This window comes from Eutrema salsugineum, unplaced genomic scaffold, assembly GCF_000478725.1.
Source record: "Eutrema salsugineum unplaced genomic scaffold, Eutsalg1_0 scaffold_12, whole genome shotgun sequence".
Lineage (NCBI taxonomy): Eukaryota > Viridiplantae > Streptophyta > Magnoliopsida > Brassicales > Brassicaceae > Eutrema > Eutrema salsugineum.
Window position 1 is genome coordinate 1201891 of NW_006256895.1, and position 72089 is coordinate 1273979.

At 33.7% G+C, this 72089-nt stretch overlaps 7 protein-coding genes, 1 long non-coding RNA gene and 1 pseudogene across 9 annotated transcripts; 4 read left to right on the plus strand and 5 right to left on the minus strand.

The window, feature by feature from the left end:
- Nucleotides 1-3035: 3035 nt before the first annotated feature.
- LOC18025669 lies at nucleotides 3036-4631 on the minus strand. Its single transcript, XR_002900915.1, has 4 exons — nucleotides 4222-4631; nucleotides 3876-4127; nucleotides 3430-3491; nucleotides 3036-3329 (listed from the first exon to the last, which is right to left on the minus strand). It is a non-coding gene; the product is annotated as an uncharacterized LOC18025669 (long non-coding RNA).
- Nucleotides 4632-8377: 3746 nt separating this feature from the next.
- On the minus strand, nucleotides 8378-13676 carry LOC18025670 (abscisic-aldehyde oxidase). Its single transcript, XM_024160059.1, has 10 exons — nucleotides 13365-13676; nucleotides 11562-13166; nucleotides 11230-11489; nucleotides 10938-11147; nucleotides 10633-10851; nucleotides 9572-10540; nucleotides 9399-9494; nucleotides 9231-9329; nucleotides 8940-9129; nucleotides 8378-8777 (listed from the first exon to the last, which is right to left on the minus strand). Exons 1-10 carry the CDS (start codon nucleotides 13498-13500, stop codon nucleotides 8548-8550), a joined length of 4014 nt encoding a protein of 1337 aa, XP_024015827.1. The 5' UTR covers nucleotides 13501-13676; the 3' UTR covers nucleotides 8378-8547.
- A 4518-nt stretch (nucleotides 13677-18194) lies between these two features.
- Nucleotides 18195-19190, plus strand: LOC18025671 (F-box protein At3g56470). The gene has a single exon (XM_006408582.2). The coding sequence runs from the start codon at nucleotides 18195-18197 to the stop codon at nucleotides 19188-19190; it is 996 nt and encodes a 331-aa protein (XP_006408645.2).
- A 2841-nt stretch (nucleotides 19191-22031) lies between these two features.
- Nucleotides 22032-24601, minus strand: LOC112089288. Its single transcript, XM_024160357.1, has 2 exons — nucleotides 24494-24601; nucleotides 22032-24452 (listed from the first exon to the last, which is right to left on the minus strand). The coding sequence occupies exons 1-2, from the start codon at nucleotides 24599-24601 to the stop codon at nucleotides 22032-22034; spliced, it is 2529 nt and encodes an 842-aa protein (XP_024016125.1).
- A 6919-nt stretch (nucleotides 24602-31520) lies between these two features.
- LOC18025672 lies at nucleotides 31521-36691 on the plus strand (annotated as a pseudogene).
- A 2428-nt stretch (nucleotides 36692-39119) lies between these two features.
- On the plus strand, nucleotides 39120-40020 carry LOC18025608 (inactive protein RESTRICTED TEV MOVEMENT 2). The gene is made up of 2 exons (XM_006408584.2): nucleotides 39120-39283; nucleotides 39370-40020. Exons 1-2 carry the CDS (start codon nucleotides 39172-39174, stop codon nucleotides 39945-39947), a joined length of 690 nt encoding a protein of 229 aa, XP_006408647.1. The 5' UTR covers nucleotides 39120-39171; the 3' UTR covers nucleotides 39948-40020.
- Nucleotides 40021-40153: 133 nt separating this feature from the next.
- Nucleotides 40154-41753, minus strand: LOC112089289 (zinc finger MYM-type protein 5-like). Its single transcript, XM_024160358.1, has 2 exons — nucleotides 41649-41753; nucleotides 40154-41283 (listed from the first exon to the last, which is right to left on the minus strand). Exon 2 carries the CDS (start codon nucleotides 41270-41272, stop codon nucleotides 40154-40156), a length of 1119 nt encoding a protein of 372 aa, XP_024016126.1. The 5' UTR covers nucleotides 41273-41283; nucleotides 41649-41753.
- A 25317-nt stretch (nucleotides 41754-67070) lies between these two features.
- Nucleotides 67071-68939, plus strand: LOC18025609 (pentatricopeptide repeat-containing protein At3g29230). The gene has a single exon (XM_024160359.1). It carries the CDS (start codon nucleotides 67071-67073, stop codon nucleotides 68937-68939), a length of 1869 nt encoding a protein of 622 aa, XP_024016127.1.
- On the minus strand, nucleotides 68821-70375 carry LOC18025610 (xylogen-like protein 11). Of its 2 annotated transcripts, none has more exons than XM_006408585.2 (3): nucleotides 69891-70375; nucleotides 69305-69358; nucleotides 68821-69068 (listed from the first exon to the last, which is right to left on the minus strand). In XM_006408585.2, exons 1-3 carry the CDS (start codon nucleotides 70255-70257, stop codon nucleotides 68956-68958), a joined length of 534 nt encoding a protein of 177 aa, XP_006408648.2. In that variant the 5' UTR covers nucleotides 70258-70375; the 3' UTR covers nucleotides 68821-68955. The 2 variants fall into 2 exon arrangements, with proteins under 2 accessions (XP_006408648.2, XP_006408649.2); XM_006408586.2 differs by having other exon boundaries at nucleotides 68821-69074.
- Nucleotides 70376-72089: the final 1714 nt, after the last annotated feature.

Genomic DNA, 72089 nt, shown 5'->3' on the forward strand with positions numbered 1-72089 from the left:
AGTTCAAAGTTTATTGAAAAAGGTGACTACTATCTTTATTAGTGATGATTGAAATTGAAGACAATACTATAATACATTTGTAAACATTTACGGATAAGAAAATCAATTATAACATCAAAGCATATCGTAAAACAATAATAAGAACTACTCATATAATAAGAAAACAGATGAGCTCCAATGAGATTTTCACTTTAAGTAAAAACAAACATATTAGTCATATATTAGTTATATTGCATATTTTTGTTTAAATTTATATTATTATTAATTTATATTTTTGTTGGGATCATATATTTACATAACAGTTTCAAAAAAACTATTATCATATAATCTTATCGAAATTCATACTGGCCCGACTTGAACCGGTAAATTTTATTATTTTATATTAATTATTAATTATCAAGTATTAATTATTAATTATCAAGTATTAATTTATAGAATTTTTACTGTATTGTGAGATAAAATGGTCCGAAATTTATGAATGCTTCATTGAGTATTTTAAAGGGTATATAGATAAGAAGAATGGTACATTGCATGAGAATGTGTTCCAAAGTCTCCAAGATATGGAGATTGTTGTTGCATCTACCATAGTAATCAATCTTCTTCTTGGCGATTTGAGCTATGAATTATGTTTTTTCTTCGTATCATGTATTCACTTATCACTTTGAATTAAATGCAAACCATTATATAAAAATTTGGTATATTGTATTAAAATGACAAACCTTATGTTATTCAGATATGTTATTGAGATGCTCGTATGGAGCTTACAACATGGAGAATGGAGTAGCCTTCTCTTTTGAAAAACCATATGTTTGATGATTGATGAATTTTATATATGTACAGACCATATGTTTGAAACTTCACTGAAATACATTTTTTTCCTGTTGTTGATATGTAAATTTACATTGACATAGTCTCGCAAAGACCCTTTGTTTTGGAAATTGTGTAGTTTGTTTCATTGATATCTATTATCTTGATTGATAGCCAAAAAAGCAAACAAAAAAAAAACAAAAACAGGATTAGACATATCGAAAGGCTGACATGAATCCTTTTATTCATAAATATCAAAAGTTTATAGATCCATTAAAATTTGTACAAAACCAATACTAACATAACGTTCTTCTACAATTTGGACAGGTATTTGCACGCCACTGACTAAGACAATGTAAGTGGAATGCATGTCCACATAGCATATTCACCAATGAAATGTTCCACTCAAATTGTCCTAAACAAATTGGACAAACGTCTTCCTCTTCCCCATGCATAAATACCAAATGTTTCCTAAGTATAGGAGCTAATTATACTCCTTGATGCTCATTGTCGGAATTTTCAGAATCTGAGTTCATAATAACATATGAAGATGCATTATCATCATCATCATATTCACCCAAAACATCATTACCATTAGACAAAATTGGGTCTCTAATCTCACTGCCATGTGTAACTTTCTTCCAGCTTTTGTTTTCCAAAAAAGATATATGACCAAATGCACAAAAGTTATATAAAAATGTCATTTTATATTTGATATGACATGTACACTAATATGGCATATACTATTAATTATATTTTTCTATATCTTTTTCATATTTTTTGCTTATTTTTTTGTTTATATTGTGATTATTTTATATTTTATTTTTACCAAATTGCTTTATTTATTATTATTTCATATATTTAGTATTTATATAATAATAATAAAAATAATTAATTGAATAATACAAAATGAAATGAAATTACTTTATATGGCTTAATAAATAAATCATCCATTTTTTTATGTAGACAAAGAAAATTGTATTATTATACATATTATATATATTGTATACATATAATTACTTCAAAGAATGATTAGTGAAACTATCATATTAGAAGAAATATCATCCGTAATCTTATATACTCTAATTTCCTACCTCATATATTGCTAATATGGTGAAGACTATCGGGTCATACATTAGTTAAGGATTAAAGGTGTGTATTAAGGCTATTTTCAGTATTTTTCTAGATTTTTTTTTCTAAAATTTTGGTTGTTGTAAAAATGAGAGAAAAAAAAAATCTCAGTTTTGATCATAGCGACCAGCCGACCACTATAATCTTGTGTGTCGCTAATTTTCTTGCTTTTAATTTTTTTAAGAGTCAAATTTGGGATCTAAATCCTAAAAATTATTATCAACTAATAATCAGAAATCAGAACTCAATCTTCTTCTTGGTGATTTGAGCGATGAATTATGTTTTTTCTTAGTATCACTTATTCACTTATCAGTTATCACTTTGAATCAAATGCAAAACATTATATAGAATATTGTATTAAAATGACAAACCTTATGTTATTCAGATATGTTATTGAGATGCTCGTACTCGTACTGGAGCATACACCAAGGGGAATGGAGTAGCCTTCTCTTTTGGAAAACCTTATATATTTTTTTTTCTTGTTGTTGATATGTAAATTTACATTGACATTATCTCCAAAAGATTCCTATTATTTCGGAAATTATGTAGGTTTATCTACTGTCTTGATTGATAGCCCAAAAAATAAACAAAAACAAAAAAAACAAAAACAAAAACAGGCTTAGACATATCGAAAGATTGAAATGAATCATTTTATTCATAAATATCAAAAGTACATAGACCCATTTAAATTTGTACAACACCAGTACTAACACTACAAGAAAACAACGTTTTAGCGACATCAAAAACAGTCGCAAATCAGTCGCTAATCTTATATTTACGACTGATTAACGACTGAACCAATTGGTCGGTAATACTGTGTCCCAAAATCAAGGAGTCGTAAATCAGTCGCCAAATTACGACTGTTATACTACTAATTTGTGCATACCTTTTGTCGACGTATAACAGTCGTAATTTAGTCGTAACTTTACCGACTGAATTACAACTCTTTATACGACTATTTTGCCACTGTTTCATAGCCGTAGTGAAGTTGTCAAAGTGTAGTAGCGAATCAGTCGCTAAATCAAACGAGTATTTTACGATGATTGAATAGCGACTGTTTTGTGACTTCCTTACGATTGACGACTAAATGACGATTGCATTGCGACTATTATTATCAATAGAATTAGAATTTTGTATTGCTATTGATAATGCTAATTTGGTAATTTGAATTCAATTGTTAATAATTGAACTAAATTGTAAATACATTCATTACGAATTTTAAAAGCATATGAAACAAATAATTTACAAAGGTAATACATTGTTCACAAAACTAAGAAACTTCAATGGTTACCATATACAACCATTGGAGATAAGTTCAAAATGAGGTTAAAAGAGATGAGAGACCTATGGTTTGAGAGACATAAAACTTCACCAAGACCACATTCTTCTTCCTTAAATGATAACAAAAAAAGTCAATGAAAGAGTTAAAATTCTTCTTCCCAAGACTTAAAGTTTTACTGATTGAATACTAACATAAACAGATAAACTTACAATTTCTTGTTGGATTTGTTGATAAAACTTCAACCCTGATAAGTGCACGTGAGGACCAAGAACTACAAACACAGAAACAAAGCAAGCAAGCAGTTAGAAGCATAAATCATAACAAAGAAAGAGAAACAACTGGTATATGATAATGTGATGCACATGTTCCATGGTCATGGCTGCATGTGCATTAACTCTTGCAACCATTAAAACGGTATGGTGATATAGATTTGACTAAAATCCACAGCCAATGAGGATTACATAAACAGAAATGTTCAACTAGTAACACGATTAATTGGATTTTTTATACACCTACAATTCCACTACTAACCAAGTTCCAGCTAATCATTGTAGCCAAGCTTCACAAGCAATGCAAGAACAGACATACTACAGCACTTTGAGCTCAGAAAAGCCTAAAGTCCAAATTCAAAATGAAGATGAGAATTCTGACTTACTTTTTATGACGCCGGCTTCTCCCCCCAACACAGCTCGACCATTAGGTGGAGCCATCCTCCTCAGCTCAGCTCTCAAACACTCGTAACCAGGATTGTTCTTGCTGCCTCCTTTCCAAAGTAACCAATCAATCTCCTTAGCTGATCCCGATTGGTTTTCTCCGTCTGCAGCTGCAAATCAAACTCCATAGCCTTCTTCAACCCTTTGCACTTGGCGTTACGACACTTCCTCGATCTCGGTCGAGAGAATAGCTACTAAGACAAGGTAAACTAAGCAAAGATAAACCAATTCTTCTCTAAAACGCCTAAACACCCAGCAAAACAGCATTAAGAATTCTGAGATTCATACCACGTTGTAGAGGCGATGGAGTTCTGATGACGGAAGGAGAACCGCCGCATGTCCTCTTCGTTGCGACGGACGCACCTCCTCCTCCTTTCTTCCTTACACGGCCAGCACTCAGAGATTAGTGTTTCTCACAGAGATTAGTGTTTCTCACAGAGATTAGGGTTTTGAATTTGGGATTAGATCGAAAAAGAGCTTAGAACAGAAATTTAGGGTTTCAATCGATTTGGGAAGCATTCTCAGCAAAACAGATGTGAAAGTGGAGGAATTGGAAAGAGAATTTAGAGGAGAAGGAAGGAAGATGATCGATTTGAGAGATATTGGGTTTAGAATCGAGTAATTTTAGAGGATTTGAGAGAGATTATGATTTCAGCTAAATAGAGAGGAAACAAACGTCTAAGGGACAAAAAACTAGAAAGAGGAATCGAAAGTGGGAAAGAAAGGGGTTTAGGTATAATAAAAAGGTCGTGGTCGTACAAGAGTCGCAAATATGGTCGCAAATGAAAAAATGGAGGGATCTCTTGCCGCTTGATATTTCATAAAAATTTGAAACCGTAGCAAATTAGTTGCAAAAAGAAATCGCAAATAGGAAACAAGAATCGTAACCACTAACCTGTTATAATAATTCATGCATTGGACATAATGAAATTTATGTATAACTATATACTCTGCAATAATAAAAAATGCAAAACTTATGACATCTTATTTTTTGATACAAACATGCATGCTAATTATATTATAAAGATATAAAAATTACATAGTATTATAAAATCAGAAGTATACATATTTACACATGTACATGTAATTAGTTAATTATAATATAAAATAAAGGATTCATAATTTTAATATCTTTTTGATGAAAGAACATTAACAATTAACAATGCGACTAATTTGCGACTTCTAACTGTTAGTCGCAAAAAATAAATACAACCAACCACAAAACATAATACACGTGTTTTAATTTTTGTGATTCCCTGCAATAATCGCGAAGTAATCGCAAATTTCAGATTTTTTTACGACTATAATTTTGCGACTACAAGTTAGTCGCAATATAATCGTTAATCTGCGACTATATTGCGATTGTCTGTATTTGTCGCAAATTAGCGACTAGTTTACGACTATTTGTTTTTGGTCATAAAATAGTTACAAATTAGTCGCTAATTAGTCGGGACAGTTTGCGACTGTTAAGGTAGTCGCAAAATACAGTCGCTAAAATGTTGTTTTCTTGTAGTGTAATCTAACCTTCTTCTACAATTTGGATAAGTATTTGCACGCCACTGACTAAGACAATGTAAGTGGAATGCATGTCCACATGGCATATTCGCCAATGGAATGTTCCACTCAAATTGTCCTAAACAAAATTGGACAAACGTCTTCCTCTTCCCCAGGCATAAATATGAAGTTCTCCCTAAGTATAGGAACTAACTATACTCCTTGATGCTCATTGTCGGAATTCTCAGAATCTGAGTTCATAATAACATATGAAAATGCATTATCATCATCATATTCACCAAAAAAACTCATTATTAGTAGATAAATTTGGGTCTCTGATCTCACTTTCATGTCTAACTTTCTTCCAGCTTTCGTTTTCCAAAAATGATATACGACTAATGCACAAAAGTTATATAAAAATGTCATTTTATATTTAATATAACATGTACACTAGTATGGCATATACTATCAATTATATTTTTCTATTACTTTTTTCATATTTTTTGCTTATTTTTTGTTTATCTTTTGCTTATATTGTGATTCTTTTATATTGTTTATTTTACTAAATTGCTTTATTTATTATTATTTCATATATGTAGTATTTATTAAACAGTAAAAATGATTAATTAAATAATCCAAGATGAAATGAAATTACTTTATATGGCTTAATAAATATATCATCCAGGTTAATTTTTTGTGTTGATGTAGACAAAAAAAATATTGTACTATTATACATATTATATATATATATACCTTGTATACATATAATTAGTTGAAAAAATGATTAGTGAAACTATCATATTAGAAAAAATATCATATTAGGAAAATATCATCTGCTAATCTTATAACTCAAATTTTCTGCCTCATATATTGCTAATATGGTGAAGACTATCGGGTCATACGTTAGTTAGGGATTACGGGTGTGTATTAAGGCTATTTTCAGTATTTTTCTAGATTTTTTTTTCTTTTTTTCTAAAATTTCGGTTGTTGTAAAAATTATCAGTTTTGATCATAGCGACCACTATAATCTTGTGTGTTGCTTATTTTCTTGCTTTTCATTTGTTTTCTAAGCGTCAAATTTGGGTTCTAAATCCGAAAAGTTATTATCAACTAATAAACAGAACTAGAGCAACATGTTTGCAATTGCATTATAGATATAGAGAGACATAGAGGAACTCTGCTTTTAATGTGAAAAACAAGCAAATGCATATCGGAGTTACGGAATAGAAGATCCTAGTTAACCTGCTAAATGCTGGAACTGTGGAAACACATAACATAAATAACCAAAATTTTGTTGGGCAACAGAGGAGAAGGTGAAGATTACAAACCCCATTCTATATTAATATATTTTGACTTGTACAGTTTTTTGTGTTATATCCAAAAAAAAAATTGTTGGATAGTGCGTAATTCATAAATTAGTATTCATATATGAATTCTTAGATCTAAAACCAGGTTAATATGATCATGGCCAGCATTAAGAAAATGGCGCTTGCACTAAGACCTAAAGCAGAGATTGTACCAGTGGATGAGTTAGAGGATCTGGCATTGTTTGATCCAGGTGGTACTAAACCCTAAAGCAGAGCTTGTACCAGTGGATGAGTTAGAAATGTTTACAACTACTCTAGTTGTGAAACAAGTCCAAGAAAATCATTAAATGGACTTGTGATCCATGTGCACTATTTTTCCTTGTCTTTAGTTTTGTTCCAATGGGTTTTCCAAATATAGGTTTTTAATGAGATAAATTGGATCCATCTCTTATAGTCTATGAAGATTTCGACCAAAGGACCTCACGAGTCATTCTATGCGTGTGGAACTCTCAAGGGTCTTCTAAACTTCAGAGTTTATTTGGTCTTAGGAATTTATTTTCTTTGTTTTCCGAGTTTTTCCTTGTTTTCTACGATACTGCAGAAGTTCTCAATGATGCTGGACTCAAGTGCAGTAAAAAAAAAGGATAATCCTTGACTCCTTGTGGCTCATGTAGCAGAGATTCTAAAGTATATCAAACCCTAGTCCCAAAGCAAACTTAAGACACACCAAAAGAACAAGGCGGTGGAATCTCGGAAAATAGAATTCGTGGAGTAAGATTCTAAGGTATATGAAACTTTAGTCCCAAAACTCACTTAGACGTTTTCGACAACTCTGGCTAGTAAATGGCAACGTCAAGTGTGGTGGAAAACACTTGATATACTGAAAGATCCAAGGATAACCTCCTAGGATCGAAAGGTGATCAATGGATAACTTCCAAGGAACAATTGAGAATCTCTCTCAAAGAAGAAATGAAGTTGATAAAAAGTTGGATGATTATTCAGGTGACCTTACATGAGTTTCTTTTTTTTTCTCCCAAAAATAAGGAATTCTTCCAAATTTCAATATTTTTTCCAAGATGTTCGTCCAGCTCAGCTACCCTCTTGGCTCGTCTTTAAGTTAGTCCACCACAGCTATTAACCCCAGTTCAGCTTAGGCTTTAGCTCCAAAACATCAGTTACTCTGCAATGCTTCCTTGTATTACATTGTGTGCTACTTCCACTGCTGCAGCGTCTGGTACAAACTCAATTCAGTCAGCGGAACACCAACAGAATATTTGTCTTATGCTGAAAGCAGTAAGACCCAACATAATGACGGAATTAAGACCAATAAGCCTTTGTAATCTCTGTTGTAAAATTATTTCTATAATTTTTTTTGCCTTAAGTTCACGAGATGCTTACCGAAATTGATCTCAGAGACGTACTCAGCCGCATATCAGGTCGGTTAATTTCATACAATATCTGTTAATTACATACTATCCCCTTTTTCTTTTCTTTTGCAAGTTAGTAAAACATCATTCTACCAAAAAACTAAATCGTAAATACACAAAGAAGAAAACTAAACGTTGTCAAAAAAAAAAAAAAAAAAACTTAACTTTCATGGATCCGCTCATCTATCTGACTAGATCAACACAACGACCTGAAACTTTTCGAATTGGTTTCTTGATTTGGTTTAGAAACACTAATTACATGTATAAAAGACGCACCTAAATATTTATTTTCCCTATTTATATGAAATCTTTAAAGACAACATTATTGTGTAGTCGGTGTAGAGTGTAGTAACGCTCTAAAGAAGCAGCAAAGAGAGAGTTTGCCATTATTTCCCACAGATCTTCCTTTCTAAGTACTTCTCTACGCTATATAATCCGCAAAGACCCTTCACCACTGGCATAGTTGCTGGAACCGGCAGCTCAAAATCAGTACCAGACCCGTCTCTATTCCCATCATTGCAGTTCCATGTAAGGGACTGTTTCCGAGCTTCTCCAATGGCTGATCTCGTTGCACAATGAACAGAAGCCGCCAGAAGCAAAGGCGGCTCACCCGAAGCTGTGCACCAGATTAAGAGGTTGTTTGAGTATATAGAGCATGAAATAGATAAGTAAGAAAGCAAATCACATCTAGCATATAATTTTGTATGTTACGACTTAAAAAAGTACTTTGTAAGCTATCCATTTAGCCAAATGTGTCAATTTTAGGATATCTTGATACCTTTGGAGGAGAGAACGCGGTTTTTGTGATGTCCAGTGTTGAGAAGCTCGACGTGGAACTGCTTTGGGATGGTATCAACTGTAGGAACTTTGTAGTCCCAAGTACCTTGTTGCAACACAAGACCCTTCTCATCTGTAGTGTACTCTTCCATCATGAAAAAACCAATTCCTTGAACAAACGCGCCTTCGACCTTTTCTCACAAACCATCCAGTTTTTGTTTTCTTGCTTAGCTCAAGAAATGACTCGAAGAAAACAAGAAAGAAAAATTATGTGGAGCAGCTTATAGCTAACCTGTCCTAAATCAACTGCAGGATTAAGACTTTTCCCACAGTCATAAATGATATCGGATCTTAAAATCTCGGTTCTTCCTGTCATAAGGTCCACCTCCACCTGCAAACTAGATCATATTATTGTTTGGTTCTCACATTTAAACAAACAATAGTTTGCATTGTGACTTGCCTCACTGATTCCAACCCCATAGTTGAGGTATTCCATGGAAGAAAACTCTGGCTTATACAATGTACTCGCCGATAAATTCACCGACCGAGCATACGCCTGATGAAAAAGAATAAAAAAATTATACGGATAGTTGATGCAGAGTCTTTGACAAAATAACAATCAGAACTACCTACTTGTTGAATAAGCATGTTCCATGTCACGGAACCTGACTTCTCCATCAACATTTGATCCATTGTAGGTTTCAGCCTCTCCACCAAGATAGCACAGCAAAGCCTAACGGCTTCACAGCTGTTCTCGGATGTCGTGCTACCGGCAGTGAAACCTCCTTGGATCAAACCGAGCGTGTCGGACTGAACAACCCGTATTCTCTCCATCAGCTTCTCGCTTCCTTTGCATTTGGTCATACGGAGACCATAAGCAACCATCTGTTGTACTTTGGTCCACAATCCTTGTCCTATCTCAATCCCTCCAACCTCAACCACTACAGAACCATCGCTCAAAATGCTTACTTTTCCCGGTGTCGGCCTCTGCATAACTTGATGGATAATGGGTACTCGAGAAATCCCTCTCTTTCTCCATACGTTACACATATTAAACTCCTTAACCATCTCAGCTCTTTTCTTGAATTCTGAAGATATCTCTAGTTTGTCCCATAGTAGAGGCAGTGTGTATTCATCAAGATCACCGGAAATGTGCTTGTAGAACTTTCTGAGGCTATCATAAGTATGAAGGTTTATCTTTCTCACTGCATCAACATCCATTTGAAGAGACGAGGCTACATTCTCAATAATAGATTCCGCAATGTAAGAACCTTGTACTTCCCCTGGAGCTCTCATCGCTGTTCTACTAGGGAGATTCGTCTTGCACACTTTAACGTCAAACGACAAGGCTCCCCAGTCATACTTCCTTAACGGGCCCATTATATTCCGCGGCATGATGGGACTTACGTCCGGCTCCATCCCTGAATCTATTAGCATTGTCAGCTCCAGTGCTGTGAGCTTCCCGTCTGATCTGAAACCAACATTGTAAGTTATTTTCATCGGATGCCTTCCTCCTGCCATTATCATATCGGTCTTGCGGTTCAGATAAATCTTAACAGGACGCTGCAGTTTGTGAGCAGCCAGGGCACATGCTGTTGCAACCTGAATCCATATAACAAAAACTTTCCTTAGGATCTTGATTCATAGAAGAAACCAGCATTCAAACCAATACTTGTTCTTGGTAAAATACTTACAGGCATTGACTTTACAGCTTTACCACCAAAGCCACCTCCAACTCTTCTGGTGATGACTCGCACGTTATGCTCTTGAATGCCAAGGCATGTAGCGATTACCGAATGAACGTACTCAGGTGCTTGCGATGAACTGAACACTTTTACACAGTTGTCTTCATCTGGCAGGGCAAGTGCTGTTTGTGGCTCCATATAGAAGAAGTATTGAGATCCAAGCCTAAACTGGATATATAACACACATGAGATGAGCTTAAGGATGTCAATACAAAAAACAAGGTGATAAAGATCGGTAAAGAGAGTTGTGATACCTCAGCTAACAGTATCTTTCGCTCAGCTTCTTTCATTCCTTTCATAACATCACCGACTGGTTCCGGGTAAAACATGGGATGAACCTCGAAAAAGCTAGATCTTTTGACCGCATCTTCTACAGTTAATATTGGTTCTTCTAAACTCTTTGTATCATACTCAACTACTGCAAGGTTTGCTGCCCTGTCTGCATGTTTCTGTGTGTCTGCAACCTGTGAAAAGCCGCTTATTTTGTTATTAGTTATGCAAAGAAAAAAAAAAGCAGGAATTGAAAGAAGACAATATTGGAGTTACCACAAGAGCAATTCTTTGACCAGCACATCGAGTTACTTCGTCTGCAAATAAAAGTCCTGGACCGAAAAGGGTCTTGGAACCAATGTTTTGTCCCTCTTGTGGAATGTCCTTGAAAGTAAGAACTGCGAAAACTCCAGTTGGAGTCACGTTCTCAGTGAAGCTTATCCTTTTTATCTTTGCTAAAGGCTCTGTGCTATAAATGAATGCTCCATGTAGACAGTCCGGTAAAGTCGGAATATCATCAACAAAAACAGCCTCACCTGAGAGAAAGCTCATGTAAGGCCAAAATGAAGTTACTAAGAATGATAAAGACACAAGGCAGAAGAGCTAACCAGAAGCTTGTAATGCAGCTCCAACTTTGATAACCGCTTCGCCGACAGGCTGGAATTCATTGCTCTCTAAAACTTGCTGTGAAGATGAGAGGAAAGAAAGAGATCTTGCAGGATCGACATGGCCGTTGCTATGCTTTTCTCCTGAATCAAGACTACATATTCTACTGCTACTCTCGATCAGTGGATAGAAAAACTCAAAGAGAAATCCAACAGCCAAGCTTTTCCTATACTCGGGATCTTTGCTCGGAACTATGATTCCTCTAAGTAAACCCACAGCTTCATACAGAACACTGTAGCTGAGCAATTTACCTGTCAGGAAATCCTCGACTTCTGTTGCCCTGATTGAATGATCACCGCCATAAGAACCAAATGCCAACAAGCATTTCTTCACCATTACGCCTTTTCTTGATGGTTCTTGGCGAGACACTAGAGCAAAGAAAGCAGCATTAACATACGGCAATGCGTTTCCAATAGAGCGAGGTGCAGCTCGATAGCTTTCAAAGAACAAATCAGTGTCATCGCCAGAAAGAGCAGTACATGATGGAATCTCAACCTTTAAAAGAACTCGTTTGGAGTCTAATATAGGAGGCATTCCAAGAAACTCCTGTAGCCTAAGCTTTTCTGTTTTCCTGCCATTTAACATATACACCGACGCATCTGCAGCGAGCAGAAGCGTGGTGATATCAGAAGGAAACTTTCTGCTCTGAGCCATGACTAGATTACCGCCAATACTCCCTGAGTTCCTTATAGAATGGTTGCCAATCTTCTCCATATGAGTTGCCATTTTCTTGAAAATGTAGGAAGATTTGCTTTCCTCGTTCAAAGCATCGATAGCTTTTGATATGGTTACAGCAGCTCCGATTTCAATTCCTTTCTCATCTTTCTTGATCATCAACATCTCCGGAATATGGCTGATATCAACATATCTATCAAACCGCTCCTTGTCTTTGTAATAACCCGTCCCCGTGTTGCCCACAACTAACTTCAACGAGTCACCAGAATTAGCAGATTCCAATATGTTATGAAGCTCAGCTACGCTAAAAGGAGTTGTCCAATGATACCTCGAATGATCCAAACAATTATTAACCTTCTTCTTCTTTTTCAAGAACTCAGGGAATGTTGTCACAAGATGTTCTTTTGGATTGTAAGGAGGCAAACTCTTCAACATAACCTCTCTGCTCTCTCCCTTTTTCCAAAAGGAATTAAACCCCAAGTCTTCAATGTCAACATCAGCAGCGAAACTCTTACAAGCGTCGACAATGGGACGATAACCAGTGCATCGACAAAGGTTTCCAGCGACGGATTTCTCAGCTTCTGAAACAGTGAGGCCTGAGCTGTTACTACGATGAGCATTAGCAAGAGCTGAGTAGAGAGAAATGCACATCCCCGGTGAGCAGAAACCGCATTGAGAGGCGTGAAAACCGGCAAATCTCTTGTGGATCGGATGGAATCCTTTCTTTGTGTTTCCAAGACCTTCAGATGTTGTAATGGAACATCCATTTACACTACAGAGAAGAGTGAGGCATGAGTTTATACTATATTCCTCCACTTGCTCTGACTCTGGATTGTATTTTGATAATAATACAAGACAAGCACCACACCCTCCTGCACTAAATTACAAACACGTTTAGTCAGACATCAAATCTATCTGAAGAACTCGGATTTGGATTTTACAAAAATTGGGTTTCTCTGTTCCTGAATTTCACTAATTCTGGTAAAAAGGAAAGCTTTTAAATAAGATTGTTTCTGGACTGAAGGTTACGCCTTTTCAAAACAGTAGAGAGAGGGAGAGAGAGATTTTGCCTTCGCCACAACCAAGCTTGACACTCTTGAAAGGAGTGTTGGATCGCAAGAACTCGAGTAAACTCGTAGAAGGATCAACAGAGTTGATTTTGAATCTCTCTCCATTAACTGCAAATTCCAAATCTTTGACTTCCATTTTCTGCCCGGAATCAATGACACCGAAGTTGTTTTCAATGAGAGATTCGATTTCTGAGAAAAAACACACGAACTGTGTGAATATTTCAGGAACAAAAGTGACCAACCAAATAAAGTGAGAATAAGATTGAGGAAGAAAAAGAATTTCATTTCAGATTCTCTTATAGTTGCGCCTAGTCCACGCACAGATCTCATCTCAGTAAATCTAATAAGTTTCAGACAAAGCTTTAAGGCACTGTCTTTGCGACACGAGTCAGTCCACTACGAGTCAGCATTAGGTGCAGAATCCAATCCTAACCATTATTTTTTACTATAATTTGATATTTTATAATCCACGAAAAATCCAAAAAAAAAAATAAAGTAAATTATCCATGAAAATAAAATGATAATTTTCAATTTATTATCAGTAACAAAGCAACAAGTATTTACTTATTTTGATTCTCATCTTTTTGTATTGTTTGATTTCTAATTAAATTTTATCATATATTTTCAAATTATTGTTTTTTTTGCCGATAAAAAAGAAAAAAACACTAAAGCAGAGCCTTCTCACGGCTCTAGTAAAAAGTGTTGGACACCGGAGAGACAACGACATCTAATTCTAAAAACACTTCGACTACAAGGGAAAAAAAATGAAATTTCCTCTGTCAACTGTGTATAGTTTCTAAACACCAATTTTCTTTGCATCCAAAAATAAATCATCTCTTTCTATTGATGTATTTTCCTCTCTCACAGATAGTGACTTTTCTGTGTCGAATGTATGGTTTCTACACACCAATCTTCTTAACACCCAAAATAAATCCTCTCTCATTATCTATGTATTTTCCTCTCACTCACATAAAATTTACTTAAAATTTATTAGGTTCCTCTCTTTTTTTCGCAGATGAAGTTATCTCAATCGCCAGAATCTCTCACACATTGATCACAAGTCTCCTCCTTCAATTTTGCTCATTCGTCTCTATGTATTTCCTAGCCAGTATTGGTGGCCCCACTCTCTCTGGCGGCTCCCTCGCCTTCGCATTCACAAACATCAGTGGATACTCTCTCTTCTCTGGTAAACCATAGGCATTGAAACTATATGCTCTTAAGCCTTCGGCGCAAAACGTTATAACCATTTCTGGGCAACAATCCCACAAGGAATCATCCAACTCATCTTTACTTCTCTCCATGTTGCACTTCTCTGGATCAACATCAAGAAGATTCTGGAAATCATAACTTATTTTCGACCCGAGTCGAGACTCCAAAGCTCAATGAATGAAAGAAATGTAAACAAGGAAAGTAATGTGGATGAGAATTCTCATTGAAGAAACATTTGCTTAAGGTTTATAAGATACCCACAAAGCACAGTCATAATCTCATAGAACGATCACTCGAGACAAATCGATATACAACTTAGTATCGCCGAGAGATTAAGCAATTTCTTTCATTCTTTCACAGTATCTTCATATGACTCATCCTCTGAAACCTACTTCTCGTGTTATAGCGACAATAAAATGGTGAAAAAAATACTAGCAAGTATTCTGATGTTGCTCATGCGTTAAAATGTTGAGGACAATAAATAACCTTATCGAATATTGAGGGATTTATGGCTACGACTTGAGAATGAACAAGTGCGGAGTCATGAGTTTTATGCCAAAGTGGTGCAATGAATTTCGAGACTTTTATCAGTATAAGCTGTTGTGGTCTCTTCTGTGATCGGACTACTAGATCAGAATGGGCTCTAACTCAATTTCTCCACAATAGCTAAATCCGACTACATTTTCTCTGTATATTATGAGACTTATTAATCGTAATTTTAATTTTTTGTTAGTATTTTTTTTTTTAAAAAAGAAAAATACATATAATTTTACTATTAAAATTTACCATTTTAAGTATAGTAATACTAATAATAAATATAGAAAAAAGTCTGAATTCGGGAACATGAAACTATATAATGGAATCATATTTCATGATTCAGTGAGGGCCAATTTAGCGACTTTTCTGTCAGGTTAGTTTTAGGCTTTTATTTTTCAAGTATAATTATATTGTTATGTATTTATTAATTCAGGTATCAAGACAAGAATTAACGATCCAAGAGTCAGTATTTAAGAACATGTAATTATATGATTATTCTTATTTCATGATCTAAGGCTAATTTAACAGTTTCTTCTATCATTTAAATTACTAAAAATTAAACCGCATAATGTGCAGGGTAATGTTTTTTAAATTATTTTTAAATTTAATTTTAATGCTTTTGTTAAATTAAAATTAGTAGTAAAAATCATTTAATAAAATATAAATAAATAAAATTAGTGATAATTAAATAACAATACATATATAAAAATATCACACAACCGATATTTACTTGTATATATATCCATCGAATAAGAGTTTGAGCTAGTTTTATTATGCATTTTAATTTTTAGTAGTTTTAAATATAAAAATAATATAATGTTAATATATACTTATATATATACCAACATGGATTATAATCTAAATATATATATATATATCCATAAAATAAGAATTTAATTGTGAATGTTTTATTAGAGATCAAACTATCATTTTTAGTTAATCAAGTATATAATATGTGTTAATAATGATTATATATAGGATTATCAAAGTGGACAAACTCATATACTTAATCTATTTCGCAATTTACTAAAAAAAATTTGACAACCGGTAAAAAATATAATTTAAATATTGAAAACATATTTCATTTTTTATATAAAAATAATTGAATTGATTTCAAATATGATACTAATTAATTATTTTAAAAAGTATTAATATATTTTCTTATATATAGATTGATTATTATTTAAAATAATAGAATATATTTTAATATTTTAATAAATAAAAAACTAAATACACCTTTAATTTATATCTATATATATATATATATTCAAAACAAATCTGTGAACTCTATATTTAACTATCTTTTATGAAAAAATATTTAATTGAGCTTTTTATATTTGTAAAGTTTATTTATGTAATATCTTATAATTAATAGTTTATTTATATAATATCTTATAAATAAATATTTATTTATTTAAAATATTTTGTAATATCTTACAATTAAAGGTTCATTTATGTAAATGTCTACTCAAATAATAATATAGAAATAGAAATAGTTGATTTAAATCATTTATTTATTCGAAATCAAATGTAAATTTACTAAGGCATCGAAATAGAAAACAACTATCTAAGATTCAGAATTCGTTTGCAAGGATATGGTGCAATCGTACCTTAACGTCTAATGAGCGCGGCCAACTTGACGACTTCTTATATCATATAAATTCTTGCTGGTTTTGGGATTTTTAAATTTTAAATACAATTGACAATAAAACTCGATGTGTTTAGTGCGTTCGTCAAATACAGTTGTGCGAATTGCAATCTGAATGTTGCAAAATAGTTTCATTAGTTTATCATGAGCAACACCAAATGACGCAAGTAAATGCTTGACCCAATTAAGTTCTTCCGAAACAAAAGCCATCTGTATTCAACTTCAGCATAAGATATAGAAAACATATCTTGCTTGTTACTTTTCCAAGAAACATGAGATGTACCAAGAAGGACAACATATGCACTGAGGGAGTGACGAGTGAGATGACATGCAGCCCAATCAGAATCACTGTACGATGTAATGCATAAATCAGATTCAGAGTCTGCACGAAGAACACCTTGTTCGAGGCTGCCTCTAAGATATCAAAAAAAACACGTAATGCAGCATTCCAATGTGCTTTAAGAGGAGAATGCATGAACTGAGCTGAACTTGCACAATGTACCACAGCTCTGCCCAGATTATGTTAGATTTGCTTATACTAATGTCTTCAGAATTTTATGGGTCAAAACTCAAAAGTGTTTTGCTGATGCTTTTGCATAAAGGTCTGGAGAGCTGATTTGAAATTCAGCCCTAAGTATGGTGCAGCTATAGGCATTGTGGTTCCTGATAAGGTTTTACTTATTTACCTTTTTTGAATCTATCTGATTATATATTGACTATTCGAATTTTGGTTTGGTTAAAAAGGAATTTATCTACCTTTTCTTAGGCTAATCCGGGTCCGGAAAGAAAAAAAGCCAAAGGATGCAACATCATCTAAGCAAAGGGAGGTCTCATCCTAAAAACAGTCATATGTTTTCAATACTGGAAAGACAAGACTAGGCTGGTTTTGAGATTATTTTCCATTTTTCTAATTTTATTTCAATTCTTTGCTGCGTATTTTCAGATTGCTGAGATGTTCTAAGCTCAGAAAAACGATCATCCTTGCAATCAAGAGGTAAAGTGAATATGACTGAAATAGTAAATTATAAACCCACTATAATCTAGTAGGAATATATAAACTGATCCAGATCAAGTTTCGACTTTTGAATGTTAGTACTTAATTAGTTTGATTAATAAATTATTTACAGCCGTTAGATCAACTCTAAACCATGATTCGTGTATATTCATTCTTTAATGTCATTAAGCACGTGATTTAATTGAAGTGCATAAAAAGGAAATTGAGAAGTTTCTTGGTCCTAAGCAACTTTTCTTTTCCTATTTTTGTTTGACACTCCTTTTCTTTTCCTATTTTTGTTTGACAAAGCTCACACCATATTTAAATCTCCATCCTCTCTCACTTATTTTATCTCCATATTCAGTTTCGAAGTAGAGTGAAACCGTATATCACTTTTTTTCCAAAACATGAACACAAACCTCATATAATTCAACCTATATCCATGGTTTATACAAGGTCGATGATGAAGCAGAAGAAGAGTGCGGAGGCAAAAACAAATAACCAAACTTGGTTAAACCTTCCTTTTGATCTCACGTTACTGATAATGCAACGCATGTCGTTGAAAGACAACATTCGTGCTTCTGTTGTGTGCAAGACATGGCACAAGGCTTCAGTTTCGGTCCGGGTTGAAGACCCAACACCATGGGCTATGTTCATCCCTATATACAAAGATCAATATCAGCTTTACGATCCATCACGGGGTAAGACACATATTGTTAAGTTTCCTAAGATAGGCGGTTTAGAGATATGTTATTCCAGAGATGGTTGGTTACTCATGCACGAAGAAAGAAGTTTCAAAGATTACTTGTTTTTCAATCCGTTTACACATGAGCGCATTGAAGTGGCTTGGCCTAGAATGTGGTTCATCAGTGATGCAATAGCTTTCTCATGTGCTCCTACATCGAGTAGTTGTGTGTTAGTCTCGGTCAGTGATATCTCCAAGACATTCATTTGTATCAAAACATATCGCCCCACCACTAAAAAGTGGACTACTTTGACTTTACCGAATCAGTTGCCCCTTACGCACAAAGGTTTCCGACATATAGTTTTCTCCAATGGAGTCTTCTATTGTCTCACCAAGATTGGTTGCTTAGGGATGTTCGATCTCTATACGAATTCATGGAACGTTCTTCTTGAACCGCCTCCGAAGTTCTTTGAAATTAGTGATGATCAATGTTTCATGACAGAGTACCAAGGAGATGTCTACCTTGTATACTCGCACGGCCCCAACAGAAAACCGACGTTTCTCAAGCTAGATCTTACAAACCGGAAATGGACGGTGAAAAGAAGATTGCCTGGTTTGACGTTTTACTTAGGCTTCCAGTCTGCTGTGACGACGAATAGAGACTTCGTGGATACCCAAAGGCTGAATGTACGTAGCTTGTCTAATGTCTGGATAAAGCCACCCATAAACGTTTCTAATTTGTTCAAATCTTAAGATCTTATGCTTAATTTTCCCCATTTTTCTCTTTCTTGTATATCAAATCTCGCTGATTTGCTTGAGGAAATAGGGTATTTGAATTGCTTGCATCAAAAGCAACATAGTTGGAAAACTAATTTGATTAAATTGAATATTCTGTAGTGTTATAAATTGTTGGTGAAAAGTAATTTATAAATAAATAGTTTCAAGATTTTCTGTTTTCCCCCATTTCTTCTTGTGAGGTTCTTCTTTGTGTATTTTACAACAAAAATGCTTGAGGGCAAAATTAGTTTATGGTTATTGAGTTTTCACACTCTCTTGCCTCGAGTCTATATTTGGTCTTGGCACGAGAGAGAAACTTCAGAGAGCGAGAGAGAGCGAGAAACATTTGATTTTCTTTTCACTACGAAAGATTTTCAGTTTTGTTTCAAAAGCTTTGATTAGGGATATAATATGCATATTATGTTGTTCTAGGGCTTCGATCGATGTTTGTTTGATACATGAACGATTTTTCATTGAATTCCTCATATGTGATGTGATGTTGGTTTTTCAATGTCACACATGCTAAGTTTTAAGAATTGACTATTTTTTTGCCTTCAGGAATAATATTTGATGACAAATTATGCAGCCGGGATTTGTAATTTTGATTGAATTCTACAAAAAGAGACACTTAGAAGGTGTTCCTTGGGCATTTTGGTATGTGTTGCAGCAGCGGAATTACGTCACCAATAAGTTACTAAAGCTTCGGGTAAGTTTTAGAACTTGCACGATATCAACTCGAACTCTTCGCAAAGTTTAGGAGAAGATGTCGATTTCTGAAAGAGAACTTTCTCTAACTTTATTAAATTTTCAAAAACTGTTTTACAATAAGCAAAACCTAAGATACTTATACTCTCTCGAGATAACTCCAAATAAACTAAATATCCTTAAAATCCTCCTAAATAGGAAAATAACTTGAAAAGAGAAAAGGAAGTAATTAAAATCACCGACTAAAGCTTAAAACACAAAAGCCTTAAAGAAGAAATAAAACTAAAGCCCAAATGAGGAAGAACAAGATATGACGCTACATCAGGTCGCCCGGGGTGAAGAAAAATTCGACCTCGAATTTTCGGTGGTGCTGTCGGAGACATAAGGAACCAAATGCTTGACACTGAAGACATCTGAAGTGTTCATTTGAGGTGGTAAGCGGAGACGATAAGCGTTATTGTTGATCTTTTCGATCACTTCCAAAGGACTGATCTTGCGCGCCTTCAACTTGTTATAAGAATTCGCCGGAAATCGATCTTTAGTAAGCACAGCCCAAACCAAATCCCCAACGTCGAACTGAAGATCACGCCGGTGAACATCCACGGCAGCTTTGTACTTAGCAGTAGCTTCCTCCAAGTTAGCCCGAACCTGCTGATGCACAGCTGCAAACTCCTCAATAACATCACAAGCTCTCCCATGAGCACGAGTACGATCAGGCGCAATGCTGAGATCAATCGGTCCACGCGGCATGAAACCATAGATGACATGAAAAGGACTAAAGCCAGTACTACGGTTCACCGCATGGTTGTGCGCAAATTCAGCCTGACAGAGCACTGAATCCCAAGTCCCAATGTTATCGCCCACTAAGCATCGCAACAGAACTCCTAATGCACGATTTGTGACCTCAGTTTGGCCGTCAGTCTGAGGATGATATGCAGAGCTCATATCCAGACTCGTACGAAGTAAACGCCATAAAGATCTCCAAAAATGGCTCAAGAACCGAGAGTCCCTGTCACACACGATCAACACAGGCAAGCCATGGAGCTTATATATTTCACGAAAGAACAAAATAGCTACCTGAACAGCATCTGTAGTCTTCTTACAAGGCACAAAATGAACCATCTTCGAAAATCTGTCAACCACCACAAATATCGAATCATGGCCACGCTGTGTTCGCGGAAGACCCAAAACGAAATCCATACTGATGTCAGTCCAAGGCTGAGACGGAATGGGTAACGGAAGATAAAGACCCGCATTAGAGGCGTGACCTTTAGATGCTTGACAAACTCCACAACGTAACACAAACCTTTCGACGTCACGACGTAACGAGGGCCAAAAATAAGAAGCGGCGACGAGTTGAAGTGTGCGATCCCTGCCAATGTGTCCTTCACAATGTAACTCCCGAATGAGCTGTAGACGTAAACTACAGTCAGGAATACACAGCTTGGTGCCCCTAAACAAAAACCCATCCACGAGAAGAAACTCATCGGATCCACCACTCTGCACCTCGGACCAAATCTTCCCAAAATAGGGGTCAGCTGGATACAACTCCGGAAGGACAGAAAATCCCACCACCGAAACATGCATCGACGCGAGGAGGGAGTGTCTACGACTGAGTGCGTCTGCAACTCTGTTAAGAGTACCTGCTTTGTGTTTAATGACAAATGTAAATTGCTGCAGATAAGCAAACCAAGACACATGTCGCGACGACACTTTATCCTGTGATCTCATGTGTTTCAAAGCATTGTGATCTGTAAACAAAACAAACTCGCGATGAAACAAATAATGCCTCCATTGTTTAACTGCCTGTACCACCGCATAAAGCTCGATATCATAAGTGATGTAGCGTACACGTGACCCGTCAATTTTCTCGCTGAAAAACGCCACCGGCTTACCCGATTGACTTAGAACAGCTCCAATACCAGCTTTAGAAGCATCACAATGTAATTCGTAAGCTAGATCAAAGTTCGGGAGTACCAAAACAGGTGCTGTAGTCAGCTTGTCTTTGATGATCCGAAAAGCCTCATCAGCTGCAGAAGACCAAACGAATGACGGTCCCCTAATGCAATCGGTCACAGGAGCCATGATACTGCTGAAATGGGGTACAAAACGTCAGTAAAAGGATGCGAGCCCATGAAAACTGCGAACCTCGGTCACTGTATGCGGTTGAGGCCACGAGCGGATTGCTTCTACCTTAGCCGGATCAACACGCAAACCGGTTTTAGAAACAATGTAGCCGAGAAACAAGACCTGTGCCACACCAAAAGAACACTTCTTTGCGGCACCAAAGAGCTTCTCTTGCCGCAAGACCAACAAAACATCACGCAGGTGGTGCAAATGATCTGAAAGAGACGAACTAAAGATCAGTATATCATCAAAATATACGACAACGAAACGTCCAATAAATGGTCTCAAAGCTTGGTTCATGACACGCATGAAGGTGCTGGGCGCATTAGAGAGGCCAAACGGCATCACCAACCACTCAAATAAACCCTCATGCGTTTTAAATGCTGTCTTCCATTCATCGCCAAGTCGAATACGGATCTGATGATACCCATTTTTAAGATCCAGCTTGGTGAAGATGGATGCAGCACCAATCTGATCGAGGAGATCATCCAAGCGGGGAATAGGGAACCGATATCTCACTGTAATTTTGTTAATCATGCACATACGCCCGGTACCGTCTTTCTTGGGGATGAGCAGAGCTGGTACAGCACAAGGGCTTAAACTCTCACGCAAATGGCCTTTTGCAACAAAGTCTTCCACTTGTCGACGCAACTCATCATGTTCCTGTGGTGACATTCGATAATGAGGACGGTTCAGAAGTACTGCATTGGGAACCAAATCGATGCAGTGCTGAATGTCTCGAAGAGGTGGCAAACCGGAAGGAAGCTCATCGGGGAAAACATCTCCAAAATCCTCGACGAGCTGCTGAAAATCCGATGGGACGTCAGTAGGCACTGCCGAAGACGACGGTTTGATAACCAGAACAATACCCATATCGCTCGCAACACATTCTGCCAAGAACTGAGTGCGATCGACTAGAAGCACGAGTTTAGGATGGTCATTAGTCTGCGGAGGCACTGGCGGACTAGAGGAAGGAGCTGCACTCTCTGCTGTTTCCTGAGCTGGTAGCAGAGTAATGCGTTTCCCCTCAAAGCAAAAGCTATACGTGTTGTGAAAGCCATCATGAGTGGTGTGCCGATCGAACTGCCATGGACGACCCAAGAGGAGGTGACAGGCGTCCATGGGAATCACATTACAATAAATCAAGTCTCTGTAGTTGGTCCCAATTGAGAAAGGAACGCGACATCTCCGTGTAATGCGCAACTCCCTCATTGTGTTAATCCATACGAGTTTATACGGTGCTGGATGTGGTTCCGTAAAAAGAGCCAGTTTAGCTGCCGCATCTTCAGAGATAACGTTGGTGAGGCTACCTGAGTCGACGATCATGCGACACACCTTGCCACGGATAGTACACGTTGAGCGAAAAATGTTGGTGCGCAACCAAGATTCTTCGATTCCTTGAGGCAGAAGAAAGTTGCGTCGAATCACTAAGAGCAGACCTTGGTCGCCTGCCACTTTGTCATCAACCTCAGTCTTATCCTGGGGGTCAGTATCATCACCATCGTAGAGCACTTCATCATTGCTGTAGAAAACCCGTTTCATGCAGTTTGCTTGACGATGTCCAACTTCGCCACAATTGAAGCATTTTGACGAAGCAGGTCGGGGGAAACGTGAGGCCACGTTTCCACTCAGCTCTTGGATACGCTGGGCTTCCGTTGTTGATGTCCCAGTTTCAGTGTTCGCCCCACCACTCGTTTCCCCACTTGAGCGCGTACGAGCTGACGACCACGAAGCAGATGAACCACGGGAGCTCTGTTCAATTAAGAGCGCACGCTGATGAGCCTCTGACACGGAAGATGGGTTAAATTGTAACAATTGAAGCTGGAGTTGTTGTTTTAACCCTCCCATGAACCGCGAAACCATCTGTTCCTCCGTCTCATTAACATTGTTGCGAGCTAGTAGCGTGAAGAAATCCGCCGCGTACTCATCAACTGATCTCGTACCTTGGTGAAGATTCTGAAGTCGAGTATACATTGTGCGAGCAAAGTTGTAAGGCAGGAAAGATTTGCGGAGAAGACGCTTGAGCTTATCCCAGGACGCAATACGATCTTTGCCCGCGCGAGCTCTCTGCTCCTTGATTTGCTGCCACCAAGCTGACGCACGTCCTCGAAAATGCGTCAGAACTAATGGTACCTGCATGTTGCTCGGCACCTGTTTGAACTCCAAGATCTCCTCCACGTTACTGATCCAATCGAGTAACTCCTCAGGTGCTAGACTCCCATGAAAGTCTGGAAGATCGAGTTTAAGGCCCGATTCCCAGTGGTGGTTGTCATTCCGAGGGTCCCCAATAGCCTGTCGTTGGTGTTGCTGGACAGGGCGACCCTGCTGACCGGCAAACGGATTCTCATCAAAGTCATCCTCGTCCTCCTCGTCGACTTGTCTCTGAAGCGGAGGCTGAACTGCAGCCTGCTGTTGAGCTTGAACATCGTTCGAACCATTGTCTCAACGGTGTTTGTCAATGTGTCTCGTAAGTCCCTTTGGAAATCGGCCAACACGTCGCGCAACGCCTCTGTCTGTTCATCCCTCTGGTTCTGGAGATTCCTTTTCGGCGGCATCGTAGGATCGTGGTTGAATCTGATACCAACTGTTGCAGCAGCGGAATTACGTCACCAACAAGTTACTAAAGCTTCGGGTAAGTTTTAGAACTTGCACGATATCAACTCGATCTCTTCGCAAAGTTTAGGAGAAGATGTAGATTTCTGAAAGAGAACTTTCTCTAACTTTATTAAATCTTCAAAAACTGTCTTACAATAAGCAAAACCTAAGATACTTATACCCTCTCGGGATAACTCCAAATAAACTAAATATCCTTAAAATCCTCCTAAAATGGAAAATAACTTGAAAAGAGAAAAGGAAGTAATTAAAATCACCGACTAAAGCTCAAAACACAAAAACCTTAAATAAGAAATAAAACTAAAGCCCAAATGAGGAAGAACAAGATATGACGCTATATCAGTATGGCATGGCAAGTTTGTGTGATGCTGAATTATCTCCCCCGTATTGTGATACTTATAAGTTTGTAATGGCTGATTTTATCTTATTATATAAAATTTATGAATGTTTCAAAGTTGCTAACTCGCATGATCATGATTCATATTAATTGATATGATTTTGACACATAATATTTTATTATATAAAGCAAAATATTTTTAAGGTCGGTATAATATGTCGGATCGCGATATGTATCACTGTTAATTTAGATCGTGATCAATACAGTAATATAAAATCTCTAATTTTTAATTATTTGATTCCAAAATAAGAAAAATGAATTAAGTTTTTATTTAAATGAAAATTACTAAAATAAAAAAAAAACGCAAATTAAAAAAAAAACAGAAACCACGAAATAAAAAATATAAACTACAAAAATCTATAATTTATAATATTTTTTTATTTATTTAGAAAGATTGTTTATTAGGTTTGTAAAAAATACATATCAATTTTGAAATTAATGATATATTATAACATATAATTTATGGATAAGTTAACAAAATTTTAATTTAGAATTCAACTATAGGATCATAATAGTAGAGTTATCAATTTTAAAATCTATATATTTTAACAATTGTCTGTGCATATCACGAGTAAAGTTACTAAATAAATAGATAAATTGAAAAATATGAATTGATCATAGAACTAAAGTTAGTACACAAAAAATAAAAAATTGAAAAGGTTTAACCGAAGTCCAATCATTTAAAGGTAATGCTACTAAAAAAGTGAAAATTAAAATTTTATCTTATATAGTTGATAAAATAAAATAAAAAATAAAAATATGTTTCAGTTTTTTTTCATTTAGATTAAAGAGATTAACAATGGATTAATAAAATAATTTCATAAATTTATATTATTTATTTATATGGATTGTCTAATTTTATTTTATTTTCTGTGAATAGTTTTTTAGCAGATTATAAAATTTTAAAATTTAAATCCACATATATGCAGTTTCTAATCTAGCCTTTACATAAACTGGAAGGATGTATACTAACTCTTCATCAACAATAATTACAAAAATGACCTTATTACATTTTAATTTTATTTTAAATTTATGATATATTTTTACAAAATTATTTGTGCTATTTTGAAAATTTAATTTGGTGAGCTTGATTTGAAATAAAAAGGCACGAAAGAAGTTCAACTAAAATACACAACTGTTGAATCGAATTTATTCAAATATGTACAAAAGAGTACAAAGAGATTTAAAAGTAAAAGACACAAAGGTTGATGTAGATATTCAAATTTTTATTATTAATCGATTAAGTTTAATTTTTATTAATCAGTAAATCATAGTGTCATACTGTACATCTATTTTTATATCCAAAACGTGAACTAATTCGTGTATTAGTCTGCATTATATTTAATTTTTAACTAGGTAAAGACCCGCGCCAAGCGCGAACTTGCAATGTATTCAAATCTGATTACAATTTTTTTTTATAATGGTGAAAAGCTTATATCTTATATAAACATTTAAATTTTTGAAGAGTATTTGTTGTTATTGTGATATGTATCGTTAATAAACTCATAAATTTTGATAGTTGGATAATGGTACTTTTGAAAAAACCCCATCACTTTTTCAACTATGACCATTATCATTATGTACATCAATATTTGTTAGTGTACTCAATACCCAGACCGTGCCTATGTACAAAAAATAGAAACATTGGCTTATGGGCCAATTTTTTTTTATAAAAAAAATTGAAGGATCTAATTTAAACTAATTGTTCATTATTAATTATTTAAATTGAGATTTAGTTTGAAAATAAAATGTTTTCTTTGATAAATTTAGCAACTAAATTAATAACACAATACAATATAGGCAACATACATAGCCACCTAAATAATTAGACAAATTAAAATTCAAATTACCATTTCAACTTCTTATTTCTTTGTTAAAGTTTTGGAAACTTCTTACTCTCCTTTTATTCTTTCTGAACAACCACATAATCAATAGCTATTTGTCAATTATTATATATTTTTTTAATTATAATTTTCTTTCATCTAATATCAGATTTAGTTTGATTTGTGATTTGTTATTCTAATTTGTATTTATTTTGTTTACGATAATCATTGTTATTACTGGTTTATATGAATTTGAAATGATAATATTATTATTTGGTTTTATATAAATTGGATTGATTTTATATGAATATGAGATGAAGATGGTTAACTAAAGCTTTTAACACAAAAACGGGTTAACTAGGGTTTTTTAAAAAATCTGCTTACGAGCTCTGTATCTCTGGGCACGGTTCTGTCAATACCGTAGATCTTTAAGTTGCAATTTGTTTCAATATATATTTTTAAACACTATTATGATTTCGCACTCCATTTGTTTTATGTTTAATAAAAGTATCAATTCTCGACAATCAGGACAATCATTAATGGGAAAAGAGCAAAAGTATCAATTTTGAAGCATAAGTAAACCAAAGTATCATTAAAATAAACCATTTAATTAGTCAAAGTTTAAAACAAAATAAATAAAATATATTATCGTTTTGAAAGACGGCTTTGTATACAACGGTCAAAATATTGGTTTGTGGTATATCCATAGTATCTGTTATCAGAATCTTCAAACCAGCTCTCGAAGTGACACGTGATATAGCCACATAAAATTGCACATAAGAAAATACAAGTTTTGGTAAACACAGTCCAACCTTTTGCAAAGTTTATCCTTGACTTTTATTGATAGTAATTGCATAGGCGATGACTATAGAAAATTTTCTACGCCTCATTCTAAAAGGAAACCTTGTCTCGGTGGGAGAAATAAACATTTGTGGGATCAAGACATTTTGACTAATATCCTCATCAGTTATGCGCAAGGCGCGGGCATAAGGGTTTTAAAAACGTACGACATAATTTGATGTTATAAACTAAGAAAATTAAAATAACTACTTAAGACATAAATGATAAAATAAAACAAATTCAAAAAGTAAATCTTATCCAAAATTAAAGATTTAAATGCTTACCAAATAAGTGTATGAAATTCATAAAACCTATTGAACTAAGAAAAAATCGAGTTCTTTGTCTCCACATAATCGTTTTTCATCATTTTTTCTTTTTATTTATCTTTTGGTTTTTCTTTAATATCATCTTTTCTTTATTTTTCTTCATAGTCTTTCACCTTTATCTCTCTTTTTCTCTCACGTATTCTTAGTTTCCTTTCATTTTCTTTTAATATTTCTTCATTCTATATGTCTTTTCTTACTTCTTCTTCTTTAGTTTTTTTTTTAATCATGTCATATTCTTCATCGTGTTTTCCACATCTTTTTCGCATCTTCTTCCTCTTCTACTTCTTCTTCTTCGACATTGTCTTTGTCTTCTTTGTTCTCTATGACTTCATATTCTTTTTGTTTTCCTTCGCCTTTTATATCAATCAAATACATGTAACTGAAAACTTTAACTCCCTCTCTCCCCTTCATGCATCCCTCCCTATCATTCTCTCTCTCTCTTTCCCTCCCTATGTTTCAGTATATCTCTATCACTCTCTCCGTTTCTCCCTCATCCTAAGTTGTATATATTATACGATTAAGACAACTACATTTTAAGTAAAAAATGTTTCAGATATTAAAAAAACAGGAACACAGAAAAGACGAATTAACTCTTATTCTCTCTCTCTCTCTCTATTTCTCTCTCTCTCTCCATCTACATGTCCTTGAAAGTATTAACTCAAATTCTCTTTATCTTTCTCTCTTTCTCCAAATTCATCATCATCTCCCATTCTTATTTTTTAACATTTTCTTCTTTTCATAATTTTTCTTATTATGATTTTTAATTTTGTTTTTTTCGGTCTTGTTCTTCGTCTTTTCCTTCTTCTTTATCATCAATTTCAATTTTTTATTCCTTATGTTTTTTTTCCTCTTCTTCATCTTCTTCTACTTTTATTTCAATTCCCTCTTCAGATTTGTCTCCTTCTTCTAGCTCTTCTATTTTGTTGTACTCTTCTTTCTACTATTTATTTATTTGTTTAGTTTTTCTTTGTATTTTTATTATTCGTTTAATTTTCTTTGGTTTTTATCCATCTTCTTCTTCATTTTCTAATTTAAAGGCCTTTTTTATTTTTCTATCCCAAATTCTTCATCTTCTTCTTCCTCATATTTTCTTACTTCTTCTTCATCGTCTTTAACTTGTATTTTTTTCCTTCTTTCTCTTATATATCTTTTGATTTTCTTAGTCCTCAAACTTTTCTTTCATCTTCATCATCATTTTTGACTTCTTCTTCATCATCTTTGTATTCTCTCAGTTTTTCTTCTTCTTCTTCTTTTTTGATTTTTATTAGCCTTCTTTATTCTTTACTTCTTATTCCTCTTTGGTCTTCGTCAAACTTATCTTCTTCTGGTTTTTTCTTCATCTTTTTTTTTTAATCTTGACCTACCTCATTTTCCTATTTCTTCTTCTTTTACTTTGTTTCTTCATTTTTCATTTTTTTCTTCGGGTTTTCTTTTTCAATTCCAACTTCCTTTTTTTATTATCATTATTCGTCTTCACTATTTTTTGTTCTCGTCTTCTTCTTATTCTCCATGGTTTTATTCAAATTTATATTCTGTCTTTCTCTTTAGTTCTTATCATCAACTATATATTCTTCTTTATATTTTGATTTATCTTTTTTGTCCTTTTCTTCTACTTCTTCTTTTTCCATTTTTTTCTTCTACTTTGTCTTCTATATTTTCATCATTTTCGTATCCTCCGTCTTCATCACTCGTCTTCATCTTCTTATTAAATTATATAATAAACACTAATTTTTAGAGCATAGTTAAACAATCCCAGGATATACATTGTTTACTTTGATCATAACATATGCATAGATTATATAATAAATAATCATTTTTATTAATGACATGTAAGACAATCGATGTGGTGATAACACATCTGATTTTTGACCTCGGAAAAATCTGAGGATCATGAAGGGGAAAATTGCTAGTCAGTACAAAAATTTATAAAAGTTTTAAAGTAAATAACTATTAGGCAATGGATTTACAATATAAAAACTTCTAGAATCTGAAAAAACATTTAAAGCACAAACTAAAATAAAAACATAAATTTATCTTTACCTAGCGATTCTAGAATAAGGCGAGAGATGGATTACAAAACCAACAAAGTATCAATTATACAGAAAAGAGCAGGTTACATTGTTATTAGGAATATGCATAAATAATAGTAGAGATTGTTTAGTTTTAAAATAGATATGGACGATTTTTTTTAAAAAATTGCTATGATCGTTTTTTTTTTTAAAGAGGTGGATGTTTTTTATTAAAAAAGAGCTATGATCGTTTTTTTTTTAAAAAAGAGGTGAACAAAATTTTGTTTTAAAAATGCTTAAATTTAGTAGACGGATGTTATATATAAGGAAATACGAAAACCGATATAGGTATATATACAGCACGATGGATATGCTAAGGTTTAGGTTAGTATCAATTTCTACATCGGTGGCTAGGACAAATTTCAAGATCGGTGGCCTATTAAGAAAACCGCTGGCCCATTAACAAACTTGATGGCCCATAATCGATGAAAAAAACCATATCACATATATTGACATGTAGGATTAATGATCGTCCTATCAGAATTAATTAAAATGCTACATAGTTTTTTTTAATAATGACATGTAAGCAAATCGCTGTGGAGACGACACATAGGATTAATGATCGTCCTATCAGAACTAATTAAAATGCAACATAGTTTTTTTTAATAGTGACATGTAAGCAAATCGTTGTGGAGACAACACATAGGATTCTAACTTCGCAAATAATAGTATATATTATTTGCCGAATAGACATAAATTAATTCTATCTTTCAAAAAAAAAAAAAATGTATGCCAAAATCTGATTGATGAAAAATAATTTTGAGACTCCATTTCTCATTCACAAGAACTCCAAGCTGGATAGGTGATTGCAGTATATACTATAGTGTTCACAGCAACGATTTCAGATTGTCCAAAATTTGGTCAATTTGACGAATATATTCACCTAGTTTTTTAATCCAAAATATGGTCATTTGGACAAATATATTCACCCTAAGGTTCGTCGAATACGAGTTCCAAAAAAAAAAAAATTTGAAAACAATTCTTTTTCTCAAAATTATCTGGTATTGAAAGTTAGTCTATATAAAAGGAAATTTGTATGTTGGATGGAAAAGGAATTTATTTTCCAATTTTCTAATTTTAGAATTTTATAAACGATAGAGCAAAATTTCCAATTTTACACTGCGAATTTTCTGTTTTGTTTTTACAATTTGTTTGTTTTCCTTTCCGACGGCCAAACCTTTCCAAAAGAATTGGGAAAATGTATCATCTCTTTTGAACCGTCGGATCAATCTAACCTAATCCGACGTCCAGAAAAACCTCACTGAACACATCAAGTCTTGCGCTTATATAAACCTCAGCTTTGACGCTCTTTCTTCAACTCTAATTCTGCTCAAAGCTTTTCGTCTTTTATCTTTTGAAGTTTCTTTTATCTCTAAAACTTTTTGTCTCAGTTAGTTTGATTGACAATGGGGGGTAAAGGAGAAGGTCCAGCGATCGGAATCGATCTTGGTACAACCTACTCTTGAGTTGGAGTATGGCAACACAACCGTGTTGAGATCATTGCTAATGATCAAGGTAACGGAACGACGCCGTCTTACGTCGCCTTTATCGACTCCGAGAGGTTGATTGGTGATGCTGCTAAGAATCAGGTCGCCATGAACCCCATTAACACTGTCTTCGGTATGTAATCTCATCTTCTCCTCTGTTCTTGATATGTGATGCTGCATAATTTTGGGTTTTAGGGTTTATAGGATGATCTTACTTCGATTTCATGCAGATCTTTTCGTTTCCTTTTGATCTCTCTTTTTACTGGAAATAACTTGGGAGATAACTTGGGAATCTTATGTGGTAGCAGCAAATTAGGGTTTATGTTTTAATCAATTTTGTCAAGAAAAACTTGGGAATCTTGCTCTCTAAGTTATTTCTAATACGTTTCTAAATTCCTTCGAGTTTTTTTGTGGCTAAACTCTACTTTTTCTTTTTGTTTTTGTTAATTTTGATTTGTAACAGATGCAAAGAGATTGATTGGTCGTAGAATCAGTGGCGCATCCGTCCAAAGCGACATGAAGCTATGACCATTCAAGATCGTCCGTCCCTGGACCCAGGGCCGGATCTGGGCTTACCCAGGGCCGGATCTGGGCTTACGGCTGGACCTGCAGAGAAACCAATGATCGTCGTCAACTACAAAGGAGAAGAACAAAAGCTTGCAGCCGAAGATATCTCTTCAATGGTTCTCATTAAGATGTGTGAGATCGCTGAAGCTTACCGCTCTTCGATCAAGAACGCTGTGGTCACTGTTCCAGCATACTTCAACGACTCTCAGCATCAAGCAACAAAGGACGCTGGTGTGATCGCTGGCTTGAATGTTATGCGTATCATCAACGAGCCTATTGCAGCAGCCATTGCTTATGGTCTTGAAGGCAACTAGTGTTGGAGAGAATAATGTTTTGATCTTTGATCTTGGTGGTGGTACTTTTGATGTCTCACTTCTCACCATTGAAGAATGTATTTTTGAGGTGAAAGCTACTGCTGGAGACACTCATCTTGGTGGTGAAGATTTTGACAACAGAATGGTTAACCACTTTGTTCAAGAGTTTAAGAAAAAGAACAAGAAGGATATTAGCGGCAACCCTAGAATTCTGATGAGACATCCCAAGAATCTTATTAAGGGCAAAATAAGACATATGCTTGGAAAACCCTAAACCTAGGAAGCCTCATCCTTTTACCCTATATATAAAGTGAGTTCATGGCATAGAAGGAACAGAGAGATCGGAGCAGCAAAGCCCTGCTGGAGTCACATTTGAGCAGCCACCATCAAAACACCTCGAAGAAGAAGCTATTGCAGTAACCTAGAAGGCTGATCCGACGTGTTCTGGCGTGAGAGATAATCGGGTGGTCAAATCAGATCAGATTGGCACGAAACTTATTAAGCTAATTCTAGACCCTCATATCTAGCTATAGCCGTAAACGGATCATTATTTTGAGTTGTCTTTTAAAAGTTGTGAGTGTTTTTCCGAATCATATTTGCAAAGGTCCGACCTGCGAGCAGCCGACTTGTGAAGCATTTTTCCGGCGATCTAATAAGCTTCAGAAGGTGATCCACACACCATCGTGAAGATCTTTAATCCATATTTTCATATCAATCTTCCGATACACATTCCAAGCTGTGACAAGAAAGTTATGATTGTTTTTCTGTTGGATGTCAAATATGGCCGAAAGGGAACCATATTCGTTATTCATCATCCAGTGGCAAAGGTGAGGCGGGACTTGTGGATCTATAGGTTGTTTTAGACATAGTTGTATATGTGTGTTCTGAATCTAGAATTAGAGATTGATTGGTAATTAAAACGAATATGAATGATTCTTTGAGAACTATTGTATGTATTGTTGATTGGTGTTAGTTTAGGCGTGTTAGAGCACATGATTGATCCCAGCCTATGGACGGATTGCTTGCTGATCTTCACGAAGGACATTTCACAAAGTGGGACCATGGCGGCTGGACCATACACAGAGGAAGTATGGCCAGTACAGGGCCTGACGGGTCTGTGAGATTTGTGGCTGACGAGTCACCAGATTTAAACAGTATGACGTTCTCGTGAGTGGGAACTTGTGTGTTAGGTTTCTGTGTACTTGTGAAATATTTATGATTGTTGTATGTCTAATCTTAGGTTAAGTAGACATATGTGGTGGTTATGTTCAATTATTCGTATAGATCAAGTGGACAGGTAGGATCGTTTTCACTGAGTATTCAAAATGCTCACCCCTCTTTTCTCTTTCAGGTGTTGTTTAAAATATTATTTTGGCGTGGAGTGCAAGTCAAGTTATTCAATAGGGTTTCCCCGGTTTTGGGTGTCTCAATTTGGTATCAGAGCAGGTTAGCCAATCCAGTTCTGATCCGGAAGGCGTTTTGGGACTTGTTCAAGTTTTGAATCGGTTTTAAAAAATGGATTTCTTTTCTGATTTCAAAATTCTGAATTAGAAAAAAAAAGTTTTTGAATTTTGGATTTTTTTAAAAAAGTTTTTTTCGATTTTCAAATGTTTTGAAATTTTGTTTTCCTTAGTATTTTCAAATTTCATTTGGGATAAAAGAATGGGCCAAGTCCGAGTTCATTAGTTGAAGATTTCAGCATTGATAAGATGGAATGGAATCTAAGAGAGGTATGGAGATCTACTGTGTAGCGTGCATATCCGTTGGGATGTCACAGTGAAATGATTTTGAAGGACGCGAAGGTGGGGTCGATAACCAAGTGGATGAGAGATAACTCCAAATTCGAGGACGAAATTTATTTTAAATAGGGGAGTTTCTGACATTCCAAAAATCTCATTAGAGGCAAAAGAGGACATTTGCTTGGAAAACCCTAAACCTAGGAAGTCTCATCCTTTTACCCTATATATAAAGTGAGTTCGTGGCAGAGAAGGAACAGAGAGATCAGAGCAGCAAAACCCTGCTGGAGTCACATTTGAGAAGCCACCATCAAAACACTTCGAAGAAGAAGCTATTCCAGCAACCTAGAAGGCTGATCTGACGTGTTCTGGCGTGAAAGATAATCGGGTGGTCAAATCAGATCAGATTGGCACAAAACTTAGTAAGGTGATTCTAGACCCTCATATCTAGCTATAACCGCAAACGGATAATTATTGGAGTTTTCTTCTAGAAGTTATGAGTGTTTTCTCGAACCATATTTGCAAAGGTCCGACCTGCAAGCAGCCGACTTATGAAGCGTTTTTCCGGCGATCTAGGAAGCTTCAGAAGAATATCTACATACCATCGTGAAGATCTTTAATCCAGATTTTCATATCAATCTTCCGATACCCATTCCAAGCTGTGACAAGAAAGTTATGATTGTTTTCCTGTTGGATGTCAAATATGGCCGAATGTGAAACATATTTGTTATTCATCATCCAGTGGCAAAGGTGAGGCGGGACTTGTGGATTTATAGGTTCTCTTAGACATAGTTGTATATGTGTGTGCTGAACCTAGAATTAGAGATTGATTAGTAATTAAAATGAATATGAATGATTCTTTGAGAACTGTTGTATGTATTGTGTATTGGTGTTAGTTTATGCGCGTTAGAGCGCATGATTGATCCCAGCCTATTGACGGATTGCTTGCTGGTCTTCACAAAGGACATTTCACAAAGTGGGACCATGGCTGGACCATACACAGAGGAAGTATGGCCAGTTTAGGGGTTGATGGGCCTGTGAGATTTGTGGCTGACGAATAACCAGATTTAAACAGTGTGACGTTCTCGTGAGTAGACATATATGTTAACTTGTGTGTTAGGTTTCTGTGTACTTGTGAAATATTTATGATTTTTTATGTCTAATCTTAGGTTAAGTAGACATATATGTGGTTATATTTAATTTTTCGTATAGATCAAGTGGACATGTAGGATCATTCTGACTGAGTATCTTCAAAATGCTCATCCCTCTTTTCCCTTTCAGGTGTTGTTTAAAAAATCATTTTGGTGTGGAGTGCAAGTCAAGTTATTCAATAGGGTTTCTCCGGTTTTGGGTGTCTCATCTGAGGAGGTTGAGAACAGCCTGCGAGAGAGCAAAGATGACACTTTCTTCCACCGCGCAAACCACCATTGAGATTGACTCTCTCTTTGAGGGGATTGATTTCTATTCTCCAATCACGCGCACTAGGGTTGAAGAACTCAACATAGATCTTTTCAGGAAGTGTATGGAGCCTGTTGAAAAGTGTCTCCGTGATGCTAAAACGGACAAGAGCACAGTTCATGATGTTGTCCTTGTTGGTGGTTCTACACGTATCCCCAAAGTTCAACAGCTTCTCTAAGATTTCTTCAACGGCAAAGAGCTCTGCAAGTCTATCAACCCCAACAAGGCTGTTGCATATGGTGCAGCTGTTCAAGCCACGATTCTAAGCGGTGAAGGAAACGAAAAGGTCCAAGACCTTCTCTTGCTTGATGTCACACCTCTCTCCCTTGGTCTTGAAACAGCTGGTGGAGTCATGACCAAGAAGGAACAGGTCTTCTCCACTTACTCAGATAACCAGCCAGGTGTGTTTATCCAAGTCTACAAAGGTGAGAGAGCAAGAACCAAAGACAACAACCTCCTCGGCAAATTCGAGCTCTCTGTTATTCCTTCGGCTCCACATGGTGGTCCTCAGATCACATTCTGTTTTGACATTGATGCAAACGGCATACTCAATGTCTCTGCCGAGGACAAGACCACCGGAAAAAAGAAAAAGATCACAATCACCAACAACAAGGGTCATTTGTCTAAAGATGAGATTGAGAAGATGGTGCAAGAAGCTGAGAAGTACAAGTCTGAAGATGAAGATCATAAGAAGAAGGTCGAAGCCACAAACGCTCTTGAAAACTATGCTTACAACATGAGAAACACAATCCGTGATCACAAGATTGGTGGGAAGCTTTCTGGTGCACAAAAGAAGAAGATTGAAGATTCGATTGAGGAGGCAATCCAATGGCTTGATGGCAACCAATTGGCTGAAGCAGATGAGTTTGAAGACAAGATGAAGGCGTTGGAGAGTGTTTGCAATCCGATCATTGCTAAGATGTATCAAAGAGCTGGTGGTGAAGCAGGTGGTCCTGATGATGAAGCTCCTCCTTCTTCGGGCGGTGCTGGCCCCAATATCGAGGAAGTCGACTAAACTAGTTCTATTTAAGTTTTTGTCTTGATGTTTAAATTCTAAAAAATTAGTGGGTTGTTTGGTTTTATTATGTTTCACCATTTTTTTTTCTTAGCTTATGTAGGTTTTCTCCATATTTTTTTTACTCTCTTTTCCTTATAACGATTTTACATAAATGTGGGTCGATTTTTTTTTCAAATTTACGGAAAAAATGATTACTAATTATCCAACTAAGAAATTATGCTTAAGCCAGATTGAGCCACGACCAAGACCGGCTTTGCTGCTGGTTTCCCTTTGTTGGAGCCACCAAATCTGCCTTGTTACCTTCTTTCTGGTAACCCTCTTCCAACTCTTGCCTCATGTATGTCAGAGACACGAGTCATGAATCATCTTGTGTTATCAACCCCTTTCTCCTTGTTGGAATATCACTTACCTTACCAGTTTCCTCCGATATGGAGTGTTTTTTACCCATTAATTCCTCTGTTCTAGAGTCTTTACTGCTTGGATGCAGCTTTCCTACACCTTTGTGGGTTTCGGTCTGCTTCTTCTCCTCGATGGAGTGTTTATGGTTGGATAGCAGGTTTTCCTTATGGAGGTGGTTCTGGATCTCAAGTATCGCCACTCTCTTGGGATCAATTTCAACTTCCTTTATCCCATGGCTCATGTACTGTGGCATTTTTGTTGCACAGTCCGCCTCTGGATTTGAATGTTGGTCTACAGAAGCTCCGCTCTCTGTAATTCTCAAAGGCTTAGCAAATTGGTGCTATGTCGCCTTTGTTTTTGCAGCCAGTTTTAAGATTGTTAATCTAGCATTAGTTGCGGTATCAATCACGGACATTGGATCATTGTTTGTGTTCTTTGTTCTCCTTGGCGTTATTCTACTGTTTAGTTCTAAGATTCTCGAGATACAAGAACTTCTCAACAGTGTTTATGGCTTAAGTATAATGATTGCTCCTATCTTTTGTTTTTATGTTCTTCGTTTGGCGTTTGTAGCCGTGGACTTGTTAGCCAGGTTGGCTTTGTTATCGTCTGTAAACATTTCCTCCTCTAATGAAGTGTCGCTAATCTACAAGATCTGTTTGACCAAAAAAAAAAAGCCAGATTGATCCGCGTGGTTGAGTTATGGATTGATTTATCCTCATAATTTTCATTTTAAATTAAATTATAAAAAGACGTAAGGTTTAAACTAGCAAATATTCATCATACTCTGAGTCTAATACAATTTTAACCAATAGACAAATCGCACATTTCAACATTTTGACATACACACTTAAGAGAAGTTGTTAAAAAAAAAACACTTAAGAGAAGTCGAAATCATAACACGACTAGAATCGTCAGGGATTGATTATAACTCATACAAACAAAAAAAAAGCGATAAGTAGCAAGAGATAAACTACATGCACCATACATTCACACCTATGGACCAATACAAAATCGCCCATTTCATGTTTGTCACAAATTAATTTAATAGATGGTTTAAGCCGTTCACACATATGAAGAAAAAATATTAAAAAATTGAGTATAAATGCACCATTTTTTGTGATATTTTCTATAACTCTAAACCAACCTCAATTATATTTCTTGAATTTACAGTTTATCATCATTAACTAATAAAAAAAACATAGAATCTATCTTTTTGAAACAATTTTTTTCCTAAAACATCTATTAATTTGAAACAGAAGGAATTAATACTTTAGTAACAAAGTAAATTAGGTTAATCAAAATGAATATATAAGTAAAAAGAAGAAGATAGTGAAAAGAAAAAAAAGTTTTAGTTAAATAATTGTGTTTAGTTCGATAAATTGTGAATAATACGTCTAGTATGATAAGGACTAATTTGTATGGGTTCAATATATTGTGAATCAACTCTTATTACGTTTTTGAAGGATTCCTCAGTTTTCATACATTCCGAATCATAGCTGATAAATTAATCTGATTTAAAACACTATACATATTCAAAGGTTTAACATACTAAAAATATCTCTATTAATCCTCAAATCCTAAGGGGTAAACGTTAATCCTTACATCGACTCTACAGACATCTATACAAAAATTTGGGTTTTGCTTTTTTTTAGATGTTCACACGTTGTGTGATAAACATAGGAAAGACATTACAATATTAAATAAAAGAATCATTAGAGAAAAAGCATCATCCTAAAGAAAACCGTTGATCCTTTAATCTGAACAATAAAAACTTTTTGTTTGTTCTCTACTTGAAGCCATCCCCAACAAAGTAAAGCATTTTCTCACCTTTTGTTATATTTATTTTATTGAGAATTGGAAATAAAATTGTAAGAAAATGTATATAATAAGGAAGAACAATAAAGAAGGCGACCATAATAGTTAGGCAAAGTAAAGGAATAACCCAATCTCAAAGAAAACAGCTTACAAAATATCATTTGTACATTAGTATATAAAGAAATCGCTTGGATACCCTATGATATCAACATAACTTAAAGATCCTTATTCCAAAACAAAATTCAAACCAAGAAATTAAGAAAATGGAGAGAAAATCTGATCATGCTACTTCTAATCGTATCTATGATGAATTCGAGCCACTCTCGAATTGGAAATCTGAACAAGGATTCGAAACTCTCACTGTTTACCTTCCAGGTATTAATATTTACTCAACAATCTATAGCATTATGGTTTTTTTTTTTCGGTTCTTGAATTGTGAAAATCGGTTCATGGAATAACAGGATTTAAGAAAGAGCAACTTAAAGTGCAAGTAACCACAACGAGGAAGCTAAGAGTGATGGGAGAACGTCCTGCAGGAGCCAACAGATGGATCCGTTTCCGCAAGGAGTTTCCTATTCAACCAAACACCGATATTGACTCCATCGCTGCCAAATTTGAAGGCGCAAATCTTGTTTTGAAGCTCCCTAGAACCGAGCCAGTGAGCAAACAAACTTCTCCCACTGGTACAGCCACAAAACCTCCTCCAGTTCCTAAGGAAACCGAGAAAGTTCAACCACCAAAGCCAATAAGAGAGAAAGAACCGGAAGTAAAGAAACAGACCGAGAAGGTTCATTTGCCAAAGGCATCAAGAGAAGAAGAGGACACTTTTAAATCTACAAAGAAGGAAAAATGTTGTGATGGTATACTTAACCAAGATTACAAAAGTAAAGTGAATGCATACAAGGAGAATCTTGGAGGATATGTGGCATTGATGAAGAATAACAAGAAAGCAATCACAGTTGGTATGGTTGCTCCCGCAGCTGCGGTTCTGTTGCTGTCGATTGGATTCTATGCTGGTCAAATGTTTACTTCTAATTAACCACTTCTGAGATCTCTCAAACGCATATAAAAAATGTATTAACTTTACATATATATAATAAAGCATATTAATAAACAAGCAACCATCAAAGGAACAAATGTTGTTCGGGAAAAACTGAATCTTAATATATTTAGAACGTCATAAGTAGTTTCCAAAAAAAAAACAACACAATGTCCATAATCAAACTCATTCAAATCTCTCTCAAGCTATGACTTAATCAGCTTATCAATTATCTGATCTTTATGTAGTCTTATCTCCAACTGTTTCCAACGAGTCATGCAAAGCATGTGATCATGGCTTCTTTCATGTTCTCTGAGCCTTGTAGAAACATTTCTCCAATTATTGTACCCTCTAGTTGCCAAGTTACCACCAACGTTTTTCTGTTCATCTTTGAACAACTTGCAGCAAAAACAAAAGGCTTTATCCAAAGCTTTTGAGTAAACCAGCCACCGTCGATCTAGTTTCTCTCTATTCGCCAATACTCTTATGTAGCATGCGTGCGAGAAATGCTTACCATTAGCATCCTTAGGAAACTGATAATCACTTGGTTCCCTTGCCACTGGACCATTTTCAACCAATTTCTCTCTCAACCTTGTATCAACGTTTCTCCAGTTCCCAGGATCAGACATATCTTCAGAGATATATTCCTTCTTCTTTTGTAGACTTATCTTCAACAGTGCCCAACGAGTCACGCAACGAATGTGATCACAACTTCTTTCATGTTCTTTGAGAAATGTCGAAACATTTCCCCGATCATTATACCCTGTATTTACCAAAGTATGACTAACATTCTTCTGATCATCATCTATGAACAACTTGCAGCCAAAACAAAAAACTTTGTCCATAGCTTTTGAGTAAACCAGCCATTTTCGGTCTACTTTCTCTCCATTTGCCATTACTCTTATGTAGCACGCATGCGAGAAATGCTTACCATTAGCATCCTTAGGAAACTGATAATCACTTGGTAGCCTTGCCACTGGACCTTTTTCAACCAATAATTCTCTCAATCTCGTATCAACGTTTCTCCAGTTCCCAGGATCAAACATATCTTCAGAGATATGTTCCTTCTTGTTTTCACTTTGATACACAACCTCTTCTTCCTCATCATTCTCTTTACCCCCATCCAAATTCTCAGGAGCAACTTTACTCTGACCAGTATCATCTCTGTTATTTCTTTGAGCACCGATGGTTTCAGTAGAATTTTCGGGTTTCTTGAGGAACTTCAACATAGAATTGGCTTGCGACTTGACAAATTCTTGTATTTTCTTTCTCCTTTTTCTTTTTTCAGCTCCACTTGGTTGCTTTCTAATCCCCAACGGTGTCATTTTTCCCTTTCCTATTTTGTTACAGATAAACAAAAAAGAACTAAGACATAATCTAATTTTAATCTCTAAACACTAAACTTATCAAAAAATTTAAAACATAACACTATAAGTTTAACTGTGTTCGAACTACTTTATTCCACCCATCTCACACAAATCTTCAAACATGTTCTAGTTGCTGATTTGCTTCAGCAAATCCTAAATTATCCATCGGATTAAGATAACTCATACTTATTCTAATTCTAATCTCTAATAAGCTCTAATTGTTCGAACTATTTTACTCTGCATCTTACACAAATGAAGAAACGTGTTTGTAACTGCTAATTAACGGAAGCAAATCAGAAAATTCACATCGCGTTAAGATATGAATCTCACGTACCTGAACGGAAAATGGAAAATCAGTCACCGAATCAGTCGTTGCGGCAGTGAACTCTCTTTTGTCGTCGCTTTAGGGTTTCAGATTAAACCTTTCTTCCTTTTCCCAAATTTTGTTCGAGGAGACTTTATAACATTTCGTTGATGCAAAAAGAAAAAAAAAATTTGCCCGCGAAACTTTTGATATTTTTGGCTCCAAAGATTCGTTTATAACTTTATTTAATTATCTTCATCATAAATACATTTTTTCGTTTTTTTTTGAGCTCCAACGATTAATAAAAGAATTGAATGGAATCAAATTGGGCAATTCTCTAAATGGCCAAAAAAACAAAAGTCTAATAGGGCCATATTAACAAAAGTACTAGAAAATTTGGAATATCCGTTTCTTAATTATGTTTGTCAAAATAAAACAATTTTACAAAATTTGACCAAATTTCTTTAAAACAATTACTATCTGGTAATTTGGATACCCGGATATCCGAGTTTTTTAATGTATCTGAATCCAAATCCGTATTGTTGAATAATCAAGATTATTATCCGATTCTGGATCCTAAAACTTCAGATATCCGGGTTATATGACCGTATATCTGCTAAAAATTTTGGATGTTACGGATATCTGAATCTGATCCAACTTATTTAATTAAAAAATAGAATAAATAAACTTAATTTATTTTGATTTTGGATTTATAATTTTTTTAAAAGAAAAGTCACTAAATAGATTTAAGAAAGATGAAACCTTAAATCTTTGACATACTTGATGAGCTTCTTTGAAGTAAGGGATTTAAGATGAGCTTCTTTGAAGTAAAGGATTTAAGATGAGCTTCTTTTGACATACTTGATGAACTTCTTTTGACATATTTGATGAGCTTCTTTGAATTTACTTTTTTTTTTTTAAAGTAGTCACTAAACGGATTTAAGAAAGATGAAACTTTGAACCTTGCCATATTTGATAAGCTTCTTTGAAATAAAACTGGATTTCAAAGAAGAAAGATGAAACCTTGAACCTTTGAAAGTTTAGATTTACTCATATTACTAATTTATTGGGCTTATTTTATCATTATGGGTAAGTCTAAACTTTTAAACGGATATCGGATATCTGATTTTTTTTTTCTATTATCGGTATCCAAATTCGCTAGATTCATCATTTATTATTTAGGTCTAGATTGGAGCAGATTCCAAATCAGATAACAGATCCCGATAATAATTCCAGCCTGTAATTTTCAGATCTATTATAGTATTTAAGAAGTAAATCGAGCTGTGGTTTAACGCATAGCTTTGTGTGTCGTTTTGATAAATGAAAATCATGGATTCTGATTGGTCAACTTACGTTATAATTTGATTGGTTGATCAACTATTTTTAATCATTTAAACCATAAATTAAATGTTTATTAAACCATATATTAAATGCTAAGCATATTTAAAAAAATGAAACATGGGCTGTATTTCTAACTGCCGAATAACGTGGTCCAACATCCAAATTTTTAAATACAGAAACATTATACATACCTTCCAATATGTTGTTTACACTGAATGAAATAGTAACTGTGTTGGTTAGGTGCTTTATCCATTTGGCGAATGCTCATGGGTTCGAGTCCTATGGTTAGATTTTTTTTTTTTAATTTTTAGATTTTTGTTACAATTTGATGTTTGGAAATAATTTTTATTTGTTAAAGATTTTGCAAATGGAAATATGTCATAATTTCTTTTGTTATTATCTAGAATAGAATCTTTACATTTTTTATAGTTAATAACTACGAAATTCATGAGAAGATAATATTGTATATAAAACAAGAATTACCTTTTAGTATTTTTCACAAGAAAATAAATCCTAGGTTGTTTAGACGTATAAATATGAGTGTTTTAAAACAATCGTCTCATAATTTACAGTTTATTTTTTTCTGTTAGAGTTCCGTGTTTATTTTGCTAGGGTTTTTATAATAGCATTAACTTTTTGGATCTCTTTAGAAAAGATATATCATGTTTGTCTATTTGCATGCAAACCTAACTATGTGGTCTTCTAAGTACAGCGTTGATCATCCATCTAAAGTCATCATCACTTGGGAAGTTCCGTCTACTGATTCGGGTATATATCTAGCTATCCTCAAATTAATAATAATATATATGCTCTCTACTTTTTTAACGATTCTAAAGATTTTTTCGACCATAGGTTTTGATAACCAAGCTTATGCTCGCGAGTTAAGATCTGTGCTGAATTCGGATCGCCAGAATATGGATCACAAAGAGATATCTGATTATCGTTACATAACTCCATACGTTTTCGTCGATATCACAAAAAAAAAGTTGTTGTGCCTCTTTAAGTTATTCATGCAAGTTATAATACTTATTAGTAGTTGTTTTGTATTTTTAGGTTATCCATGCAAGTTACTTATGGTTCCTGCTATCGACGAATGGACCTTGCGGACAGATAATCCTGCTATCGAAGGTTCGTAGTACTGTTTATTAATCTTACAGTTTTGTACCTTTCGTAGTGATATATCTTAATCTTTCAATTTCGTACCTTTACTATATATTAATCTACGAACGTATTCATTTTTTATGTAGATATTGATTCTGCGTATTATATATCTATTCTTGATCAGAAGTTTTTTTTTATCAAAGGAGGTATTTCTGCTCTTCCTGTAATATAATTTTGTTAATGATGTATATTAAAATTTTATATGTATTTACGTTTCTTCTGATGCTTGTTTTGTGCATTTAGGTTCTGATCATGTTAATTCGAGCGATCATGCTCACAAGACCTTTCTATGGGATTTTGCGAGGAATGCTTGGATTATAAATAAAGAATCTACTGGTTTCAATGGTTCGTTTTTGTTTTGAGCACCGTTTTTTTCCTTTTTTTTTGTTTTTGATATTTATTTTTGAATTTTAACTACGTTGTTTTTTCATATATTTATCTATGCAGAAGATAATGACTCTGATGATACTGAGGTGCTATCTGGCCGTGGTACTGATGATGATTATGGTTTTGAGGATTACATGGGGTCTGATGCCGAGTCGCACGATGATACCAATGATATGGACCAAACAGATGAATACGATTCTGAAGATGATTTATTGACGACGGTGAGTCTTGTGAAGGATCTGATGGTTCAAGTGATAACTCGGAAGGTGATAGCGGTGATGATGAAGATGAAGATGATGCCGATGCTGATTCGATTGATGAAGATGATGATGAAGATGTTATGTTGGATGATGAGACTGAGAGTGACGATGATAGTGAGGATCACCAAAAGTTCGAACCGAATGATATACTCATCGAAAAGAATATTAGTATATCGGGACACCAGAATTCGGTGTGTACTTATACAGTTTCTCTTGGTTCAATGTGTTTTGGAAGGTGTGTGTCCCGTCTCAGTCCTTCTAAAAATGGTTGTACTATCTTTGTTAAGGTTTTACAGACGTAAATGCATATGCTAATTTCGAAACGTTCTTCCCTGGAGCTCATATTATCGGATGAACAGGTATTTATTATATTATGATAAAAAAAAATATTATAAAAATTTGTTGGTGTCTAATTGACTGTTTTATTCACAGGGTGTTAAAATTCAGACCACTGTTAGAGATGGTGAGATCGGTGTCGCAGCGTCTCGCATAGATGTTGGTAGTTGGATTATTATCAGTCGTTTTTCTGTTATCGATTGTGAGGATAGTTGTAGACCGACTTCTCATAGATACAAAATATTGTTCCTACCATCAACTATCATTGATAAGACTTCACGTAGATGTGAAAACGCTTATTTTGACTTCGTTGATTTTCAAAGGATATTGGATCGTGCCCATGATGATAGTTGGTGTGTTTATTTTCGGTTTAGTTATTGAATTTCGTTATTATTATATTGCTGATGTTAATATGGTTTAGTTTTTATTGTTTATGAAGATTTGATAGGTCGGGTCTTAAATGTAAGTCGATCTGGGACGTGGTGTGGTTTACTCTCTGGAGAGCATCCTGTTCCTTCCTATGGCAGTCCATGTAAGGATGTATGTGATTCCGAAAATATGGGGTGCATATTCAACCGTAACATTCTGTCTGATGGATAAGCGGTACTGTCTATTGAATGTTTTTAAACTGTATATTGTCGTTTTATTTGTTCTACCTAGCTGATTATGTGTGACGTGTTTTAATTTAGTGGTGTTGATTTGAGTTGTGAATTATCCGGTGAGATGGGTAAAAGCTTTTATGCATCTTGGAGACGCTGTGATCAGGATATTATTGTGTGTGTGCTTAGATGGGCGGTCATTGATTATTTTGGAGGTATTTTTAGTATACTAATGTATAGTCTTTATATTATTCCTGCTTTATTGCTTTGATTCTATATGTGTTTATAAACATAGGCAAGATCACTATATCGTCCACTTCTCCTACTAAGTTCGAATACAATCCCTGTATTCCAGAGTTAGATGAGTTTTTGGAACAATAAGTTTTTTTTTAACTTTATTTTTCTGATACTTAATGATCGTATTTAACATTTTTGTATTAACCCGTGGTCGTCCTCTCTCTCTCTCAAATTTTTTTTATAAAACTGCAGATATCCGCGTAAGAGGCCATGCACGCGTGGTAGCGTGTGACGTCTACATTGAATAGTGTTATGATGCATCTTATTCAGATATGCATATATCATTTTTAAAAACTATTTACCATGTATACAAATTATAGTTTAAATATTCTTTTATCTTCAGACTTTTCTATTTTAATCAATAAAAGATATTGTTTGATGTCATTATTATTGTTGTTTGATATTGAAACGTGAATATCGGAGAAAACAATATATATTATATATACACATAAACAACGCATATTTTTATTGACTTTTTGGACTCCAAGTAGCTCAAATTTATAAATATTTTAGAGAATTCGAAGGTATCTGTGATCATATCACAACTTTTATTTTTTTTCCATTTGGCAACTATGAAAATCATGGTGTTTCTTTTATCAGACACAAGATATAAAATTAATTATTTAATTATTTGTTAAAAATAAAAAAATTAGTAGTTAAAAGATAAAAAGTTCTGTGAAAAAATCTATTCGTTAAAATATAAAAAATGTTATTAAAGGAAAAAATTCTAAGAAACCCTAGAAAAAAATAAACAACGCGTAAACCACATAATTCTTATATCTCTATATATATATACATATATTGCGGCATAGGTATATATATGCATCTATCGCGACTTTGCGAGTTACCAGTCTGCATTGTTAGATTTGTTGCATTCGGGTCTTCGATGGAAGCGTTTTGTAAATGTTATGCTATAAATAAATATGAGTTTTGTATTATATTTTAAGAGATGTCAATAACTGTTATTTTTTTCACGGTATTCGATTGATTGTTGTTATTGTATATATGATTGTTTTTCTATTATCCATGTCCAGGTGTTCACAGGCGACCACGTGTTAACTGGCAATTAATGCCGTTTCATCTCCTTGGGGAAAATATTTTGTTTTCTAATAATTTAGATAGACGTGTTTCTGCCAGAAAACCTAAATTCCTTATTTGGTTTACGTGTAATCAGTTTTATCCAGAGGCGAGGAATCTCTTATACTCGGAGATTCCTTCTATATTTGTATGAGATCGTAAAAATACGACATGGAGGCCAAGAGTAAAGGTAAATTCTGGTTTCTGTGTTGTGGAGGAATCGCCAACAGAGTACGGAGAAGAGTATTATCTGAGGCTCTTATTGGACATAGTTAGGGGTCCACATAGTTTTGATGATATTAGGACTGTTGGCGGAGTCGTGTATCCTTCGATTAGAAGTGCATACCATGCATTAGGGTTCGTTGGTTGATGATCACGAGACAGTAGTTATTTATCATATTTTATTTTTAGTTTCTTTATTGGGGCATACTTATTTCTTATTTTAATAAAAAGTAATATATAATAAATGGTATTAGAATAATTATATATATCAAATTTGTTATAATAATAAAGGTTTAATTATAACACAATATTAGGTTGTTTTGCCGTAATCTTATCATTGCTTAAATTTTATAAAAATAAAATAAAATAAATACATATTTTGAGATATGGTTCAGCATATATATAGAGTTGTTTCTCATTATTTTGATATTTTGAAAACTGTAAACGTCCGTCGGTGTATTTGTGATGGATAATTCAGATCGTTGCTTCTCTTTTACCGAGTTCGAATATATCATAGATGGATCTTGCGACGTTAACAGTTGTGTCGGTAAGTTGTGTGTATTATGTATGTTCTTGTGATATGACACATTATATGTTTTGTAAGGTGTAAATCGCTATAGTTTTGACTTCCCTTTTTATGTTTTTTGCAATAAGATCTAATTGGACGTGTTATGACTGTTGGAAACTACGTTGATCCACAAAATCCTTTTGAAAGCTACATGATGAATGAGATATATATTGAATTGGAGAATCAGAGGTATTGTGTACTATCATACAGTTTATAATTCAAAGCTACTTACTTACAATCAATTTTCCGCTGATTGCTTTATTTTATAATTATTAGAGGATGTCGTCTACCATGTCGTTTAGTTGGCAATTTTGGTCGATATTTTCTCGATGGTTTGACGCATTGTGAGGACGATATGATAATATGTATCGTTCTGTCTGCAAAATTTGATATCATCCGAGGTATGCTAAGGTTGAAATGCATGGTATTTTTTCGAATATAGATATAACTCGACAAAAGTTAAAAGTGTTTGTTAAGTTAGGAATTCTTTTAATTATTTTTTTTGTGATCATACGGTAATTGGATGGCTGTGACCGCTCCTAATTACGCGCGGATAATGTTGGCACCAGCTATTCCTGAAGTGGTACGTCTGTGAGAGGCATTGGTGTCAGCCGATCAATAGTGATTTCTGTTTCATGAATACATTAATCTTGGAATATCAGCCTATGCATTTTTTTATATCGGGTAAATCTACATTGTAGTTTTTTAGTTTGTTAATGGTCTTTTCTTCTCATATGAATTATTTTATTGATTTCTGCGTATGTGCGCGATTGTTACAATATATTATAGAAATCTTCCATTTTATAGTTAAACTAATAATTATTCTTTCATGCAATATATTGTTTAAGAATTGTAAATATAATATACAGAGGATAAATTATACAGAGGATAAAATGTAAAGATATTTTGATTGATCTCATTTTATCTAATTTATTGGTACGCTTAATTATTGGTATGTATTAACGTTTTTTGTAGCTTAAACCCATCGTTTATGAAAATTCCTTAAATTGTTTACCTAAATATCGCTAAAAACTTATTTATGAAATATAGTTTCTACTTTGTATATGCAGTTCCTGTAATGTTTGTCCTTTTCAAAGTTGTTATTAACTTTATTATGTTAATTTTCTGATAAAGTATATATAAATTGATATTATCTGAGTATTAATGTTTACTTTATACAGAGAATTAGAAGATTTTTATCGTTTTTAACATTTTTAAAATAAACAAAATTAGAAGATTTTATCGTCTTTAACTTTTGTTACGATATATGTATATTCTAAAAAGTAGTAAATCATATCCGAATTAAGTCTAATTTATATATATATGTCTTCTACTCTATATATACAGACCCGTTCTTCGTCTTAGTTTCTCCTAATTTTTCTTCTTTGTTACAATATTGTTCGGTCTAAGCTATGTCGATTTTTAAAAGAAAATCAGCATCTAATGTTTTCATTAGGGATTTACGTTCTGGCTCTGATAACTATGTTATCAAGGTTAATATCCTCAAGGTTTGGGATGGATTCAAAGGCAGAGGAGGGTATTCACTTGAGGTGGTCTTAGTTGATCAAGAGGTTAGTGCTATAATTTATGAATATCCCAGTTAGTCAATTAGTTGTTGGTTAATTTTTTTTTTTTTGTACTTTGGAACTCAGGGTGATAGGATACAAGCAACCGTTGAAAGAGATTTCGCTAAATCTTTTCATAAAGATTTGATCGAGGGGAGGTCGGTGCTTATCAATACTTTTAAGGTTGTTGAGTATAATTCTGAGTATCAAACTACACGAACACCTTTCAAGATAGTGTTCTATGCAACTACGACTGTTTCGGGATGCTTGAATTTCCCACAGGAAATTCCCGAGAATTGTATGAAAAGTTTCCCAGATATTTTATCAACTGATTTTGAAAATGACTATTTGATCGATACCATATCTAAACTGAGACGCAGAGTTTATTTAACGTTTTTGATGACACGGTATTAAACACTTTCTGCATTAAATATATGTTGGCTAATTTTTTTGGTTCTTTTGTTTCATGTTACTTTATTACAAACACTAAGACATGGTCGGACAAATCGTAAGAGTTGGTCATGTTGAGGACGTCATGGCTCAAAGAAAACGTCATTCTAGGCTCAAGATTTATCTTAGAGATGAGAGGTAAGATACTAAGTTTTAATATAATATTTTATTTTATTTTGTGTTATTTTTAGTTATATAGTTGAACTGATGGTCATGTGTTAGTTATAATAGCGACCTACAACTACTGTGTACTCATTGGGCTGATTATGCAAAAAAAAGTTGCTGCTTACGTTAAACGTAATTGCACATCCGTCGTTGTGGTTATTATTAAGGCTTGCATGTATCAAAAACTATGAAAGTATATTATTTAACTAGGTGGGAATTCGCGCCAAGCGCGGACTTGCGATGTATACAAAGTTATTACAAAATTTATAGAGGCGATTATTGATAAGTAAGAGATTTGTAAGTTATATATAATCTTTTGAAAGGATATGTTTTAATATTCTATTGTTCTAACAATACTAACTACTATGAATCATTTATTTAATTTTGTTTATAATGGTGAAAAGGTTCGATAGTTGGATAATGGTATTATGATCTATATCTTTAATAAACCCATAAATTTCGATAGTTGGATAATGATACTTTTGGAAAAACTCATCACTTTATCAACCATGACCATTATCGTTATGTGCATTAAGATCTGTTGATGAACAATATTCAAGTACTGCAGATCTTTAAGTTGCAGTTTGTTTCAGTGTGTATTTTTTAAACAGCATTATGGTTTTGTAGTCGATTTTCTTTATGTTTAATAAAAGAATCAATTCTCGACAATCAAGAAAACCATTAATAAAAAAAGAGAAAGAGTATCAATTCTGAAGCATAAATAAACCAAATTTTCATTAAAATAAACGATTTAATTAGTAAAAATCTAAACCAAAATAAATAAAATAAACTATTGTTTCTTTACATTCTGAAAGACGGTTTTGTATACAACATTCAAAGTATTGGTTTGTGGCTTACCTATAGTATCCGTTATTAGAAATTTTCAAACCAGCACTCAAAGTAACATGTGTTATATCTCCTTTATCGTCTTTAACTTTTATTTCATTTCCCTCTTCAGATTTGTCTTCTTTTTCTTCTTTCTCTTCTGTTTTGGTTTACTCTTCTTCTTACTCTTATTCTTATAGTTTAGTTCTTCCTTGTCTTTTCCTTATTGTCTAGCTTTTTCTGGTTTTTATTCGTCTTCTTGTTCATTCTCCAGTTTTATGTCCTTTGTCTTCTTTTTCTACCCCAAATTTTTCATCTTCTTCTTCCTCATATTTTCCTTCTTCTTCTTCATCGTCTTTGACTTGTACTTTTTTTTTCTTATTCCTCTTATATATCTTTCGATTTCATTATTTCTCACCATTTTCTTTCATCTTCACTTTGATTTCTCTTTCATCATCTCTGTATTCTCTCAATTCTTCTTCTTCTTCTTTTCGATTTGTATTAGCCTTCTTTATTCTCTACTTCACGCCAAAGTTCATTATCATTTATATGTCGTAGGTTATTTTCTCTCTCATAAGCGTGGGCACGATGGTATTAGTGCATGGGTAAACAACCTCTTTGGTAGCTTTTATCTCTCTTTCTAGCCAGTTATTACCTATACTTACATGTACCTGAAGACTTCAAATTTTTGTCAACCATATTAATCAGATATCAAAAACACAGAAGGGACAAACTAACGGTGATAAAATACTGATCAATTACATGTTCTTGAAGGCTTTAAATCTCTCTCAAATGGTTATAAATGCTGATCAATTTCATGACCCTGAAGGTTTTGACTCTCGCAAGCACGGGCGCAAAACCATTGTATCATAGTGTAGATAAACAATCCATTTCCTAGCTTTTGTCACTTTGTCTTCTCGGTTCTTTTCTTTCTCAAAAGCGTGGTCGCGGAACCATGGTATCTGTAAGTAGGTAAACAATCCTTTTGGTACTTGGATACTTCTAGCTTTCTTAAGTTCTCTCTAATCACTTCAAATATGTCTCCTACATCAAAGACGATACTGTTCTTCTGTCTCTCTTCTCTTTTGGATCTGTCTTGACCTTTGCTTGGTCTCGCTAATACCAGCCTCAATCACAACAGGTTCATAGCTCAATCCGTAATGATTGCATCAAAAATTATAGCTCAAGCTGTAAATTGACCTTTGATAGCCCTAATCAAACTATGTAGATCAGAGTTCAGACACTGAAGAGATAAAGAGATTGCGCTTTGTTTTATCTTCTTATCTCATACTTGAAAGCTTTTGTTTTTGTCCAGTTGGATTCTATCAAATGGCTAACGATTACCCTTGCAGAGTTTGTTCTCTTCAAAAAGAACACATTTTCCACAAAGGTCTTGCTAGTTTATTGTGAGATTTCACCTGGTAAATTAAGAACTCTCATGACATGTTTTTTAAGTTCTAACCTTGTTTTAGAGTTTGTTATTTTAAAGGTTGTGGCATTAGCAATAGTATCTCTAGGTTTGGCCATTGCGAGAGTAACCGATCTCGAACTCAATTTGTTTGGTGCATTGGTTGCTCTTGCTTGGATTATACAAGTGCCATCAATCAACATCTCTGGTCTAATTTTCAGCAATAATCTAATTGGACTGCCCTAGCGTAAGAATCTCTCTCTCTTTCCTTTACCTGAGGCTTAAGCAATAAAAGACTCTTAAGATAATACACTTTTATTTTACTAAATGAAGATTGATGTGGAACATGAAAGTTTGTATAAAGAAGTGTCGGCTCCATGCCATGGCTTGAAACCATTCACATGCAACACGATGATTAAACCCGTAAAACAACACGGCGGATTAGACAAACTCCACGAACCTAAATAATTACCTTTCTTTTTACTCATTTAATCAACTCAAAGACCCACACCAATAAAAAAATAAAACACGTTAGTTCGAATCAATTTCGAGTGAAAGAAAAAAATACAAGAAAATTCGTCAATACAAATAGGTGAAACGAATCATTATAAAATATAAAAATCAGAGACAAAAGATACAAACTGGGTACATAACAAAATGAATTTAGGTAGTAATTACGTTTCTACTTAAAAAAAAAAACTAAACAAAAAAACCACAACATGTTTAAATACACATTAGATCATTTGTTTATGAGCCACACACTTGGCGAGATACAAAACGTCCACATGATGAAGTAGTGTATCGATCAAACACTGAACGAAACAATAAATAAAGCAGACGAAAAAAAATATATGAATTGGTATTAGAAAAAATTTAGAAACTAATCATGTGCCGTTCTAAAAAAACAAAAGAGCATGACATTTTCAAACACTATAGATCGTCCAAACGATGTTATACAAAAGCGTCCACATGACGAAATAATGTATCAATCATAAACAAAACAAAACATACGAAAACAATCATATGCAAATTATTAATAAAATAATTAAATGATGAACAAACAAAAAGGGGAAAAAGCGCTAGACCTAAAAAAAACATCAATGTTATATCTAACAAAACAAAAATCTATCTCTCTCTCTCTCTCTATATATATATATATATATATAAGTAGAGTGTTTCAAAGTTAGTAATTCGTGAGATCGTGACACCTGTCAAGATAAACAATTAGATTTTGACACGTGTTTAATAAATTTTCAATTAGATTCTGATATGTAATATTAACAATAAATAGAAAAAATTGTAGTCGGTTCCGAATCCTAAAATGTAAAGTTATCAAATATATAAAGAAAATAGAAAATACAATTAAAATAAATGCCAAAGTTAATAAGAAAAAACTATAACTTTTTTGTAATCTTAATCATACAAAATAATGTTACTAAATAAAAATAATAATAAAAAACTTAAATTTTATTCTAAAATATAAAGCTAATACGAAAATGAAAATAATTTTTATTTTAATTTTCACATTAAGATGAATGATTAATCAATGAATTACTAATTCAAAAAAGGAAAAAAAAATAATTTTTCATTTCTAAATAAAAGAGTTTTTTAGTTATTGTTTTTAACCGGCTATAAAATAGTAAACTATAAACCCTTATATATGTGAGTTTTATCTAGTATGTATATAGCCGGATGGACACATTAGGGTTTTAGTTAACACCGATTTGGGAAGGTTTTTGAAATCACTGGCCCATAGTAGATCTTTCGGGCTTATGAAGCCCATTTAGAGCGAATAAATCTATGTCACATATTTTAACATGTAGGACTGAAACACAGGTTTATTTTTAAACATTTTAGGTGAGATGAGCGTTTCAAATGCTTTTAATACAACTCAGATTTTGTTTGATCTAGTATGTCCACTGGTGGCGAAATTCCGATCTGTGTAAGAATCTATCCAATGAAACTATAGTTCGGTTTTATTTTTCATTTATGTTGTATTTATATTTGTACATATGTTAGTTATACTATAATTATTATTTTGCAATTTTTTGTTAAGGTTGCCCCAAGATAAGTATGTTCTCATTCCTAACGAAGATGATTCGGGTGTAGATTCCAAAGATTCATTAAACAATGAAAACTAATATTAGGCGGAAGTTAAGTTCTATACATTCGATCGATACGGTATGTGAATATGCGATACTCTATCATTGTTGTTTATAAAAAAGTTTCTGTATCGGTGGTTGTCATTGATTGTTTTGAATGAGCAGGTTGGTAAGTATGTGACATTGGCGACCATACACTCAGTTGCCAATAGTAATTTTTGGTATTACATACCATGCAAAAAAGTGTGAAAAAAGGTTCATCATATCCCCGAGAGAGAACATGCTCCTTCGCCGCTGTCTTGGAAATGCATTAATTGCAATAGCAGTGTTTCTGAGTCTCAAGTTGTTGCTAGGTAGTCAAATCTCTATTCTTTGAATTTGGCGTCTACACACCTTTATAATCATTATGCTGTACATTTATTTATATTTGTAAAACTAATTGTCTAATTATTCTTTTACAGTTTTTTCTGTTGTTGAATGTGGACGATGGGTTTAGAGGGATGGCAGTCTTTGTCATGTTCGACAAAATTGCTAAAAAATTGTTTAAGAAGACTGCCGAGGAAGTTTTCGAATAATCTGTTGGGGTACACTTATAGTTTTGTTTGATAAGCATTATGATTATATAATTCATTTAAATCACTCTCGAAATATTGCGTAGGATAATTGGTCTGGACTTCCACAATCCCTGCGCGATCTAAAAGTAAAAGAGTTCCTTTTCAAGGTTGTGGTAACGGAAGATAATGTCAAAAAGGTTAAGACTTCGTTTTCGGTTGACCGGTTTACATCCGATGACTATATGATTCAGACGTTCTGTAGTCAGGTCTATTCTGAGGTTTGCTTTCGATTCTTCTTTGTCCGAATATTTAGATATGTAACTATACATAACGGATTGTTTATTTGTTATGATTTTTTTTTAAGCCTCCGCATTTGGAATCCTTTGTTGGTGAAGATACAGAAGCACATATCGAGAAGACTCTGCCTGCCTGTTCTAAAAGTGATTGTGATGATCCTGGTGCCATTGCTAATGTAAATGCAGAAGCTTCTATCGAGAAGATTGTACCTGCATCTTCGAAAAGTGATTGTGATGCTCCTGATGTCATTGCTAAATTAAATACAAATGTTTCTATCGAGAAGACCGCTCTTGTGACTTCTAAAAGAGATCGTGAGGATCCTGTTGTCATTGCTACTCCCGTCAAAACATCTGCATCTAAAAGGAAGAAGAATTCTCTGTCATAGGATGTTTAGCGATAATGAGGTCGCTATTATATTATCATATACAGTTTTATGATTGGAGTTTTGTTTGAACCTTTCTCTATTCTGAATTTTGATGATTTAGACCTTATGCTTACTTAATTTTTTATTTAATTTGAAAGAGTTTAATATTTTGTTATAAATAATTGTTCCTTTCTTTTTAAAAATGATTTATTTATATTCAGTTTTATGTTTACAATCGTCGCATGTATCGCATATTATGTGGATCATTTTTTATCCCATTTGTTTTAGTAATGGTTATCATGTTTGGTATTATGTCGGTAGTTAATTTGTTATGACGTTTGTCCATGATACCGATAATTCGTTTATTGTAATCTTAGATATGATACTAGGGGTATAATCAATAGACAGTTTAAAGCGTTGTTTTGGAATTTTGGTTTATCCTTGAACACGTCTACCTAACGTTCTGAAAACTGTCGTGACTCTGAAAATTGATTTTGTTGCGGCCCGATTAATACAAATCTAAACTATGTTTGTGTTTTTTGTTATAAGTATAAAAATTAATAAAATGTACATATATATATGTATATAGTTAAATAAATATCGTGATATATTTATGATGATCGTAATATTTGTATGAATAAAGTATCCAATATTTGTAGCAAATGAATTATATATTCACTTTTAATGATACTCGAATATTCTAGGGAATATTCATTCTGTTATACTTATGTGTACGTATATTTATAAAAAAAACAAAAATGTCAAATTTCTAATAAAACCCTAGAATTCTCTGTTATATATACATGTAGTATCATGTTGTGGTTTACTCCATTCCGTGCTGCGAGCTTTTTCTTTATACCTCTATAATGAACTCATCAGGTACGATGTATACTATATATCCAATTTGATATCGTTTTGTGTTTATTAAGTTCTGCTTTCTTAGTTATAGTGATTGGTAACTTGGGTCTAATTGTGTTTCGTAGGTGCAAATACACGTAAAAGTGTTAGTCCAAACGTGTTGCCTTTCCATCTTCCTGAATCGAAGATTGTGATGACTGTTGAAGGCGAAAATCTTGGTTCTATTGGAATATCTAAATTCACGGCTTGGATGAACTGCAACAAAGAATGTCCGGAAGCTGGGATGCTTTTGTACTCAGAAATTCCAAGTAAATTTGTTTGGGATCGTAAGCAAAAGTTATGGAGACGACGTGTCATTGGTGACCCGAGAGTCAGCGTTATAGCAGATTGTTCAGAGGGATCTGGCGAGGCTTATTATCTCAGGATTTTGTTGGGTGTCATAAAGGGCCCATGTTCTTATGAGGATATTACGACTGTTGCTGGTATCGTGTATCCTACCTTCAAGGATGCTTGTCATGCGATTGGACTAGCCAATCTGTAGTTTTCATAAGTTAAGCATTAGGGTTTTACGTGTTATATTTATATTTTTTATTTTAATTTAATTTTATATTTTTATATGTCGTATTTTAATTACTAAATATTTCCGTTACAATTAATAAAATTACTAGGACTTTTTTAATATTGTTTTTTTATATCAAAAAGTCTCCTATAGTTTATTGTCCTTAAAAAAGGAAAACATAGATTTCGGGTTGAGATGATGCTAAATTTAAAATGTTTATGAATTGATTATTTGCGGATTATTTATTTTCATGAATATTCAATATATTTTTTTATTTTATTCAATATATTTTTTTTACAATTTAAAATAAAAAAATATATTGAATATTTAGGAGACTGGAATGTATAATACATCAATTTCATGATTATATTTTAGTTTTTGTAATGATAAATGTTCGAATGTTTGTTTCGTTACTTTTCAGGGACAGAAAATTTATGTAACTGCACCGATTGAATTTTATGATAAGTATTCAAGAATATGTAATGAGGGAGATTGGGTTCTTCTAATAAATATTAATCTATTGCCTCTTAACGGTGAATTCAAGCCAAGTACACATCCTTATATGATCCAACCTACCAGTGATACAACGTGTGCAAGCTCTTATACTTTAGATATCAATGGTTATTTTTCGTTCGTCATTTTCGAAGATATCATGAATGGGACTATTGATTTTAGCTTCTGTGTGGGTGAGTATTCGGTGTATTTTTCATTACTGATTTGTCATTCAATTACTATATTGACTCATTGGTATTTTTTTTTTTATAAAAAAAAACAGATGTAATCGGTAAGGTTGTCAACGTTGGAATCTCTCACGATAGAATTGGATCCTTAGGATACACTACACAGCCTATATTAAGATTTGATCTCAAAAATGAAAGGTAATCTATTTATGTTAATAAAATTCAAAAAATGAAATTTTTAGTTTAACTCAGACTGATTTTCGTTTGATGGGAAACTTTAGGAATCGACGTTTATCATGTTTTTTGAAAGGTGATTATGCTGAAACTTTAGGATGTCGTTATTTGCATCATTCGTTTTGCGAAGATAATTGTTCGACGAGATATTTTTGAGGTTTTGATATGAGATGGTTGTATAATATATGTGATAAATATGATTTGATTTTGGTTTGTTCGATAATATAGGGTGTTTCTTGGCAACTACGTCGAATGATTGCACACAAGTTATTCTAAATTCACCATGCTTCGAGGTCTATCAGTTTCGAGAGTTGATATCCAGTCGTTAGACCCTGATGTTACGAGTTCCGTGATAATGTTTTTGGAATTATTTTATATCGATTTTTATTTTTAAGTTTTATGGTTTGTGTTAGACATCGTATGTGATATGAATAAAATTTAACTTTTGTCGCAGTGTATGAAAATAATATTTTTTAATTATTATTTCCATGTATGAATTTCGATATTCATAGCTATCCCCAAAACGATTGCGTAACGAAGTATAATATAATTTTCCATGAATAAAAAATGTGATATAATTTATTGAGTTAATATTTTAAATAACCATATTTTTTTGGGAGAATATTCAAGTTTTAAGAAATATAACGATAAAATTTTCGGTATTCGTAAAAATATTAGGAGAATATATATGTTGTAATGTAGAGATATATTTTTAGGATTAGCTCTACATATCTGGAATAACAAATAATTATTTATAGGTCCGCGTTATTGTAATGTCGAAGAATCTCAATAGTATTTTAACATTATCACGAAAAATGTAAATTTTTCGATATTGGAGTATTATGGTGCATGAGAATATAGGCATATTATCGCGAAGAATAAGTAATGTTATCATTATCGTAAGGTTTTCTATTTTGAAATTCTTTCTAATACCAAAATCTCATTTTATTATGAGAAGCTAAAATGTATATTTTGCATTATCGCGTAATATAATATTATATATATAGAGTTTGTTAATGATTGTGTATATTGATCACTAGATCACACATTTTTTGTTTATGTACTATTCATTAGAAACTATGAAATGTAAGCTTGGGCGTCCTCAGAAAAAAAGTTCATCTTCGTCGATTGCTTCAAATAAAGGTGATATTTCAACTAATTACATTTTGAAAACATTCATGTGTTATAAATCTGCTTATTATTAACTGGAATTTGTAGGTGGTAATGCTAAGAACGAACGATATGCTCCTACCAGTGCAACCGATATTGACCAATTTGGAGGTTTGTCTCGTTACAATATCGATGAAGTTCCTGATCTAACACCCCAAGAAATTCGTAATGCACAACAGAGAAGAATGCATATCATGCGTGAGAGGAGAAAAAAAAAAGAAGAAGCTATTGGTTTGATAAATTACAATGTAAATTAATAATTATATACCTATTTTATACTTATTATCGTTTCCATGAAAAAAACAACCAGATTTTTTGGCTACTTCTATCAACACAGAAGAGTTTGCTTGCTTTATTGCTACTGATTCTGAGTCCGATAGGGATAATCATGAAGACTCTATATCGGAAAGTGAGGATGGGGAAAAACCGACTTCTGGTAATAAAAAAAAAGGAAGACCCAAAAAACGTGCTAAATCCTCTGATTCTTGTGATGAGGAAGTAACCGAGACCGTTGTTACTAGAACAGATTTATTGGAATCAGTTAGTCCCGGTCTGAAAGATGGAGGTTATGGTTTCATTGGACTAATATATTTCATTTAATACATAATATATAAATATCGTGTAATTAATACTAATCAATGAATATTTTCCGAACCAGGTTATTATGATGATGGTGATCCTATATATATATATATATATATGTGGTAAGTGTAAGACTTATATGTGGTATGGAGAGAGATTGGGTAAACAATATCGACGTGGGAAGCCTATATTCTCCATGTGTTGTGGTCATGGTAAAGTCGTTCTCCCACTTCTTAAAGCCCCTCCGAATTCGGTTTAAAACTGAGAAGCCCTTCTTAAATTGTGATTATATTTAATTTAGTCATTGAGATCAGTTTTAAAACATATATGTATTGTTATTAAATGTTATGTGGTTATTTATGTCATAAGACTTTATTTTTAAAATGTTTTAGGAAAACGGGACCAACTGATAAATTGCGAGAGAAGGTGGTTGAGAAAATAAAATATGCTAGATAAACATAACAAACATGTGGATGCATTACGAAACGTGCGAGAAAGGTTTGGTCCTAACGATGATACAAGCCGGTTAAGGTTGATTCTAAGGCATGACAGGAAAAGTGATGGAAAGACTGAGAATCTACCAACTACTTACGAGGTTGCTGCATTGATACCTAATGATTTCGATATTGAGACAGATTCACGTGATATCATCATCGAGTGTAAAAAGACTGGGAATCTCAAAAGGATCAGTATGATTACTCTGACTGACGACACAAAGGTTTCAAGTATAATACCAATATCTAATAAGGCATTTGTCAGTTTCGTACAATTTTTCTCAGATTATCAATATCATGAATACCCTATCGGTCAGTATAATTACATATTGTTTTCTTTTTTTGAAAAAATTTGCTGTAGGGTTACAGATATGTGTGTTTATTCAGATTTGATTAGTGTGCTTAACATTGTAAGAGATCTCATACCAGTTGTGCAGACAGATGAAAAAATTATCCTGACACTTCGTTTTCGTCTTAAAGACAATGAGTAAGCACATTCTTTTTATTTTCTATTGTCTATGGTTATGATAATTTAGTTTACAATAACTCTATTCTGTAATTTGAAGGGATAATACATTGGAATGTATCGCACATGGCTCATTAGCATCTGACATAAAAAAACAATGCATAGGATATGATGGTCCATCTGACGTCTGCGTTTTAACCGATTGGTGTGTTACGAGAACTGGAGGTATACACTTCAATTTGATATAACTCTAAATAATTTGAACTTATAGGTATCATCATGCGTATTGATTCTTTTTTTTTATTAGAAGAATTGACTATCCAAAATCACAAAGAAGAGGGTCTTTCATGTTTCATGACTGCTCCTGCAATGGATGAAGTTTATGAGTTTCGGGCAAAGTAAGATAATTATTTTGACATTAACTCCACTCCCTTAATACAGTTTTTTTAGTAGTACTATTTGTTTACATTTATTTTTAAATATTAATTTCAGGATTTGGGTGAAGATACGGAACGAAGTGCATGGAAACAGTTCTTTGTTTTCGATATGTATTAGCTATAACTTATATTTTCGTTATTATCTTTGTTATTGTTTTTTTTTGTTAATTTTATCATGTTCTACTAAACACGATGTTTTATAAATAATATGATTTTGTATCATCTACAAAAGAAAAAAAATCTAAAAATAGTTGTTTTTGTTTGTTCACTAAAGAAATAATTTATTGGTTGAATTTACACGTTCTTGAAAATCAAAATACGATAACAAGTCACCATCTTTAAAATCTATAGTAGATGTTTATCATTTAGCTAATGCAAATTTTCTTTAATGTAAATTTTTCATTCAAAATATATAGATGATGTTATAATAAACAATTTTAAGTTGTAACAATGAGGATTGGAATATTAACATTATTTTAAATAGGAAAATCTCAATATATATATATATATATTTTTTTTGTTTGCTTATATATATTGATTCTGAAATGTTAATATTCTTAATTTTCGGTTATAGGTTAATATAAAATCATATTTTTCTTATAAATATATTATAAATTTCATAATCCTAACCAATAGTCATCACGCAATGGCGGATTATGATTTTGTTCGTCAATTTGAATTTCAAAGATCCGATTGGAGAATTATAGTGAAGATACTGAAAAATGGGTGGTGGATTTCTCGAATGATAATCGAAGCCTAAAATTCATTATGGTCGATGAAAGGATAAATTTCAATAACCTATTATGGTATTTGTGATATTTATTGTTCGTTATGCTTATTGTTTTAACATACACTAATCTGTTTTTTGTTGTTTAGTTGTTACTGTATAAACTTCTAGGGTTGTAGAATACAGGCTCGGGTAAACAATCAGATGATGAAACATTTCAATCAGATATGCGAAGAAGATCAATGGTTTATGTTGACTAGATTTCTTTTGAATCCTTACAGCTGGACTATATCCAGAGTATTGCAAAACATGATTACATTATTACACTGACAAAGGGAACAACGATTTCACCAGCTTTACCATTAACAAATAATTCGTTCTATAATTTTGTATCATTCTTCTCGATTTATGAATTCTCAGATGCTCATTATTATCTAATTGGTAAGAATATTTTGGTATGTTCGTATAATGCAAAATTTATAGTTCGAATTCATGTCTTTATTTTGACTAATTACAATCGCAGATTTGATTGGAGTCGTCAAAGATGCTAGATACTTTACTATAACATACCCGGATGGAACGACTTCATCATCAATTCGATTTAAGATAATATATGAGGAGTAAGTATATCTCAAACTATATGTTTGACGTTTAACTAACTAATTCTTAACTATATTCTTTGTCAAAATATATGGAGTTTATGCTTGAGTGTGTTGTACACGGTGACTTAGCAACTGAAATAAGAGATAAGTGTAGAGAATACGAAGGTCCCTTTGCTATATGCGTGTTAACCGATCGGTGTGTAGCAATTGACGGGGGTATGTTTTCTGATGATATATTAATATGTTATTTATAAAATCGTAGTATATAACGTAACAATATTCCAATATATATATTTTAGAGAATATGTCTATCAAGGATCATGATGATGATGGTGTGTTCCGTTTTATCATTGATTCACCTATTGCTGAAGTTTTAACCTTGCGCAATAGGTAAGTATGTTTCTATGTGTTGTCTAAATTGACTTATGAAAAAAAAAACTATATTTTCATAAATTTAGATATACATGATTTTGTTATTGAAATTTCAGAATTAAGGAGAGATTAGATGGACTGGATACAAATGATGTCCAATGGATTGGGCCGAGTATAAGGATTCAAAATTGATAATCCATATGCATTATTAGTTTTGTTAGACATTTTTTTGGTATTTACAAGTCTGTTTTGCAATTATTATTAATAATAATTTATTCTAATTTGGGTTTAAATTACTGCCTAAGCTTTACTTTAATTTGGGTTCAAATTACTGCTTATAGATATAATATATATTATTCTGAGAAATTTACTACTGGAAGATAATTATGTTCTATCGTGAGAGGATATTTTACGAAAGATTGTCAGTTTTTCAATGATAAAGTATATAAGTTTATGAAAACCACAACTAATGTCTTAATAAGTATATCAAAAAAAATGTATTCATATGTCAAAAACGATTTCGCAGTAAAATGAAATATTCAATACATATTAAAATATTAATGTGTCATACAAATAATATTATAGTTTAATAGAGTTTGCAATATAATTCGATAATAGAATATAGTTCATCCTAACCGACGATTCTCATAGAATGGCATGTGCCATCCACTCATCCTCTATATTGTTGAAGTCATCTGTGTAATCTAACCTGATTCAAGAGGATAACGTTATTCGTTTCAATCATGATAATTTTGTTATCAAATATCGAATAAAACATAGAAACTTATTGATAATAGTTTTACTTAATGAAACAGGCATTTTCGACTTCGGGTATGGGAGGATCAAACTTGATATCTGCGAATTCACTGCTAGAGTAAACGCGTATCCTATCTGTATCAAATTTAACGTATTTTGTTAGAAAATAATACTATATTGTAACATTTTCATTTACCATATTGTAAAACACTACCTCCGTAAGGTGCCACTTCTCAAAGCCTCAAAACACAGAATACTACTTTCCCTCTAGGAATATTTAGCCAAAGTGCTTCGAAATCAATAGCATTTTTTCCAAATGCCACACATTTGATATCGACACATCTATAATCATAAACAAATGATCATTTTAAAACTTTAATTATTATTCCCTATTAAGAGGTTTGTGTATCTATAAAAAAATACAAAATTAACATGTTTACTTACTCAAAGCTTCTTAGAGTGAACTTGATGCATTTCTTTGAATCAACACCGCATCTTCCATATTTCGTCCCTGCATGCTCGCTCAATTTACGAACTTTGACAATTCATCCGATCAAGTTAACTACAAAATTAAAAAATTAACACATGATTATAACTAAAAAAAAAACAAAAAAACACAATTAATCGGATTCGAGACATACCAATCTTAGAGTGTGTAGATGGAATGTTGGATATTTCACTGAATGATGTGAATGAATATGTTAATGGAAAATGTTACCGTTTACTCTAGCAGTGAATTCGCAGATATCATTTATGTTTATGCCTGGTGATCTTCAACAAATATCATTTATATTTCAACGAACATACTCACAAATGCTAGAAAAAAACTTTTCTGTTTAATGGAAAATGTTACCGTTTCTTTATTTTATAGATGATCACGAACGAGTGTATCATTAAGACATCTGTTAATTACACTCTTAAAAGTTTAACGGTCATAAAAACTAATTGTTATTAATAAGAATGTTAGATCAATATAGCATACGATAAATATTATATACTGTCAAAAAATATGGAATAATGTACTGTCAAAAAATAGCACATGTTGGATGATTAGAAAGCACGTCAATAACATATATAACTGATTTGATTCTAGATCTGTTTGATGTAAACGGTTTATTATGTTACACTCCAATTATATATCATCTGAGCCTAATATTTTTATACATCATATGGGACAAAAAATTTCGTGTTATAACAAAAATTCGACTCTTCCTTTACTAATATAGATAAACCATAATAACCAATAATCTATCTAGAATATTCATCATAAGTTGCAACTTTTTAAAAATGGAGCATTTTTAGTTTACAAAAATACGTAAAAGGCACTGATTCACGGGACACTTTCCATAACTGTTATTTGGGTGTTATATATATCCTCATATCCATCGTTAAAAACAAACAACAAAGCAATCCTTCTCCCCAACTGTTTCTTTGATTTTTTTAAAACATTATCCCAAGCCTACATATAACTTTGTTGATGAGTTACATGCATGGAGACGAGATTGGACAATCCGTGTCAAAGTTTTGAAAAGATGGAATAAACCTGATCGACAAGGCTTACCAGGACTGAATTTCATTTTAGTCGACGAAAATGTAAGTATTATCTAATATGAATATATAACTGTTTTATCTATATTTATGGTTTGTTTGATCTCTTTTGAAAATTCATTGTATATAGGGTTGTAGAATTAATGCTTCATGTGGTAACCTCACCTTTCCATATTTTTACCTTGTTGGGAATGAATGACAGTGGCTTGAATTGTCTAAATTCGGCTTGATACCATCTGAATGGAAGAATGAGGGAAGGACAACGAGACATAATTATCAGATCGTTCTCACTACTAAGACAGAAGTCTCAAGTCTACGACCATTGACAATGGATCCCTTCATGAAGTTTGTCCCTTTTAGTGAGATATATAGAGTTCCTTACGCTCAGTTGTATCATGTTGATAAGATTAACTTCTAATATTCATTTTAGTGTTTTCATCTATAAATTTGTATATATATAGAAGACAAAAATGAAGTTCATTCATGATAAAATTTTCTCTTATAATTGATTTGTAGATCTCATTGGTGTGATGGAAAATGTTAGCGACATTAAAACAGAGAATAACCCTGATGGAGATATTGTTCAAAAAATAACTTTCACCATCACAGATCTCGAGTAAGTTATATTTTCTCTCACGATCACTATGTCTTGGTAACAAAGTTTGTAACTTAAATTGTTTAAATCAAAGGGATGTGAAGTTGAAATGTATCGCATACGGGGATTTTGCCGCTGATATCAAAGTAAGAACCAAAGGATTCACTGGTCCTTTTTGGGTTTCTGTCTTAACTGATTGGAGTGTAAATAAAAAAGAAGGTATGGATAATCAAGCATATGTCATTATTATTTTTATTTTGTCCCATATGTGTTTTATATTGCATGTATATTTCCTATTAATAATTTTATACATGCAGATGAAATGACTATCCATTCACATGAAGCAATTGGTTTTTTCCGTCTTCTCCTTGATCTTACCACTGATGATGCCCTGATTTTTAAGAGAAAGTAAGTAATCTGAAAATTATAATTGGATAATGTTGTACATACAACAACCTTGCAATATGTATATGACTCTTAAACTTCCAGGATTCAAGAGAGGTGGAGCACATTTTAGACACAAGTCGGAATAAGTATAAAAAGGCACTCTTGAACCAGATATATATATATATATATATAACAATACTTAATGGAGTCGTGTTCTCTTAATTTCTTTGTATAAGTATTTATATAACTTAAAACTTGCGTGTTGGATCTTATTATTTATTTTGATATTTCTTTTAATTATATTTTTTCTACAATATAGCTATTATTTATTATTATTACTAATTATATTTGGTAGTCGTTTATTATAATATTACTTAATAGCTACATACGATTTTAAATAATCTAATATACGATTGATATTAATCGATTTAGAATAATAGTAATGGATATTTAGTATTTTATGATTTATTTTTATATAATATATTAGTCTCAATTATTAAAAATAAAAATATGATGTTTATGTTACAAAAATTTTTAAAATAATATATGATTGATATTAATCAATTTAGAATAATAGTAATGGATATTTAGTATTTTTATGATTTATTTTTATACAATATTTAATCTTAATTATTTTAGTTATTGAAAATAAAAATATGATGTTTATGTTATAAGAATTTTTAAAATTAAATTATAATAAGATTTATATGCTGAGTAGTTCAGATCGTTTTAGAGTTCGCATAATTTTGGATAGTTCGAACCAATCTGAAACCGAATTATTTCGGATCTATTTTAGATCTCATTTACACAATCAGAACCAACCCAAACCCATAATCTCACTTCAAGTCGAACCGAATTACGGTTCCAGAGAACCCGATTTGAACCATCCAAGACCCGAATGCCCAGAATGACTCTTTTACATTATGTTATCGCGAAGTCAGAACAGTTTAGTTAAACTTATTTATGGTCGTTTTGCCGCCAAACCACCGAGGAACAGACAGTTCACTATGAATCTTGGACCATTAAGATCAAGAGGGAGAGGAAGCTCGATTTCTCTTGATAAACTCATTGAATGCAGGAAAAACCTCTCAAAACCATCACCACGACTCTGGCCAGACGATCCTCGACCTCCAACAACGCACCTCGACGAAACAGGACGATCCGTTATTGAGATTCATCATCATCCGTTGATACAAAAGCTTGAATCTTTAAGATCTATGAACGAATTCGATCAAGTCTATGCCCAGATTGTAGTCTCTGGACTCCTTCAACACTCTCTTGTATCAGGACGAGTGATTAAAAAGCTCTGCACTTGTTTTGATTCGGTTTCACGAGCTGTCTCAGTTTTCGATTCCATCGATGAACCCGACGCGTTTTTGGGCAACACTATTTTGAGGTGTTACTTCGATTTGAAGCTACCTTTGGTCGCGTTGAGGTTTTACTACGAGAAAATGGTGGCGAGATGCGTTTTGCAGAACCATTACACGTTTCCGTTGATGGCAAAGGTTTGTGCGGAGATTGGGTATGTGAAAGATGGGGAAAAGATTCATGCTTTGGTTTCGAAGCTAGGGTTTGATTTAGATTTGTTTGTGAGGAACTCGTTGATTCATATGTACTCTGTTTGTGGACGGATACGAGATGCACACAAGGTGTTCGATGGTGGGTACTTGTTGGATTTGGTTAGTTGCAATCTGATGATTGATGGGTATGTGAAGAATGGTCAAGTGAATGTTGCGCGAGAGTTGTTCGATGAAATGCCTGAGAGAGATGTTTTCAGCTGGAACTCTATGCTTTCCGGATACGCGAGAGCTCGGGATATGGAAAAAGCGCGGTGTATATTCGAGAGCATGCCTGCACCAGACGCGGTTTCTTGGAACTGCATGATCGATGGTTACGCGGCGGTGGGAGATGTTACGTTGGCACGTGAGTTTTTCGATAGAATGCCGAGAAGAAACGTCGTTTCTTGGAATACAATCTTGGCTCTCTATGTCAGGAACAAGAATTACATAGAAAGTCTTGAAATTTTCGAGGTAATGATGGATAAAGGAGATGGCTTGAAGCCGAACAAAGCGTCTCTTATGAGCGTCTTGACGGCTTGTGCAAATTTAGGCAAGATCGATACAGGGAAGAGGATCCATTCATATGTAACAAGCAACGGTATTAAACCTGATACGCTTCTCTCGACCGCTCTGCTTACAATGTATGCTAAATGCGGTGAAATGGATATGGCTAGAGAGGTCTTTGATGGGATGAGAGAGAGAAGCATCGTGTCGTGGAACTCGATGATCATGGGATATGGCATGCAAGGACATGGAGAAAAGGTAGTAGAGATGCTTGTAGATTTGGAAAAGCAGGGAAACGTTGATCCGAACGGTGCTACTTTGGTTTGTGTTTTGTCTGCTTGTGCAAATGCTGGGATGGTTCTTGAAGGTTGGTGGGTATATGATCGATTAACACGAATCTATAACGTTGAACCCAAATTAGAGCACCATGGCTGCTTGGTGAATCTCCTTGGCTTAGTAGGTTTGACCAAAGACTCGGTAGAGGTTAGAAAGGAGTCTCAGTCTGTTATTTGGACACTCGAAAATCCTGACATTGGAGAAATCTTGGCGAAGCGGCTCATGAGATTGCAACCAAGTGATGTAGGACCATATGTGTTACTATCGTATGTATATGCTGTTGATGGAAAGTGGGAGGAAGTGGGGAGAGTGAGAAGGATGATGATGGATGAGAACAAACTTTGTAACATAAGTAATGGAAGTAGTAATTCAAGAAGATGCATGACAACGATTGTGTACTCGATGTTGTGTGAGATTGGCTTCGAACTGAAGATTTCATTGCAATGTAAGCGAGAAGATGGTAAAGTTATGATCTAAATATATGTTGTAATGCTCAGAATAAAGAACAAATCATGAACAAGGCCAATATAAGGGAGTTTAAAGCTACTCCAGCATCTTTTGTGGTGATACCTCCGTTTTTCTTGTCTTTTTCTGATCCTTCAGAACCTGAAACTATAACCAGTTAATCTAAGAGAGATTAATCGACTCATACACTTAATGAAGACACAAAAATGTCTTGATTCTATGTAAATGTTGTATCCTTGATCTTGAACTCTAAAACTAGGTTATGAGTTTTGTTGTAATAGAAACCGAAATCAAAGAAAACTAAAATCTTGATGTATGACTAGATCTTGGGGCGTTCTTATATACGACTATAAGAAATGGAAAATAATAAATCTGACCTGCAGATGATGAATCTTCACTTCCGGTTGGAGAGATCGTCGGAAAACCCATAACTATAAACCAAAAAGACAACAATAAATTACAATTCAATACCTTACAGCTTCTTTCTTTTACAGAAAGGTAAATATATCAATACGATGAATGTTCTAAATATTCACACAAAAAAAATTCCGCTCTACTCATGGAGATATATCTCTAAAATTAAGAAAATTTGATTTGTCAATTTTATACATGACTATTATTTTTTTCTTATATATACAAAGTAGAAGCATAAAAGTTAGTTTTAAAATTAAAATGTTGCAATTTTTCCTTAATCAATTTAAATACGTTCATAGTTTTTTTTTCTAAAAATAATTTTAATAATTTGACAATATAGATCGGATGACAAAATATATATATTTTTTTTGTTGAGCTCAACCAAATACTAAAATGACTGTCACTATGTCACCCACATCAATAGGACAATTAATGAAGTCATCATCTCTTGTGCTTATTAAGATTTAAGCCGTTCGATTAAGTGTTTTAACTAGATCGGACGGTCCAAATAACATGGAAAAAGTAGGTGTACAGAATGAATAAATGCACCTGAACACAAACTAGGAGGTGGAGCTTTCACACCGCATATTGAAGAAAGTTCTTGAGCTCTCTGCTTATCAAGCTTGACTCCAAAACGCGGCGATGCACCGCCACCGAGTAGATTACAGACGCATTCCGGCGAGCTTTCAGCCATTCCAGCAAGCTCCGGGCAACAAGCAGATTCAGGCTTAGTCTCAGTACTCCCCACCTGAACATAAGAGAGACAGTCCGATACGTTTAGCATACTGACTAAACAGTTCGCCGGTGAAGAAGGTCCGTCGGCGGCGACTGGTTCCGGCGCCGGAGGAGACTGAGCGGAGCAGAGAGTGAGGAGGAGGAGGAGGAGGAGGCCGGTGAGAATGTTGACGGTGGACATTTTTGGTGGGATGTGATTGGATCTGAGCTGCACTCAATGATTTTGGAATTGGAATATTAGTTTTATATGGAGAGTTAACTTTAAAGTGAAAAAATACAAAAAGCTTTTCTTGTGGTGTCTTTGGCTCTTTGTGAATGGAGATTAAAGGTTTTTTTGGAGATTAACAACTTCAATAACCATGTTCCTTAGAGTTTTAATTTCTTTTATCTTGTGTTTATATTTTTATTATCGAAATTAAAAAAAAAAAGAAAATTTAAGGAACCAAACATGCAAAACGAAAAATAGTCAGCAAAAATACATTTTCTCTGGAGACAGTCTTATGAAAGAAAAATGAAAAACATTAAAAAAAAAATTGTTAAAGAACTTTTTTTATCAAAGAACTCGAGGTTGATGATGTAATAGATTAGCATATTTTATTACACATTAGCTTGATTCTTGTAAATGATTTCCATTGACGCTCTTGTTTCCTTATCCTTTAAATACTTCAATTGATCGATTCAATGTGATTTTCGGTTTGAATGATTTAGTAAATTAAAAAAAAAAACTAAAAAAAAAGAATTGAACAATTTGGCTTGCACACTACTTGAGTTATTTTTCCAATGTAATATGAGATGGACATATCGTATTAACCTACGAAAGTTGAGTTAATAAGTTAGGTGAACGTATTAAACCAGCCACAACAACATACTTCCTACTATACACAAAAGACAATAGCTCCTTTGATCCAATGTCATATATAATAATAAAACTCTCCATGGTTAAGAACATACTGTATAAGCTTAAAATTCTGAGTTGGTAATGGATCGATCAAGCCAACACTTTACAGTTTATGTATGATCTTAAATCAGCCAAATCAGAGGAACTAAAACATGTTTCTGAAAAAACTTGGAAACTCTATGAGAAATCGGTGACAAAACCGCCGGAGGAACACTCTCAGCCTCTCAGGGAAGAGTGAACAATTTTATTTTTAAAGCAAAAAAGTAAAAAAAAAATGAAAAAATTAACTGTTGTTAGAAAAGGATAATGATTATCCATTTTTCATTAATAATTTATGTATTATGTCAGTTAAGTCACCGACTTAGTTGCACTATAAATAAGTGCATCACTTGTAAACATAAGGATGTAATAATAAGAAGAGAGCAATTCTCTCTCTCGTGTCTTCTCCCTTCTCTCTTGCTCACTCTTTATCTCTCTTCCATATGTATATCTACATATATATAACATATACAAAACACATCTCACCATTATATCATATATCTAATACGTTATCAGCACAAACGTCTCTCGATCCGATCTAATACCGAAAACGTAAGATCTGTTTTTATACCAAAAAGGTAAGGTTTAAATTATATTCGATCCGTTTATGTTTATATACTATGGTCGGGATGATAGGCGCTGCCTTCTCCGAACCGATCGTTATGGTAGACTATGTCTCCTCAGATCAGATATATGGTTGGCCTATGATCATATGGTAGTTGTCTCCTCAGATCACGGCCTCTATATAATAAATGTTCTGAAGACATTTATGAAAGGTTTCAGAAAAACCGTTTATAAAAAAAAATGTCTAAAAGACATTTAAGACAAGTTCTTAAAAAACCGAATGAAAGAAAAATATGTCCAGAAGAACTATATGAAAATTATATATCCAAAAGATATATGAAAGCGTTCCTGAAGAACTGCTTAAATAACTTTCGTCCGGAAGACGATGAACATATATGCTAACTATTTTCATCTTCATTTGTTTCGTTATTTATTTATGTTTAACTATTTAATTTCTTTTATTAATACGGTTATAGACATTAAAATATGTCTTTAAAAATCAGAACTTCCGA

Excerpts from the sequence above, each read along its gene's own strand:
- LOC18025670 (XM_024160059.1), bottom strand. The coding sequence starts at position 13,500 with ATGGAAGTCAAAGATTTGGAATTTGCAGTTAATGGAGAGAGATTCAAA. Across the intron at positions 9,330-9,398 it reads ATGGGGTTGGAATCAGTGAG|GTGGAGGTGGACCTTATGAC; the intron begins GCAAGTCACAAT and ends TCTAGTTTGCAG. Across the intron at positions 9,130-9,230 it reads CTGCAGTTGATTTAGGACAG|GTCGAAGGCGCGTTTGTTCA; the intron begins GTTAGCTATAAG and ends TTGTGAGAAAAG.
- LOC18025671 (XM_006408582.2), top strand. The coding sequence starts at position 18,195 with ATGGTTTATACAAGGTCGATGATGAAGCAGAAGAAGAGTGCGGAGGCA.
- LOC112089288 (XM_024160357.1), bottom strand. The coding sequence starts at position 24,601 with ATGCCGCCGAAAAGGAATCTCCAGAACCAGAGGGATGAACAGACAGAG. Across the intron at positions 24,453-24,493 it reads GAGACACATTGACAAACACC|GCTGCAGTTCAGCCTCCGCT; the intron begins GTTGAGACAATG and ends GCTCAACAGCAG.
- LOC18025608 (XM_006408584.2), top strand. The coding sequence starts at position 39,172 with ATGGAGAGAAAATCTGATCATGCTACTTCTAATCGTATCTATGATGAA. Across the intron at positions 39,284-39,369 it reads TCTCACTGTTTACCTTCCAG|GATTTAAGAAAGAGCAACTT; the intron begins GTATTAATATTT and ends ATGGAATAACAG.
- LOC112089289 (XM_024160358.1), bottom strand. The coding sequence starts at position 41,272 with ATGACACCGTTGGGGATTAGAAAGCAACCAAGTGGAGCTGAAAAAAGA.
- LOC18025609 (XM_024160359.1), top strand. The coding sequence starts at position 67,071 with ATGAATCTTGGACCATTAAGATCAAGAGGGAGAGGAAGCTCGATTTCT.
- LOC18025610 (XM_006408586.2), bottom strand. The coding sequence starts at position 70,257 with ATGTCCACCGTCAACATTCTCACCGGCCTCCTCCTCCTCCTCCTCCTC. Across the intron at positions 69,359-69,890 it reads ACCTCCTAGTTTGTGTTCAG|TTATGGGTTTTCCGACGATC; the intron begins GTGCATTTATTC and ends TTTGGTTTATAG. Across the intron at positions 69,075-69,304 it reads TGAAGATTCATCATCTGCAG|TTTCAGGTTCTGAAGGATCA; the intron begins GTCAGATTTATT and ends AACTGGTTATAG.